The 68,851-nt window shown below is 56.6% G+C and overlaps 2 protein-coding genes across 2 annotated transcripts; both read left to right on the plus strand.

Moving 5' to 3' along the window:
• The first annotated feature begins 4,817 nt into the window (after positions 1-4,817).
• Positions 4,818-20,049, plus strand: LOC141475572 (nuclear receptor ROR-beta-like). Its single transcript, XM_074164011.1, has 11 exons — positions 4,818-5,017; positions 13,077-13,105; positions 14,015-14,100; positions 14,205-14,346; positions 15,015-15,428; positions 16,751-16,872; positions 17,164-17,296; positions 18,363-18,470; positions 18,797-18,907; positions 19,239-19,351; positions 19,888-20,049. The coding sequence occupies exons 1-11, from the start codon at positions 4,818-4,820 to the stop codon at positions 20,047-20,049; spliced, it is 1,620 nt and encodes a 539-aa protein (XP_074020112.1).
• Positions 20,050-27,927: 7,878 nt separating this feature from the next.
• SCAMP4 (secretory carrier membrane protein 4) lies at positions 27,928-50,498 on the plus strand. Its single transcript, XM_074164012.1, has 6 exons — positions 27,928-28,077; positions 38,510-38,645; positions 42,841-42,997; positions 47,531-47,632; positions 49,269-49,386; positions 50,322-50,498. The coding sequence occupies exons 1-6, from the start codon at positions 27,928-27,930 to the stop codon at positions 50,496-50,498; spliced, it is 840 nt and encodes a 279-aa protein (XP_074020113.1).
• Positions 50,499-68,851: the final 18,353 nt, after the last annotated feature.

The following is a 68,851-nucleotide window of genomic DNA, read 5'->3' on the forward strand; positions in this document are numbered from 1 at the left end:
TTATTTGGGCATCATTTGTGCAGCGAGGTGTGTCAGGGCTCTGCCATCCGGCCCTGGGAGATGCTGCGTTGCCCTCCCCCCTGGGGATGCTGGAGCCCGGTGGTGCGAGCATGGCGATGGGCTGGGCGGGGGCGGAGGGTGAGCTCCCCCCGGAGCGAGTGAACCCCCCGGGGAGGATGCTGCGGCGCCGGCGGTTGCCCGGCACCTCGGCCCACTGACCTACTTTGAGCATCGCTGCGCTGCGGGTGTGTGGGGACAGGGATGGGGAACGGGCACAGGGATGGGGATGGGGAACGGGCACAGGGATGGGGATGGGGACAGGGAACGGGTACGGGGATGGGGAACGGGTACGGGGACAGGGATGGGGATGGGGATGGGGATCGGGACGGGGATGGGGATGGGGACAGGGACGGGGAGGGGGATGGGGAACGGGTACGGGGGCAGGAACAGGGACAGGGATGGGGACCGGGATGGGGAAGGGACAGTGACAGGGATGGGGAACGGCTACGGGGACAGGGATGGAGACGGGGACGGGGACAGTGACAAGGACAGGGATTGGGATGCCACCCTCCAGCCCAGCAGCGAGGGGATGCTCCGTCCCACCCCACGGGCACCCACCGCCCGGGGCACAGCGGGGTCCAGCCCGGCCACCCCCAGCCCCTGACAAAGGCTCAGCAGCCACTAATTGCTTGGCGCCCCCCTCGGGGTGCGGGGTCAGGCTGAACGCCCCTTCCCCAGCCCGCCGGCAGCTCTGCCAGCCACGGCTCCAATTAGCCTCGTTATCCTGCGTCGCTGCTGATTAAGGGCCGGGTAATTGCTGCGGCGCTGGATGTCCCTCGCAGCCGCGGCAGCCGTTATTGCATAAGCGCCGGGCGGGCGTTACGTGAGCGGGTCAGGGCAGCTCGGGCCCCGCCGGGGACGGTGAGGGCGGTGAGGGCCCGGGGCGCACCCCACTGCTGCCCCCGATCCCCCCTTCTCCCTGCTCTCATCGCACCCACTGCCCGTCCTGGGGCGCCCGAGCAGCACCCGCAGCCCCACGCCACTGCCCCACACCTCAGCCCCATGCTGCTGCCCCACACCACGGCCCCACGCCACTGCCCCACACCTCAGCCCCATGCTGCTGCCCCACACCACGGCCCCACGCCACTGCCCCACACCTCAGCCCCTTGCTACTGCCCCACGCCACTGCCCCACACCTCAGCCCCGTGCTACTGCCCCACGCCACAGCCCCACGCCACTGCCCCACACCTCAGCCCCATGATACTGCCCCACACCACAGCCTCACGCCATTGCCCCACACCTCAGCCCCTTGCTACTGCCCCACGCCAGAGCCCCACACCTCAGCCCCACACCACAGCCCCATGCTACTGCCCCACACCACAGCCCCATGATACTGCCCCACACCACAGCCTCACACCACTGCCCCACATCTCAGCCCCATGTTACTGCCCCACACCACGGCCCCACGCCACTGCCCCACACCTCAGCCCCTTGCTACTGCCCCACGCCACAGCCCCACACCTCAGCCCCACACCACTGCCCCACTACATGGCCCCACACCACAGCCCCATGCTACTGCCCCACGCCACAGCCCCACACCACTGCCCCACATCTCAGCCCCATGTTACTGCCCCACACCACAGCCCCACACCACTGCCCCACACCACTGCCCCACTCCACAGCCCCACACCACAGCCCCATGCTACTGCCCCACGCCACAGCCCCACACCACAGCCCCACGCTGCAACCCCATGCCACTGCCCCACACCATGGCCCCAAGCCATTGCCTCATGCCACTGCCCCACACCACGGCCCCACGCCACAGCCCCGTGCCAGCCTTTGCATAACGAGCGCCGTGGGGCACTGACTCACGCCGCTTCGGCAGGGCCACGTGCCCAGCATCGTGCCAGATCTGGCAGCCGGGGGTTGGCACGGGAGGCAATGCCATATCTGGTCCCCATGGTCTGGGGGCACCAGCCTCGTCTGGCACAGTGGGGGGACCCTCGTCCTCCCCTGCCGGAGCACTTCGGCAGCGGGGTTGGCAGGAAGGGTGACACCGGTGCCATGGAGGGGACAAAGCAGTGGGTGCCTGTCCCCAAGTGTGGGTTCTCCTTGGTGTTAACCCCACAGCTGGGGGGGGGCACATTAAGGGTCAGCGGTTGCAAGTGCCACAACCCACCTGTGCCCACCCTGTCCCTGCTGCCCACACCCACCCCCAGCCTGTCACCGGGGGGCAGGACCCCCCCCTAGACTGGGGCTGGTGGCTGCTACCAGGCACTTCCCTGCACCAGCACCCAAGGACGAGGTTTGGGGACACCGACACCATGGCCCCTGGCAGCGGGTTCACCCCGTGACCCACTCTCTGCCGGGCAGGTCAGCCATTCCCGACGGGAAACTGAGTCACGGGGAGGCAGTGTCCTTGGTGGGGAGCCCGTGGCAGAGCCACCGCGGGGGCCAGCTCTGCCAGCCAGCGCCAGCCAGCCATGCCGGGGCTCGGCGAGCGCGGGGCAGCCCAGCAGAGCCCTGATGGGGGGCTCGGTGGTCTCCGAAGCGGGTGAGGGGCTGGGGGTGCCCGGGGTGATGCTGAACGGAGGGGGGAGAGGTTCCCCTCTCACTGGGTGGGGCACGGGTGAGAGCAAACAGTGATTAAGGTGCAGTGGTGTCATCCCAAATTCCTGCTCGCCTCCAGGCCAGCCGAGGGCCGATTGGGCCGATCCTGGCGGGCTAGCAGTTGCCACTTCGACGCAGCCACAGGCTGGGAGCATCCCGGAATCCATCCTGGCCCTGACCACAAAGAGCCGGTGGCGAGACCAAGCTGGGGAGGAGGGGACTGAGAAGGGCTGGACCATGGCAGGGTGGAAGAGGTTTTGCTTCTAATCCGTTCCCAGTGGCCACCTCCTCCCGGCGCTGCCGATGCCCGGGGCTGCTGGTGCCGCCGGTGACGGGCTGGATCGGGCCCCAATGGACACATCCCATGGCATCTCCCGGGGCCGGTGCAGCTCCCGGCACTGAGCCCGGCTCCGGCAGTGCCCGGGCACCGGCCGACAGCTCTGGCCCCCCTGGGCCCCGCTCCTTCCCCGTCTCTGGGGGCGGCACCACTCGATGCCAGGGTCAGCGTCTCTGCACCGACCAGCTGGGAGTGGAGCGACACCGGGCTCTGCATCACAGCGTGGAGGGGGAGATGGCTTTTAGGGGAGGTTCAGTGACCTCCAGTGCTGCCACATCCAAAAGAGTCCTGGGCAAGGGGAGGGGAGGTGATTCCTCTCTGGGGGGCAAATATTACACCAGGGGCTCAACTGTCACCTCTGATGAACTGGATCCACATCGGTTCTTCGCTGTGACCAAGACCCCAGTTTAAGACCAGCCAAGTCCACAGGCAAGACCCTGGTCAAGGTGAAAGGGGGGAGGGGGGGTCCTGCACTGATGCAGCTCCTGCACCCCCCAGGAGGGACACGGCGTAACCTCCCCACATCCTCCCCTTCAGCCCCAAAGCCACGGGGCTGAGTCCCAGCCCTTCAATGGCCCAGCCCCACAGGGGTGGCCCCACAGCATCTCCTCGTCCCCCTGGACTGTCCCCTGCCAACGCCATCGGCGCTGGAGGTCGGTCGCCGTGCAGGAAGGGTTAAGGAGAGGGTGTTGGTGGCAGTGGCGGGTGCGTGGATCCGGCGTTGCTCACGGCAGGTGTGGTGCCGCTTGTGTAACCTCATACTTTTGGGTTGCGCCGGTGCTCTTGGGGAGTATCGTCGCTCTCGTTCCGGCGCGATTTGGCCACGACTGTCCCAACAGCGGCAATCGGGGCCACGCCAGGCAAGCTGGCGACCGCCTTTCGGGAGGGGCGAGTTCGCTGGGGCCGGACCCTGCATGCCCCAAAGAGTCACCACGTTGCTCCCAGTCTCAGTTTCCCCATCTGTGAAATGGGCCTAATGAGGCTGACCTCCTTCGGGCAGCACCTGTGACCTCCAGGGATGGGCAATGGCCTCACAGCGCATGCTGCCAACCGGGGCCGGTGGAGATGTGTGCCGGGGTGGGATTTCGGGGGCTGGGCTTGCAGAAGCCCAGCTGGAAGTGGAGCTTGTAAAGACCGAGGCGAGACGTCGCCCCGCGTCCCGTCTGCATACCCATCCATGCGGAGCGTGGTGGGGAGGAGGGAGGAAGGAGCGAACGCGACTGGCGAGAGCAGCCAACCCATTCCCCATCGCCATCAGCAAAATCATGTCAGACAGCGGCACTGGAGCGCAGCAGGCAGCTCGGCCCCCCCGCATCCCCCAGTGTCCCCCTCCCCGTCCGCAGTCGCTCCCGCGCCGGAGCGGAGCGAGGCGGTAACTCAGCACACGGGTGGGAGCACACAAAGTGCCACCACGGCTCAGCCCTGCCATCCATCTGCCACTGCCACCCGCCCACGCCGCTGCCTGGAGAGGGGCGGGGGGACCCCCTCTGCCACCGGCCCAGCAGCATCCCTGCGCCCCTGGCTCAGCCCCGGGCTTTGGGACGGATGGGGGTTGAAATCGCCCTCTTCATCTGTGCTTAAATGGTTTAATTTAAGGGTTTGGGAGCTGTGGTGCCCCCTGCAGAGCCCAACCATGAGGGCAGAGGGGTTCAGGGAGGAGGCAGCAATGCCACGAGTGACAATGGTGGTGGTTGCATCTGTGCCTGTGGTGGATGCCACCTCCATGCCAATGGCTGATGTGGTGTCCATGCCCATACCCTGCCCCTGGCCATGACTGGTGGCTTGCTTATGTCCATGGCAGGTGCCACATCCATGCCTGTGGTGGATGCCAGGTCCATGTCCACGGTGGACACTGTCCATGGTGGATGCCATGTCCATGGTGGATGCCATGTCCGTGTCAATGGTGGACAGTGTCCATGGAGGATGCCATGCCTATGTCTGTGGTGGATGCCATGTCCATGGTGGCACCATGTCCATGGAGGATGTCATGTCTGTGGTGGATGCCATGCCCATGTCCACGGTGAATGCCACGTTCATGCTCATGGTAGATGCCATCTCTGAACACAGCAGGTCTCCAGGCCAGTGCCATGCTCCCCAGGGCCCAGGCATCCCTGGGCGCTGTTGAGCACTGCGTCCCTCACACCCTGACCCCTGGCCTGGCCATGACACACAACCACCCCTCTGATGTGGCACCACGGGGACTCTGGTGACCTGTTGCAAGAATCGCACTGCAAACTCCAGCCATGGGGCTTTGCCCTGTGCCAAAACCTGTGGTGCTGCACCACGAGGTCTCGTTGCGTGGTCCAGAGCCAGGATTTCTCTGCATATATTACAGCAACGTGTTGGAGCACCCCGCTCTCCAGGAGACCACCCGGGGCCCCAGAGCCCTCTGTGTGCATCGCAGCATGAAGGGCAGGGTGGGAATGGCTCCCTGCCACCGCCAAAGCTCCCTGCAGCTCCCACCGTGCACTTTCCGAACGGCAGGTCGTCCAGCCAGGATGTCCCCTCGGACTGTGGCATCTGCCCTGTGGCGTGGGGACACAGGGGGGCTGCTCGGGACTCCCCACGCTTCCTCCACCTCCCCCCAAAGCCGGGTGTCTGCACCTTCTCCGGAGTTCCCCCCAACCCTGTCCTGCCGGGAGGGTACCGGGGGTCCCTGTGCCAAAGCGGGGTACCCCGGGCGGGGGCACAGCGCGGGGAGCGGGGTGAAGCAAGGAGCCGCGGTGATTCAGCGGGACACGCAGCCGGCCCCGTGCCCGGGCGAGCCGGGACAGGCCGGGCACCGGCAGGGCCCTCCCAGGGGCGGGCAGACCCGGGGGGTGCAGCGCCGAGCACCCCCGGGCAGAGCCGTGCGCCCCCCGCCCCGCGGCAGGGCAGCCCCCGGCACCGAGGAGGCACCGGGCACCGGCCCGGCGGGGTTGGAGGAGGAGGAGGAGGAGGAGGAGGAGGAGGAAGGGCAGGAGGTGGGGCTGGAAGTGAAACCGATTTGGGGGGGGCGGAGCGGGGCGGGCTCGTCATGTGAACGGCCGCATGCTCGGGCAGAAGTGGGTCAGCGGCGGAGGGGCAGGTGCCAGAGCCTCCCGGTGCCTCCCGGTGCCTCCCGGTGCCGCCCGGTGCCTCCCGGTGCCGCCGCTCCCCGCCCCGCCGCAGGGACCCCCGCGCCGCCCCATGCGCCCCCCGGCGCGCTCCTGACCGCCGCCGGCCACCATGCGAGGTGAGTGCGGGAAGGGGGGGCTGGGGGCAGCGGGGGGACCCCCCGGTTGCTGGGGGGGGGGCAGCGGGAAAAGTTGTCGCTGGGGAGGGAGGGACGGAGGGGGACCCGGCATCAGCCTCGCCGGGGGACCCGGGGGGGGACCCGCATCAGCCCCGCCGGAGGGTGACCGGCGTCGTCCCCGCCGGGGGACACGGGGGGGACCCCGGCATCGTTCCCGCCGGAGGACACCCACATCAGCCCGGCCGGGGGACACGGGGGGGGACCCGCATCAGCCCCGCCGGCTGGGTCTGGCGGCTCCAGCTCCCCCCTTCATTGGGAATAAAATTGTTGTTTATTTTGCTTCGCTTTCCGACGCCGGCTTAGACTCGCTCTTAAGCTTTTCCTCGCACTAAACCCCTTAATCTCCTCTTCAATATGTTGCTCCCACCAGGGCTGGATTTGTTGTGTTTTTTTCCCCCTTTTCCCCCTCCCCGTGATTTCGGGGGCGCTTTGGGGCCAGAGGGACACTCCTGCGGGGACGGGTGAGGGGACCAGCCGCAATTTCGGGTGCCCCTTATCCAGGGAAGGGGCTGAGTCGCGCCAGCGCCTGCCTGATTTTATCCGTTATTAAAGGCAATTCCTACTTTTCACCCCTCTGCTTTGCAAAGCAGGCGGTTGGGAGGAGGAGGAGGAGGAGGGAGGGAGGGAGGGAGGAAGGCTCCGGCGGGACGATCCGGTGGGGCCCGGTGATGGTGACGCAGTGGTGGCCAGACCAACCAACCTGTCACTGTCCCCGACGGAGCTGCTGGGAGCACGGCTGGGACCTGACACCCCAGGGTGGGATTTTTATCCCCCTTTAAAGCAGTTTTCCATCATCACCTACTGTGCCGGAGCCCCTCACCCCCTTGTGCACGTCTTGAGGTGTGGTTTTTGGGGTGCACGTATTTAGGTGTATTTGTGGGTGCAACGTTTAGGTGTGTTTTTGGGGTGTACCTATGGGGACGGACATCTTCGAGCTACCTCAAATCGGTTTTCCCCCCTCCCCACCGCGGCTGCGGGTGCTGCGGCTCTGCCACCCGCCGCACTCTTGTGTAATGGTGGGGCTGGACGAGGCGAGCCCCCTGCGTCCCCTTCCTGCTCCGTGACATCCCGGGATTTCACCTTTATTAGTACGGAGGGAAACATTAACGCCTGCCTAATTAATAACACCGCCTGGCTCTTGCGTAGCTCCCGCACAGCCAGCACCGGGCTTAATTAGCAGCTGAATGAACTTTTTTAATTTTTTTTTCCATTTTTCCCTCCAATTACTGTGTATTGGCCCTAATTTAAGGGCCAACCCCGCCTGATACCACATCATTTTTCCCCCACGGGGCGCTTTTCCCGCAGCCCTGCCCGGCGCAGGGTCCCCATCTCTCGCCGAAGCCCAAGTGCCGCATGGTGACGCTTGAATTGATTCGATCTCCGTTTTCTTCCCCAAAACCACCACCGCTCTGCCCCATTCCTGGGCCGGGGGGTGAGGGGCGGGGGGGGGGGAGCTCCTCACTCCTGTCCTTCCCCACGCTGCGGCTGTGCCGGGGCCGGGCAAGAGGCTTTGCCTTGTATAATCCTATAGGGTTTCCAGCCCTCCTGCTCGCTTGTTTTGCAAGCAGCGTGGCGAGGAGCGTGCGGTGGCTCGGCAGCCTTTCCGACTTGTCCTAGTGACCTAGATCTGTCATTGGAAAAAATCAGAGAGGGCGGAGGAGGAGCTTCCCTGCCCGTTTCGGCAGCGTGCACGCGCTGGCGAGGGCGGCTGGCGCCCATCGGCTCTCCCGCACGAGGGCTGTGCCCCAGCCTGGGTACCGCGGGATGCGGATGGTGATGGTGATGGATGGTCGTGCCCTTCACCGCCCAAAATTAAGGTCGGAGGAGAAAGGTGGCCACCGGCAGCATGGGGTTCCAAAGGATCCAGCCGGGATTTGGGATCCTTGACCCTGATAACCCCGAGGAGCAGCAGCACCCAGAGGGGGAAAGCACGGTGATGGGGAGACGTTGGTCCCTGTCCCTATGGGTGGCAGCGGGTTAAACCCACAGCCCGGCTGTGGCCATGCTGGCAGCGTCCCCTGCCCATCCTGCCTGTCCCTCCTCCCTGTCACGTTCAACTTTGAACCCCGCAGCGGCTATTTAAGGAGCTGCTAATGTCTAAATCGCGCCCGGTTTATTGGATATGGTGAGCGGAGTCGCTCTCGCTGCCTTTATTTAGCCCCACGGAGATAATTCCCCTCCCGAATTATCCACGGGGCTGGAGGGGTTCTCCCACCCCAGCCCCATTTGTCCCCACCCTGAGCTGGTGGCAGGTCCCCCTCCCCACTGCCCCACCTTTGCCACCCTCCTGTGCCAGCCAAAGTGCAAAGGGCTGCGTCCCGTGCTGGCGGGGCTGGCCTTGGCGCGGTGCCGCGTGGCACGGGAGCCGGTGAACCGGCACAGCCGGGGCAGGGACCGGGTGGCCGTGGGGGAACCTCATTGCCCACCTGCCCACCACTGCTTGCTACGATTTCCAAGTTGGGGACACAAACTACACCACGGGACAGGGGAAAAATTGCACCTCGCCGGGGATCAGGGTGGCTGCAAAGCCACCGGCCATGTGGCCACAAGCAAAAGCGGCCAGGGGCCACCACGGGGCAGGGGGAGAGTGGCTGAGCCCCGTTCTGGCTCAAAGTTTCCAGGAAATCTCTGCTCGTCAATTAAAAAAAACGGTTCCCACCTCCAACGTCGCAGCCCAGTGCGGAGCCGGAGTTGTGTAATTTAAATTTTCCTTATTGAGCTGATTGGTTGCCCCCATGGCCCCGGTGTTGCCGGTGCCCCTGTGGCCCGGAGCCGGTGCTTTGCACATCACGCCGGGGCCGTGCCGGCCACATGCTGCAAACCATCCCCAGCCCCTTTGGGATTACCCACGGGGTGCACGGACCGGGGTGGGATTTGCCGGCGGTGACAGCCAAAATACCGGGGTGACCCCGGGGCGCTGCAGCATGGGAGCCCGTTTAAAAGCAAAACCAACAGCAGATGTAAAGGGGGTGATCATTCCCTTTATTTACGTATTTATTCCTCCTCTGCCAACCCTACCCCCCGGCCACCTTCCCAAAATATAACAGCCACTAATTGCTGTGGTGGCTCCCGGAGGCTGGTGCAGCCGGGAGCGGCGCCGGGACCTGGGATCGGAGATTGCTGCAGGGAATGAGGGAGCAGAGATGGATTTTGGGGCAGGGATGGGGAGGTGGGATGGCATCATGGGTCCCTGCGTGTCCCTGTGGAGCCTGGACTCATCCTCCTCCCCCTGCTCTGGGTGCAGCAGGGGGTGCTGAGCCAGAGGGGAGAGGGTGGTGGTGGCAGAGCATCAGAGGTGGTGGCAGAGCATCAGAGGTGGTGGCAGAGCATCAGAGCATCCCCGAGCCCTGGCTGGGGCAGGGGAGGTGAGGGAGGGCTGCGGGGCTGCTGTTAATTACCGGAGGTGCCCGTCCTGCGGCATCGATCGCGGCAGCGGGATGGGGCACAGACCTACTTTCCCAGCAGGTTCGCTGGGTAATGAGGCAGGGCACCGGGGAAGCCGCCTGCCCCGGCTCTCTCCCCGGCAGCCGAGGGCGTATTTGGGGCAGTGACGGCCACGGGGGCACGGAGCCACCTCTGAAAGACCCACAGCTGGGCTGCTCCCCCCACCCAGGCAAAAGGCACCCAGGACCTGGGGGTGGGTTGGCTCCCGTGGCCTCATGTAGCCCACCCAAGGGAGGGGGTGGCCAAATCCTGACCCAGCCCCATGGGTGAAGGGTGTGCAGACTCACCCCGGGGGGGGGCCCACCAAGGGCTTTGCAGGGACCTGCCAGTGCCCCCCAAAACACCTCCTATCCCCCCAGGGACCTGCCAGTGCCCCCTAAACCACCCCTCGTGCTCCCCGGAGTCCTCCCCCCTCAGCCAGGGACACCCAGCCACATCGAGCCAGCTCGGGGTGGGGGGAGCAGCTCTAAAAAGCCTCCGGCATCTGAGGGGTTGCAGCGTGTCCTGGGGCTCAGTGGGGTTCTGGGGGTTTGGGGGTGATTCACCACCACCACCACCAGTGAGAAAATATGGCTGAGGGGAGGGATGGGGGGGAGGAGGAGGATGGAGCCACCCATGGCCCCTGTGCCAGGGAGGGAGGATGCAGACCCCCCCCGTGGCCGGATCCTATGGGGTCTGCCTTGTTTTGGGGTGCAGGAGGGATGCCCGGTCTCGGGGCAGAGGTGATGGAGAGGAGGGTGTGCTGGCGCGGGAGGAAGGCCGAGTCTTGCTCTGGGGAGGGTGGCTCTGGCTCTGCCGAAACCACCGGAGCCGCCTGCCTGGATCGGGACAAGTGGTGCTGGGCTGGAGGGGACACACGCGGGTCCAGGAGGTGACACGGGACCTGTGTCTTGGGGACCATGCAGGGACTGACCTACATCCCCCGTGGAGGATGGCAGGGCGGCAAATGGGTGTCCCCAGGGCTGGCTCAAGGTATCACCCCAAAATGCCCCCAAATACCCCAAAATGCCCCCAAATGCCCCCGCGGGAGGTTGGGGTGCAGCCGTGGCTCCCTCCTGGTGCGGCGGCGGCCATGGGAAGGGTTGACGGCAGCGACGTTATACAAGCGCGTGGGGCCACGGGCAGAAAGTGTGTCAGTGGGACAGGATGGCTCCAGCCACGGGGCCACACGCAGCCACCGGACCGGGGGCAACCACCGCCGGCATGGCCGAGCCCCGTGGCCGGACGGTGCCACGGTGCCACTTACATAAAGGCCGACCGGTGGCAGCGGGCCGGGAGTTGGGCAAGAAGTATTTACAGTGGGAGGAGAGCAAATACCGCGGCCGGGACATTTTAATTGCCGGCTGGAGATTATTATTTAATTTTTAACCCCTTTGTTGTGGTTTTTTTTTTTCTGCCCCCTATTTTAGCCCTTCTGGACCCAGGGGGGAAGTTTCGTTGTCTTCCCACCCCCCCAGCATCTAAATAACCCCCCCTTTCGCACAGCGTGGCCGATGCTTGCAGGGTTGTGGTGGGAGGAGGAGCCCAGCGTCCCGGTGGGGAAACTGAGGCACGGCAGGGGGTGTGGGGTCTGCTGTGATGTTCCCCCTGATCACGGTGGGGTTTGGGGGATGCAGGGTGCTGCTGCGGCTACCCCACCAGCATCCACACCCCTCCCCATCCCGCTGGGTTTGCCCCAGGGGGGTGTCCGGCCCCGGGGAGACGTGGCCGCAACACGAGGGGACACACAAGGGGACGCCAAAGGAGCCGGCACCGTGATTCAGCCGGGGCTTACGAACAGAGTGGCAATTAAACTCTGTCCTGGGCTGTAATTGCCATCGCGCCGGGGTTATGGCTGTATCTCCACGTCAGTTATTTGGGGCGAACGTTCTTACGAGCGGGTCAGGTGCCGGTGGCGGGCACGGCCGCGTAATTAGCAGGATAGTAATTAGAGCTCCAAGAGGCTGTGGGTGAGCGGTCAGGTCTTCTCCTTTGTGGCACCCAGGGGTGATGGTTGGCTCTGGAGGAGCCAGGAGAGCATCGTCCCCAGTGTCCCCTTAGCTCTGCCCACACCGGTTGTGGGGTCTCTGGGGGGCTCCCCCCTGCCTGGGCCTGGGGGTGCAGGGGCAGGATTTGGCCGTTGGCATCACACAAAGCCGTGGCCATGGTTGGGAGCCGGGGAATGGCCCCCGTGGGGGCACCCTCAGGCTCTGCCCGGTGGGCACTCTCGGCCGGGCTGTTTGCCGGGCGCGCGGTGCCGGTAATTGCGGGGCACCGGGAGTATCGGCCGCGGGCGTGAGGGTGCGGCGCGACGGCGATGCATCACCTGGCGGCTGCAATTAACGTTGCGTAACGAACCAACGCGGCTTCCTGCTGGGGGTGGCACCACCTCCCTGTGCCCCCCGTGGTGCCACCACCTCCATCCCATCCCCAGGACAGGGCATTGGGGCAGGGAGGGGACCCCACGGTTTGCAGGTTCACCCCTCTCTGGCAGCACGGGCGAAGGTGCCGGGGAACTGGGGGGGTGTCTCTGTCATTGGAACCGGCTGGTGCGATGGGGGTGGCCACATGTCACCCTGCCCGTGCCTCCATGATGGGCTGTGATGCCAGTGCACTTGAGGGGGCTGGGACTGGTGTGGCCGTGAGGATGCCCTGACCATCTCTGCCCGCTCCCTGCCCACGCTGGGGGGGTCAGTGCTGCTGCCCCAGGCCCAAAACAGAGGCTTTGGGGAGAGGCAGGAGTGGGATGTGACCCCTTTGGGTTGGGGGGGGGGACAACACACAGTCCTGGGAGAAGCCTGGCTTGGCAGCCTTAGGAAGGAAGGGTGAACCTCAAAATCCCTCGGTGCATTTGGGGCAGGAGCTGAGCGGGGAGTCAAGGGGTGGGGGAGGGATCCGTCCCTCCGCTGCACCCGGATGTGGGGTGAGTCCTGCCCCCGTATGGCTGGGAGCAAATCTGCCCCAGGGGACTGACAGCATCCTTGGGGGACTGATGGCAGACCCGGGGACTGACAGCATCCCTGGGGGACCGATGGCAGACCCAGAGGACCCACAGGATCCTTGGGGGACCAAAGGGAGACCCAGGGTCCAATGGCAGCCCCAAGAAGGGGACCGGTAGCATCCCTGGGGGACCGATGGCAGACCCAGGGGACCAACAGGATCCTTGGGAGACTGATGGCAGACCCAGGGTCCGATGGCAGCCCCAGGAAGGGGACCGATAGCATCCCTGGGGGACTGATGGCAGACCTGGGGGACTGATGGCTGCCCCGCTGCACAGCGAGGCTCGCACTGACCCAGCCTCCCCCAAAGCAGCAAGGGACCCCAGGGCATCGCTGGGTGTTGGGGTGCAGACAGCGCTGGCTGAGCACGGGACTGTCATCTGCGGAGGTGGCCCTGGCCAGCAGCAACGCACAGAACATGTCCCTCGACCAGAACCTGGTTGCTCCCGGGGGAGAAGAGAGGCAGAAGGGAATTACTCGAGCCGGGGATTTACACAGGCCCAGGAGATTTGAAATAACCATAATCTGGCCGCGGGGGTTATTTTGGCGCGGCGGCGGCTGCCCAGCACCCTCGCGAGCGACTCCAGGCTGAGCCCGGCCGGGGGGCTGGAGCGGGGATTAGAGGGTGCAGAGATGCCGGGAGGCACGTACGAGTCCCGGGGGTGCCCCGCTCCCCCCTCCCGGCGCACGCGGGGTGGGCAGAGCCAGCCCAGATCTGGGGCAGCTGGAAAATGAGGAGGACGAAGCCTATTAGCAGCTCAGTGCCAGCGAAGCAGAAGCGGGGAGGGAAGCGGATTTACGGGGGGAAGGGGGCTGGGACCTTGAGCCAGCGGTGGCTATATTGGTCCTGGGTTTCCTAAGGAGCTGCTGGGGAGAGTCAGGGGGCCCCCAGACCCTCTGCTTGGGCCAGACCCCCAGCAGGAGAGTGTCTGTGGCTGCAGAATGGGGATGGTCCCCGTGCCGAGGATGTTCCTGTCTGTGGTGCCCCCCCAACATGCACACACTGGCTGAAAAATAAGGGGGACGCTTCCACAACGGGGTCCAGGGTGGGCTGGTGCACAAACGCGCTGCGCTCACCCGGCTCAAGGGGCTTTTCTACCCATCTCTGGGTGCTGGAGAGGGTGGGGGGGTGGATGGGGGTACCCCACACCCTGTGTGGGCCTTTTCAGGGGCACCACTCTGAGGCATGAGCATCCCTGTGGGGTCTGTGGGAAGGGCTGGGCTGCCAGTGGGTGCAGATCTCGTGCCTCAGTTTCCCCAGCTGCCAAGCAGGGCTGCGGCTGTCCTGGAGGGGGGGCATTTCCCTTGTTCGGTTCAGCGGCGCCCATCATTAACCACTGTGGTTTTCCCCCTTTTTCCCTTCCGCCGCAGCCCAAATCGAAGTGATCCCGTGCAAGATCTGCGGAGACAAGTCCTCGGGGATCCACTACGGCGTTATCACCTGCGAAGGCTGCAAGGTGAGCCCAGGGACACCCGGGGAGGGGTGCCGGCGGGCGGGTGGGTGGCTGCGGGGGCTGGTATCCCGCCGGGCGCTTTCCCAACACCTCCCCATCCCGCGCAGGGCTTTTTTCGGCGGAGCCAGCAGAACAACGCCAGCTACTCCTGCTCCCGGCAGAGGAACTGCCTGATCGACCGCACCAACCGCAACCGCTGCCAGCACTGCCGCCTGCAGAAATGCCTGGCGCTGGGCATGTCCCGCGACGGTGAGTCTCGCCCGGGCTCCTCTCCGAGTTGGGCTGTCGGGGCCAAAGCTGCTCCCCTGATGGAGACGGCTCGGGGATAGGAGGGTTTTGGGAAGCTTTTGCATTTTCTGTGGGAAAAAAAGGGGGACTACAGGAGAGGTGGGGAGGGACTCTGGATGAGGGAGGGGAGCCACAGGAGGAGGGGGAAGGGTTTGACACTGAAAGAGGGGAGATTGAGCTGAGATGTGGGGAAGAACTTCTTTGGTGTGAGGGTGGTGGGAGCCTGGCCCAGGTTGCCCAGAGAAGCTGTGGCTGCCCCATCCCTGGAGGGGTTCAAGGCCAGGTTGGAGGGGGCTTGGAGCAAGCTGGTCTGGTGGGAGGTGTCCCTGCCCAGGGCAGGGGGTGGCACTGGGGGGGCTTTAAGGTCCCTTCCCACTCAAACCAGTCTGTGATTCTATGATTCTGTGAAAATTTAAATGACATGGAACAGTCATTCAACCCAGGGTCAGTCTGGGGCGGGGGGGGAGGTCCATCCGATGGGTCCCCTGCTCCGCTCAGGGCTCATACACCCCCAAACCGTGCACTCCCCCTGGAGAGCCGGGACCCTTCCCAGGGCAGTGGGTCGGTCACGGCTCCTCTCTGCGGGGGCAAAGCTCTCCTGACACGGCCGCCCTCTCCTCCCCGGGCAGCGGTGAAGTTTGGTCGCATGTCGAAGAAGCAGCGGGACAGTCTCTATGCCGAGGTGCAGAAGCACCAGCAGAGCCAGGAGCAGAGCGGCGGCACCAAGGATGAGCCCGAGCCCCTGAGCCGCGTCTACACCACCAGTGTCAGCAGCGGGCTCTCGGACCTGGACGACATCTCCACGCTGTCGGACGGGCTCCTCTTTGACTTCCCCCTCACCCCCGATGGCAGCAGCACCTACTACAACCTCGACCTGCTGGCCTCGGCGCAGCCCTCGCCTGACCAGTCCAGCCTGGACGTGGCCGACGCCACGCTCATCAAGCAGGAGTCCATCTACGAGCTGATGCTGGAGCCGGCCCTCTTTGCGCACGGTGGGCTGGAGGGTGGCCAGCTGGCTGCCGACATCTCTGTCCTCGAGATCGGTGAGCACTGGCGCGGTCCTGATGCGATGCCGGGCACGCACAGGGCATGCAGCCCCAGGGATGGAGCTCGGTGCAGTACCTGGTCTAGTGGGAGGTGTCCCTGCCCATGGAAAGGGGTCGGAACTAGATGATCTTTAAGGTCCCTTCCAACCCAAACCATTCTGTGACTCTATGACCCAGCCCTGGGTGCCCACAGAGCACCAGGCACACTCACAGCGAGGGACCAACCCAGCCTCGGCTCTTAGAGCAGCCCCAAACCTATCCCCTTGCAGAATCACAGAGGTTGAGGTTGGAAGGGACCTCTGGAAGCCACCTGGTCCAACCTCCCTGCTCAAGTGGGGCCACCTAAAGCTGATGGCCCAGGACCATGTCCAGACAGCTTTTGAGTATCTCCAAGGATGGAGACTCCACAGTCTTTCTGGGCATCCTGTGCTCGGTCACCCTCACAGTAAAAAAGTGTTTCCTGATCACAGAACCACAGAATGGTTGGAGTTGGAAGAGACCCTGAAGATCATCTCGTTCCCACCCCCCTGCCATCAGAGAGAACCTCCCATATATTGGCGGTACAGCATTAGGGCATGTACAGGGCAGTGTCATAGTATAGTCCTAAGTGACTTTTGTCCAAGCTATGGCTTCAGTAGACCCTGGAACAAACTATTTATCAACAAGAGTCTCCTCTCACAAGGTGGTAGTGGCTTCCTTTAGAAAAAGCAAGCAATAACCTCATCAATGCTGAGCAATAGCTAAAGGGTGGGTGTCCAGAGGATGGGGCCAGACTCTTCTCAGTGGAGCCCAGAGACAGGACAAGGGGCAACGGGCACAAACTGGAACATGGGAAATTCCATCTGAACATGAGGAGGAACTTCTTTCCTGTGAGGGTGGCAGAGCCCTGGAAGAGGCTGCCCAGAGAGGTGGTGGAGTCTCCTTCTCTGGAGATATTCCAAACCCGCCTGGACACGATCCTGTGGGACCTGCTCTGGGTGACTCTGCTCTGGCAGGGGGTTGGAGGAGATGATCTCCAGAGGTTCCTTCCAACCCTGACCATTCTGTGATTCTGTAAACTAAAAACACTCCAGGCTGAGCACTGATGGAGCTCAATGCATCTGAGATCATGCAGAGCATCCCCCTCTGTCCCGGGGACAGCCTCCGACACCCCATCTGTCCTCAGATCACTGTGACAGCACGCGTGAGCCCCTCTGCCCCTCCAGCCCCCTGTCCCAGCAGCCCCCCAGGAGACCTGGGAGGGTACAGCGTTGGGGTGTGGGGACAGGGGGACCGGTGGGGTCCCCGGGGGCTCACCCCCTGCTGCCCTGGCCTTGCAGACCGGGTGGCCCAGAACGTGGTGAAGTCGCACCTGGAGACGTGCCAGTACACGACGGAGGAGCTCAAGCGCCTGGCATGGAGCCTCTACTCCCCCGAGGAGGTCCGCGCCTTGCAGAGCAAGGTGAGTCCTGCTGCCACCACCCCCCCGGCTCCCCACCACCGTCAGAGCCACCGCACCCCTCGGCAAGGGGGCGAGGAGGATGAGGAGGGTCTTCCGGTGCTTTGGGAGCTGCAAAAGCCCAGTATTGGGGAGGTTGTGGTGCCAGGTCACATCCCAGGTGTCCTAGTGCCACCGGCCCCGGTGGATGGCACTTGGGTCCCCTCCCTGCCCCCTGCAATGGCGTGGGGGGGGGGACGCACAGGGTGGCGGGGTGTCAGCGATCCCTGAGGGATGTCCCCGCTGTGCCGGCAGAGCTGCGAGGCCATGTGGCAGCAGTGCTCGCTGCAGATCTCCAACGCCATCCAGTACGTGGTGGAATTCGCCAAGCGCATCGAGGGCTTCATGGAGCTCTGCCAGAACGACCAAATCATCCTCCTGAAAGCCGGTAAGAGTAGGGGACCCCAACACCCCCGTTGCGTCCCCGCTGTCCCCCTCATGTCCCCGCTGTCCCCCTCGTGTCCCCAACTCCTCTCCCAAGCAGCAGCCGCGGTGCCAAAGGCAAATCCCGTCTTTTCTCTTGGCTGGTGCTTTCTTTATGGGATCTCCCCTCCCTCGCCCACCCCGGGTGCCCCCGGGCTCAGCATCGGTGCTCGGGGAGCAGGTTCTGGGCTGGAAGGAGTTGAAGGTCGTGTCTAAAGGTGATGGTATAGAGAGGGACAAGGGAAGTGGCCACTACAGGCAGAGGCGTTTCTCCATGGTCACCCTCAACCAAGTGGCACCAGAAACCAGGACGTAAAGAAGCACAGTGGGTTTTCCCCCAGGAAAAGGGGTGCCAAACCCAAAGGGGAGCAGGGAGGGAGAAGAGGAAAGGATTGGCCTCTTCTCCCAGCAAGAGACTGGGAAGAGAGGACAACGGCAGCACACCTGCATCCCCCACACGTCCATCTGCCCAAGCTGGTGACGCTGTGCCCAGGCGAGGGAGCTGAGTGTGCAAAAGCCCCAAAATGCCAAAAAAAAAGGTGGAAAAACTGCCCAATTTCTAAACTTTCAGGGCTGGGGAGCTGAGAGCCTCACCCAGCACAGGGAACGTGTGCCGGCGTCCCAGCAGGGTGCTGTACCCCAGAGCCAGAGCCGGACATGCCCGACACGCTGGAGTTTAACTCATTCTTTCATTTCTTCCTTCCATTTTCTTTTTATTTATTTTGTTTTCACCCTCTCCTCTCTCGGTGCTCCACCATGACCTCGATCTCTGTGTCCGGTTGCGAATGCCTGGATAATATTTCCCTTTGGTGAAATACCGTGGTCGCAATTGGAAATCTTAAAAAAACAAACCAACACCAAACCCCGAACCCAAATCGGATTTATCGGCATAACCACTCTGCTCTTGGGAATGAACAATCTGGACTTTAAACTTGCACTGGGGGCTTTCCTCTGTCTTACATTTGGTCCTGGGATGATGGAACCCCCCCTGTCCTGCCCTCCCTGGTCTGCGCTCTCTCTGCCTACGTCAGGTTGCCTCGAGGTGCTCCTGATCCGCATGATCCGGGCGTTCAACCCCTTGAACAACACCGTCCTCTTCGAGGGCAAGTTTGGCAGCGTCCAGATGTTCAAGTCACTCGGTAAGAGCCGCTCCGCTGCTCTCGGGGCCCTCCTCTCCTTTCGACAGGGCTGGGGTTTGCAGCCAGGTGAAAAGCCGCTGGGCTAAATCCCTGGGGGACAAGAGGAGGTGACACCCCACTGTGTTTGCTCCTGCTCCCGTTGGGACTGGGTTGATGTGCGCCATGGTTGGGACCTGCTTTCCACCCAGCGATGCCGGGCATCCTCTGCCAAGGACCCCCCTTCACCCATCTCATCTCCGAAAGCTTTCCGAGCCCTGGGTGCCACTGGGAAGCACAGAGCTGTGACATCCCCCCCCCCCCCCCCTTCCCCGCTGTCCCCCCATCAGGTTGTGACGATCTCATCGGCGCTGTCTTCGAGCTGGCGAGGACCCTCTGCCGCCTGCAGCTGTCAGACGAGGAGCTCGCCCTCTTCACCGCCGCCGTCCTGCTCTCCCCAGGTACGGGGGGCTTGGGGGAGAACACCGCAGCCGGGACCGGCCAGGGAGGGGGGGTCTCCTGCCAAAGCTGGGGAGAGCTGACCCCTGAATCTCAGCGCTGCTTCCTTGGTGGATGATTTAAGTTATTGCCGGGAAAGGAGGTTGGGGGAAAAAAGGCATCGGCTGAAACTCCTTGGTGGGAGGAGGAGCTGCATCCCCTGCAGCGGGATGGGGAGGGGATGGAGAGGGGCCACCTGGCCCTGCCACTGTCCCCAGAAACATCCCGAGAGCAGGAAGGGTTAAAAGAGCAGGGGGAGACAGCACTGACTCGGCCACCGGCTGTCCCTCGTAGATCGCCCGTGGCTGACGGAGTCCAAGAAGGTGCAGAAGCTCCAGGACAAAATCTACGTGGCCCTGCAGCACGAGATCCAGAAGAAACACTCCGCCGAGGACAAGCTCTCGAAGGTAGCGGTGACGGCTGTGGCGTGGCGGGCCCGGCCGGGGCACAGCACGACTGAACCGGTGGCTGTGGCTGTGCCGGAGCTCGATAGCCACCCACGGGTGTTTTTTGGGGTGCAAACCCCGGGACCCGTTGAAGGAGAATTTCTCTTTCCATGGACCCTGGATCTCCATCACGGTGCAGGCAGAGGCAGCTGTGCCGTCAGCGGCTGCTGAGCCTGGCAGCGCATCGGGCGGTGGGGGTTTGGGGCAAAAGGAGCTATTTCAGGAACGCTTTGGGCAGGACGGAGCTGGGATGGGGACAGGGGGCACTGGGGGGCTCTTCACACCCTCCCAGGTGCTGGTTGTCCTGGGGAAAGCCATGGATTTGGAGGCAAGACCACGATGCTGCCAGGCTGCCCAAAGGCGGGAGGTGTCCGCCGGTGTCCCCGGCACCAGGCACATCCAATGGTCATCAAATTGCCCCACTTGTCCCCAGGGGAGGGGGAACAGCAGCCTTGAGGGATCCCAGTGGTCACCAGCTCCGGCGTCTTTCCCCACAGATGGTTTCCAAGCTGCCCTTGATGAAGACCATTTGCAACCTGCACTTGGACAAGCTGGAATTTTTCCGCCTCCTGCACCCCGAGACCGCCATGAACTTCCCACCCCTCTATAAGGAGGTCTTCAACTCGGAGCTTCAGTACAGCGACCCACGGGAGAGCTAAGGCCGGGAGCCGCCGGCCCCCTTCAAGTTCCCCAAAATTTGGAGACGAACTAAACTTCAGAAGTTTGGGGCAGTTTATTTAAATCAAATAATCAAACTCAAGAGAACCCGGGGGGGCTGGGGTATCTCCCCGGCCCCGTTTCCTCGCTCTGGATTGCAATAGCTCTTGAATGTAAAGCACCTTGAAGGAAAAAGCAAACGGACTTTGCCATACCAGTGAAATGAATGTGAAATCTCCGCTGGGGAGAGGAGATGCTCCCGGCAGCGGAAAGGGACCGACTCCTCCCCGCAGTGCAGGGATCCAGGGGAGCGCACGCCACGCACACACCGCACGGCCCTTCCCACCGTCCTGGCTGCACTCTCCATCCTTGATTTTTATTTTTTTAAATAATTATTTTTCTTTTCTTTTCTTTTCTTTTTTTTTTTTTCTTAACCCAAACACAAGGCATGGGATAAAGAAGGGGCAATGCTCGGCCGGATAGGGGCGAGCCAGGCCGGTGGGGGCAGCTTTGGGCTCCCGGCTGAAGCCAAGGAGCGGGCGAAGTCTGTGCTTTATTCCTTCTCCCATGGGACATGGGGTGACATCAGGAGCTTGGCCAAGAAAGACCTGGCTGTGGCCGAGGGAGGATTCGGCACAGGATTTCCCCATGGAGGAGGTTGGTTAGAGGGGAAAGGATGCCCAGCGCAGTGGGGCAGAAGCTCTGCAGGGTGTCTATACCCTCTGTCATGGCATTTTCCCAAATTCCTGGCCAATTCCCCATCCGGCTGGCCAACCGCCTGGCTTTTTGGAGCCGATTCGGCAGGTCTGCCCGTCCTGTGCCACCTTTCTGCCTCCTGAGCGCTTTTCGAAGAGGGGCTTTGCCCTTGCGACTGTGGCCAAATCCCTGGTTGAGTTGGACCCAGGTTTTTCCCCCCCGAGGAGCTGTTTGGAACTGTTAGTTTGGGGTCTGTTCTCTATTTAGCAGGACCCGGGAGGTTTTTAGGGAGAGAAACTGCCCGTTGGAGTGAAGGGGAAGCGAAAGGTCCTTACTCCTTCCCCGGGAAGCCACGGTGTGGTCGGGACCTGCTGCTCCGAGCTTGGGAAGCTCAAAAGGCAAAGAAGGGATGGATTTGTGGGGCGATGCGGCGATAGCCTGCAGTGGCGGGGCTGCTCGAGGGACTCTCCGGCCAGGATCTGCAGAAGGTTTTTCCGTCCCTGTTCCTGCAGCAAATGCCAAAAGCTATAAGGGAAAACCCTGCTCCGAGGCAGCCCCACTTTCTGCTGACAAAGGGCTAAAATCCCCAGCCCCTTCCTACTTCGTGTTGATTTCTCGTGCGTCCAACCCCATCCTCTGGCAGCTCGGATCATCCCTGAGCGTAAGCTAAAGACCTTCAATTCCATAATTGCACCCCTTAAACTTAACGAGCAGCTTTCTTAGCGATGGTAAGGGATATCCATGCCGTTGGTTTAGAAGCCTCCTAGGGAAGACCATGGACCAGCCTCGACCGGGGAGGACTCACCAGGAAGCCGATGGGATTTCTGCTTCGGTGTAAGGCAGAGAAAAACTCGGGTCCATGCCCTTCCCCGGCCGCTGCCGCCCGCCATGTCCAGCCCTGCGCTTTCTGGCTTTGCAAAGTCTGAACTGTTTCTCGGAGCACGTCGGAGTTTGTCGGCCCTGTTTCTCCCCCCCCCGGCGGCGTTGGAGCCCGGGTCCGTGTTACGGCCGCCGACCCTCCCTGCGCGATGTCGAGTGCCAATGCGCCGCCCTCCGGCGCAGCGTTCGCCGGGGCAGGGATGCGCCAGGCTTCTTCCCTGCCCTCCTGGATCCTAAAGCTTGTGCGAGGCAAGAAGTCAGTACTGCCTTTTTTCATCTAGAGGGTTGTGCCTTTTTTTTTTTTTTCTTTTTTTTTTTCCTTTTGAAGCATCATTTCCGACAGCACCGGTCGCTTCCCGGCTCCTCTCTGCGGTGGGAAAAGCACTCGAGGAAATGAATGTTCTCTCGCCCTCCGTTCCTGCGGGACAGCAGCACTCCCTTCCTCGGAGGAAACAGCCGCGGGTGTTTTGAAATGTTTTTGGAGGAGGAAAAAAAGAGAAAAGAAAAAAAAAAAAAAAAGCACACACCCTTCTTTACATCCTTGGTATTCGTCAGCCAACGTGCACCAATGGTCAGCGTCACCCTTCTCATTTCATCCGGCAAAGAAACCAAGAAAGCACCTTAAATCGGGAAAAGACTGAGCCCTCGCCACCGGTTGCATTTTTCCGGCTTACGACACAGCGTCCACCTCATGGGAGAGAATTTTGGATTCTGAGCAATAAGAGCCCCCGTGGGAATCTAGGGAAGACTGGAAGTATTAGAGACGTGTAACTCAACCTGCCAAACTGCGGGAACCTGCACTTTTCAGTTCTTTTAAAGGAACCGACTTGTCGGTTACGTGATTTCTTGGGAGGGGATAAATGATTAGATGTCAATTAAATTATCTCTTGCCTGGGACGGGGCGGGGGGGGCGCGCATCCAAAGGGATGGCAACGGCGTGCCGATTCCCCCCCTGCGGCACCTCTGCTGGCTCTCCCGAGCGTGGGGGGCAGCGGTGGCCGTGCCAGGTCCCTCACGCTCCCTCGGTGCCACCAAGGGACAGTGGCTCGGCAGAGCCGGGCACCGAGCTTGTAGGCAAAGGGTGAGCAAAAAAACCTGGCTAGAAATGCCCAAAAAAGGGAGATTTCCGCTCTCCCCCGCGCCGGAGCTGCGTGCGGCCGGTGGAGCTGATGCACGGGAGCCCCGGGACGCCCCCCGACTCGCTTTGATGCTCGGTCCTCGGCCCCTGGGAGATGTTTCCGTCCCTCCGGCCACGAGACATTTGGCCGCTTTATTTTCATTCCCCTTGAGCGGGGCGACCTCGGCCGCGAGGGGTTGCTCTTTTCCAGATGAAGATTAACTTTGTGTTTGTTTGTCTGCTCCGGCAGTTTAGCTGAGTGTGCATTTCCACCTCCAGAACCCTCACACTGTGTATAAAAATGGATAAAAAATATATATATAATATATATTCTTGTGAATGTTGGTGCAAAAAGAGAAAAATATATAACGTTTCAGTCGGTTTTATGTTATTTTTTATCTATATGAATGAAAGGAAGAAATGGAAAAGATTTTTTTTCCATTTACCACCCTCTACACACACACACACCTACCTGTAGATACCGACAGGTTTTATGGAAATGTTTTACTTTTTAGAGTTAGGAACATGCTTCTGTTCTCATTGAATGTTCTGTCTTGTAAGATTGTAATTTCTATTTTTTTAAAGAAAAGAAAATAACTAAATAAAATTTCCTCTTTCGGACCAGTCAGCTAGGAAGGGAGGGCAGGGGAGGGAGAAATGTTTATTTAAGGACAAAAGCGTTGTCTGAATTTTTCATGACATTAAATAAAAAGTAATATAATGTACGGACGAAAAGCTTTTTATTGAGGTGTATTCCATAGGTACGTAGACGTGTATTGCACAAAATTTACAGGAAGAAAAATAAAGTCTGTTTTGCAAGGTAAAAAAAAAAAAAAAAAAAAAGAATAATGTTGGCAACAGTGACTGTGATTCCAAATTTTAGCGAGGGGGGAGGCTGGAAGGGAACCCCTCAGAGTCACGGAAATGACCTCACTGTCATTTCTTGAGGGGCTCAGGACCTGCCGCAGCAGAAGCCCCGATGCAGGGCAGGATTTGGACACAAGGCTGGATTTTGGACGTTGTAAGGGTATTATTGGGTCACTTAAAGGCAGGCACACGCTGGGAAGGATCCCAGGTTCTGGGAAGGGGCTTCATCTGGGAAACCTCTGTCCAAACACCCCCAAGCTGAGGACGGTGACCTCACCCAGCAGAACCGGGGACACATTTCGGGACGGGGGGTACGTGGATTTGTTTTCAAACAGTACCCAGGAGGGAAGGAAGGAAGACGGGTGCTCTGTGTACAAGAAGGATGCAAGGGCTGGGATGCAAGGACTCCTCTCCATCCGGATGCAGTCGGTTCAAAGGTATCACTGTGTGTGAACTCATCCTGGTCTCCCTCTGCTTCCCCCGAAAAAAATCTCACCTGGGTGCACACTCCCTGCTCCCCCTGCAAATCCAGAGCCGTTGTGTCCACAGCAGCAGCCGCCGAACTGCCCGGGAGCTGTGGAGCAGAGGGAAATGAAGAAAAGGGACCCTTGTACCAGGAGGTGGCCAGAAAATCCCAGGGTGTCACCTCACCAGCTCCCCAACCACTGTCACTGCCATTCCCAGGAGGCAGCACGCGTCCTCCACAGATCCCACCCGCAGCGTTGATATATATTGAAGGGTAAAACCTGGCTGTTAGGAAGAGCCAGGAAGAGGGCACGGCTCGTGAAGACACGGGGAAGGGGTATCATCCAGGTGGGACAAGGCGGGAGCGGGACCAGGAGTGCGGGGGGGGACGACACGGGGACCAGCAGGAGCCGGGGCAGCGATGCGGGTGTCACAGCCCACGGCCCCACCGAGCTGCCACACACCAGCACTTTTATTTGGGTTTCATTTTTTTTTAAAAAGATGTCTTTTTCCAAAAGACGTCTTTTTCCCCAAAAATCTTGTGTCTTCATAATTTTTTATTTTTTTTTTTTAAATATTAAAATTAAAGCATGGGAAATCTGTTAAAAAATTCCTTGCGAAGAACTACTCTTTAAACAAAACATGCTTGTGAAAAAGGGCATTTCAGTCGCAGGGGAGATGCTGGGAATGGCCGAGAGGAGCGTTAACATCCGCAGCCCGTGGGGGACGGGTTCAAGCGGCCCCCAAAAGCCCAAACACCCCCAGCAAGAGGCGGCAGGACGGGACCCCCCCACGGGGGACACAGCCAGGAGCTGCCGGTAACGGGGTCCCCAACGTCCTCGTCCCCGCTGCCCATCCCGCTTTCCCCCAGTAAACTCTCTCTTTCTCTTACTGGTGGCCCAACGTCTCCAGTAGCACTGGATTTACTGGAGCGGAGTGACCTCTACTGGTTCATAGCTAAAATATTCCCTGCGTTTCTGTGATGTTTCTGGACCAATGGAGGGCAGGTGGCCCTGGTCCTTCCCTCCCCAAAAATATTTGCCCAGCTGGAAAATACTGCCTGTGCCTGCTTTGGGGAGCAGTCCCCAGCAGAGCAGGGCGGGCTGCCTAGAAATCAACCCCAAAACAGGTATTTTAGGGAAATTTGCAGACTAGGGGTGTGAAGGCCTCAGTGTTTGCTCACAGAATCACAGAATGATCTGGGGTTGGAAGGGACCTCTGGAAACCATCTCCTCCAACCCCCTGCCAGAGCAGGGTCACCCAGAGTAGGTCCCACAGGAACGTGTCAAGGTGGGTTTGGAATGTCTCCAGAGAAGGAGACTCCACCACCTCTCTGGGCAGCCTCTTCCAGGGCTCTGCCACCCTCACAGGAAAGAACTTCCTCCTCATGTTTAGATGGAACTTCCCATGTTCAAGTTTGTGCCCGTCACCTCTTGTCCTGTCACTGGGCACCACTGAAAAAAGACTGGCCCCATCCTCCCGACACCCACCCTTGAAGTATTTATAGGCTTTGATCAGATCCCCCCTCGGTCTTCTCCAGGCTAAAAAGACCCAAGTCCCTCAGCCTTTCCTCATAAGAGAGATGCTCCAGGCCCCTCATCATCTTTGTAGCCCTCTGCTGTGCCCTCTCCAGCAGTTGCCTGTCCTTCCTGAACTGGGGAGCCCAAAACTGGACCCAGTGCCCCAGATGGGGCTTCACCAGGGCAGAGGGGCAGGATGACCTCCCTCCACCTGCTGGTCATGGTCTTCTTGATGCACCCCAGGATGCCATTGGCCTTCTTGGCCACAAGGGCACATTGCCCACTCATGGTCATCCTATTGTCCACCAGGACTCCCAAGTCTTTCTCCTCAGTGCTGCTCTCCAGCAGGTCACCCCCAGCCTGTCCTGGTGCAGGGGGTTATTTCTCTCCAGGTGCAGCACCCTGCACTTGCCCTTGTTGAAGTTCATCAGGTTCCTCTCCGCCCAACTCTCCAGCCTGTCCAGGTCTCACTGGATGGTGGCACAACCTTCTGGTGTGTCAGCCACCCCTCCCAGCTTTGTGCAAAGTGTTAGAGGGATGAGCCTGAATCACACAGCCCAGAGACGGGCTGGTACCTACGGTAAGGAGTAAAAATGCAGTGTAAACAAGGAGTTAAGGAGCTACAGAAGCAAACACAAGTGTATAAATTCAGCAAGTGTGTCAGTCGGGCTGTCGGTGTGGCCGGGCAGGGGCTTCCCAGCGCCCCCCTGTCCGGCTGCACCAGCACAAGGATTTCAGAGTGATTTGTCTGTTCAACCCTCCCCACCCCGCTTGGCTGGAGTGCAGAAGGAGCAAAGTCACGCAAGCACCAGGCACCAGCTCCGTTGCTGATAATGATTCACCTGATTTATCCAGAAGTGAAATCAGCATTTAATGGCAGAAGTTATAAACAGCAATCTGCTCTATGACCATGCAGCCCTGGCTCCATATCCAGCCATGACCTACTGACCGTTGGAACTAACCCTGGAACCAAACCTTGGCGAGAGCTGGCAGCTGGATGCTGTAACGCTATTTGGAGATGGAGCCTGTGGGTGACTCCAAAGTGTGTCCTCTGAAGGGTTTTTAACAGTCATGAAGGGGTCACGGCGATGGGAGGTCCAGGACCAAGCAGGACCAAGCATTGTCGGCCCCAGCTCCCTGCCCATAGTGGCCTCTCCTCGGCCCTCAGCCACCATGGAGGTTCCCCCACCCCTTGGGGGCCATCCATGCACCCATCTGGTGAATGGGCTGTGAAAAACCCACCCCCCGGGGATGGGGACCAGGCTCCGGCACAACTCGCACCCCTCCTGCCTGTGACAACTCATAGAATCACAGACTGATTTGGGTTGGAAGGGACCTTAAAATCAACTGAGTCCCACCCCCTGCCCTGGGCAGGGACACCTCCCACCAGACCAGCTTGCTCCAAGCCCCCTCCAACCTGGCCTTGAACCCCTCCAGGGATGGGGCAGCCACAGCTTCTCGGGGCAACCTGGGCCAGGCTCTCACCACCCTCACAGCAAAGAAGTTCTTCCCCACATCTCAGCTCAATCTCCCCTCTTTCAGTGTCAAACCCTTCCCCCTCCTCCTAGGGCTCCCCTCCCTGATCCAGAGTCCCTCCCCAGCTTTCCTGGAGCCCCTTGAGGGACTGGAAGGGGCTCCAAGGTCTCCCCGGAGCCTTCTCTTCTCCAGGCTGAACCCCCCCAACTCTCTCAGCCTGTCCTCCCAGCAGAGGGGCTCCAGCCCTCCCAGCATCTCCGGGGCCTCCTCTGGCCCCGCTCCAACAGCTCCATGTCCTTCTGCTGTTGGTGGCCCCAGAGCTGGAGGCAGCACTGGGGGGTGTCTCCCCAGAGCGGAGCAGAGGGGCAGAATCCCCCCCTCGCCCTGCTGGCCACGCTGCTGGGGATGCAGCCCAGGGTGCGGGGGGTTTCTGGGCTCCAGCGCACATTGAGGGGCGTGTGGAGCTTCTCACCCACCGACACCCCCAAGTCCTTCTCCTCAGGGCTGCTCTCCAGCCATTCTCCGCCCGGCCTGGGCTTGTGCTGGACATTGCCCTGACCCAGGTGCAGGACCCTGCCCTTGGCCTGGTTGAACTCCATGAGGTTCACACGGTCCCACCTCTCAGCCTGTCCCGCTCTCTCCCTCCAGCGTGTCCACCGCTCCACACAGCTTGGTGTCGTCGAGAAACTCGCTGAAGGCGCCCTCGATCGCACCGTCCATGTCGCCGACAGCGATGTCAGACCCCCAGTCCCGACCCCCGACGAACACCGCCTCTCGCTGCCCCCCACAGTTCTGTCCCTCCCGGCCGCCGTAGCGGACTCAGCCCACGCCCCGTGGACGGCGGGGCCCTCCCTCACGTGATGGGTGCGCCGCCGGGTACGCTGGGAAGTGTAGTCCGCAGCAGCGGGAGCGCGGCGGCGGCCGCCATTGTCGGGACTCTCTTTCCCAGCGCGCCCCGCGGCGGGCCCGGGGGAGCGGGACTGCGACCGCTGCGCCTTGAGGTGGGCACGGTAAGCGCCGCGGGACGGGGACAGGCGGGGGGACAGGGACGGGGACAGGCCGGGGGACAGCGGGGCGGGGGGAGAGTGGCGCGGGGGGGAGCTGGGGGCCGGGAGGGAGCGCGGGCGGGCTCGGGGACTGGCGGTGCAGCGGGCCCTGTCCGGGGGGTGACAGGGCCACCTCGGCCCTGGAGGAGTAACGGGGCCTGACCGGAGAGGGGACACGGCGGGGGTGTCGAGGACAGCCCTGGGGACAGCGCGGGGGTGTCGAGGAGGTTTTGGGGACAGGTCTGGGGGGTGGCGGGGGTGTGGGGAGGAATCGGGGACAGCCCCGGCGGGGCCGGGATTGGGGTCGGTCCCGCGGGGAGCCGCTATCGGGGGCAGCCTGTGCCGGCGGGGAGGGAGGGGGGTCCGTGCCCCCACTAGGAGCGCGATGGCGGGTGTATCGAGGCTGATCAGAGCGCCCCGGCTGTGCCCACCGTCCCCCTCCATCCCCCTCCATCCCCATCCCGGGGACAGGGCACAGGGCAGGCCGGGGGGGCTGAGGCCGGGGCAGGGGGACACAGCCCGGCTCCATGGCTCCTGCGGGGGGAGTCCATGGAACTGATTCTCCAGGAGCTCTGAGGAGCCGAGGGTGAAGCTTTTTGACAGGCGTGATTTGGGTACTAGCATTTTCACATACTGCCCTCGATAGAACGTGGACATTGTAATTGTAAAGAGGGTAGATTTAGATTACTAGGGAGCAGATTTACTCATTGTAAAGAGTAGATGAGATCTGGGGAGGAACTTCTTTGCTGTGAGGGTGGTGAGAGCCTGGTCCAGGTTGCCCAGAGAAGCTGTGGCTGCCCCATCCCTGGAGGGGTTCAAGGCCAGGTTGGATGATAATTTTATTTCCCCCTCTCTGATCTTAGTTTTTTTTGTGAGCATTAATTAGCTCAAGAAACTCTCATCTGAACCTGTGATGAAGAGAGCAGTGAGTTAGAAATTAAACAGGTGATGGATTAATTTATTTGCTTTTTAGTGTTATTCTGGGCCAACTAACGTTGTTGCTACTGTCTGCAGCTCGGATCTTCTTCATGAGGCCAATCCAAGTAGGTGGCAGGCGGTGGAACAGGCTTGTGCCCTGAACACGTGTGTTTCTGTGCCTTCTCTCTTCCTCTTGAGCCTTCTGTGGTTCTGCCCCTGAGCGGCCGAGCTTTACGTCTCGAAGTGGTCATACCAAAGTCAATATTTGTCTGTAGTACCTAAATTAAGGCTTCTGCCCATCTGCTGCGGCAGGAGATGTGGTTGTGTAAACGGGCTGGGAGACACCTGAGGGTGATTGCTTCCGATTGTGCTTTCTCACCAGCTCCAGGATGGGAGACTGCGGGGAGTGGGGGCAGAAAAATGCCCTGTACAGCTGGGTGCCCCCAGTGTCTGTCGGGCTGACGTGGGAGGAGGGTAACTCTTGCTTCCGTTAATTGTTCCCTGTGCGATTCTCAGTGATAGGGCTGCCATAAACAGTTTTCCCCTTCTCCCTGGGCAGCTTTTGGAATGAATTTTTTGGCTGGTTTTGTCACCCCATCTAGTTTGAAGCAGGGCACTGCGTTGTGCTGGCGTCACTGCAGGGGCAGTGTCCTGCCCCACTGGGTTGGCAGCACAGGGCGGGGAGGGGAAACGCTATCAAACACAAACTGTGTCAGCTTTACAAAGTCTAGGCTCGTAATGCTGATCCAGGCGTTTTGGTGCCTTGCGGAGTGACCTCTGCTGCTTTGGGCCCTCAGGGAAGTTCCTGATAAGAGCCGGGCATCGGAATGAGACTCAAACCCAGCCTTTTCTCTTAAAACCAGTGCAGAGTCACCAGTTCCTTTTTAAACGCAACTGGAGAGGCACACGAGCAAGGCGTTCACTTGTCTCGAGAGCACTGGAGGCTGCGTTGGTTCCCTGCCCAGCCTGGTGGTTTCAAATCCACGTCTCCCAGGTCCCTGCGGGGTGTCCTTGCTTTTAGGCCGTTTGCTTTTCTGAAACGTCAGGGTCTGCAGCGTGAAGTGACCTCTGAAAGCCTGGTCCCTGGTGACGGCCCTCACCGGAGGGGTGAGCTTGAACCGCTTCCAGGAGGTGTGTGTGGTGCCCAGGTCTTCTCCTTCCACTTGTGCTCTAGTCATTAAGGCATTGCCTTACGAGGGAGTGCTGGCAAATCCTTCTGTCGTTGCTGTTCCGTACGGATCCTGCCCCTCGTTTTGCTTTCAGCAAAGTACTCCAGATTAAACCCTTGAGTACAGATCTGCGTGGAAGCTCTTAGCTTCTTAGCAGTCATCGTATCGGAATGAAAATATAAAAGCAGTACAGAAAATATCCTACAGCAAGACTTCAGAAGCTGGTGAATTTTGCTGGATGGAGCTTGGGATGTCGGGCTCTTCTGGGTTTGGCTGGGACACCTGAGGATGGCACGAGAGGAGCCGGTGTCCTGGTCTCAGGGGACTTGAGAGGTGGGTTTATGGCAAAGCAGGAACGAGCTCAGCTCTCCCACCTCCCTGTCAGTGCACCTCTTTTGGCCCATCCTTTATTTATTTCCCTTACCACCCTTTTCTCCTTTTGGAGAAAGTAGTAGTGGGAAATAACTGAAACTTTTAAAACTATTTACTGTAACACAGGTAGAATAAATTTTATATCAAACAAGGGGCCATATAATGCGTGTCTAGCAGATTGCTGCAGGTATTTGTTCACAAATTTCTCCCTAATCTGAGATGTGTTTCACGCTAAAGTCACGTTCAAATTAATCATCTGGTTGTCCACCTAAAAAAAAAAACCGGTGCTGCCTGAGTACGTGTCTTGGTTTAAAAGGAAAATGCCATCTCTTAAAATGACACAGGGTGGTGTTGTCTTTGAAAGGTGAAGAAAAGCCCCGACTGTCTCCAGTGGGCTCTCCTGAGTCATGAGCGTTGGGCTGTAAACTTTGGAGTTATTCATTGCCCGCAGATGAGCAGAGTGGAAAAAGGAAGTTCACTTCACACCGTGGTTTCCTTAGCTGGGGTGTTTTTTTTCCTCCCACCACAAATAGCGGGTTATATATGAAGCAATCTCTGCAGCGGAGTCCAGGATGTTGGGTTTTATCTATTCCCAATTGCAAATGTTTGACTATTCCCAAACTGCAAACGTTCCGGTGAATCGAGAGCTTAATTTCTGTGTTGTTATCCTGGACAAACTCACGCCTGGTGGGGTGATATCAGTTTATGTACCCATTTATCTGCATTTGCTGCCAATCTATTTCCTCATGCCAGGATCTGGAGCCTGACTTGAGGATGTTTGGGCTGCACGGTGACGTTATCCCCACTGCCCATCCGAGCTGAGCAACGTCATCGCTTATTACAGCCAAGATTTTTCCCTGACTGTACATCTGAGATCTGCTCTCCCGAGACCCTGCAATTAAGAGTTTGCCAAAATCTTGCCCAAATCAAGCGGTGAGCTGGGGAGGTGTGGAAACAGCGACTCCTCTGCAAGGCAAGAGTGTGGCCAGTAGGTCGAGGGAGGTCATTCTCCCCCCTCTACTCTGCACTGGTGAGGCCACAACTGGAATAGTGCGTCCAGTTCTGGGCTCCCCAGTTCAAGAGAGACAGGGAACTACTGGAGAGAGTCCAGCGTAGGGCAACAAAGTTGATGGAGGGATTGGAGCATCTCCCTGATGAGGAAAGGCTGAGAGAGCTGGGGCTCTTCAGCCTGGAGAAGAGAAGGCTGAGGAGAGACCTTATTAATGCTCACAAGTACCTAAAGGGTGGGTTGACGGAGGATGGAGCTGGACTCTTTTTCAGTGGTTCCCAGTGACAGGACGAGGGGCAACGGGCACAAGCTGGGACAGGGGAAGTTCCATTTAAATACGAGGTGAAACTTCTTTCCGGTGAGGGTGGCAGAGCCCTGGAACAGGCTGCCCAGGGAGGGTGTGGAGTCCCCTTCTCTGGAGATCTTCAAGACCTGCCTGGATGCAGCCCTGAGTGATGTGCTCTGGGCAACCCTGCTTTGGCAGGGGGGTTGGACTGGATGATCTCTAGAGGTCCCTTCCAACTCTGACAATTCCATGACTTCCGTATGTTGGAGCACTGAACAAAAATAGCATTGAGTTGGGTCCTGGAGTCTTAATTTCCTGCCCGTGAAAGGTTCAAACTCCCTTTCCTTTCCCCGGGTCTCGGTGCAGCTGAATCAGTGGAAGGTCAATATATTTCAAGAACTGATTATTCAGTGTAAAACTCAGTCGTTTGTGCTTGTCTTTGCAGAAAGAAGTATCTTCACGCTGCTTTGCGGTTCCAAAACGCAGTTTTCTGTAGGGAAATGACAATTTTTGTCCCAGGAACTTCTGTGAGGTTACTCATAAAAGCAAAGGTTGCAGAAGAGAGGAATATTCGGTCGTTTCTGTCGTAGATAATGCACTCTGTCTCCAAAGCGTGAAACCGTGGCTGAGATTTATTAGGGAATGAGCAGGTAAATGAGAACAGCTGGGTAAGAGGAGAAGGGAGCAGATCATGGGGATGCTGCTTTCTCTGGTTGGTCATTTATTTATTTGAATTAAAGCCACCCAACTTCCCCGCAGTTGTTTTCCTGAGAAGGGAGGGCTCAGGAGAGCTACTGTTTGGCCACGATGGCTCCATCAAGCCAAGGAAGGTGTCCCCTCAGTCCTTCCTTCTGGTCCCTTTTCCAGTGGATAGACTGACGCCTCCCACCGCTCTGCAGCTGCGAGGCGCGGGCACTGAAGGGCACAAACTAAATAATCCTTTTCTGAAGGTGGATCTTACTCATTTGCTCATCTTCCAGTGAAAAGAGGCTTTTCTCTTCGTGCACAACTAGTGTTTGTGCGTCATTTGCTCTTCCCCCAAAATTTACAGGTCTCAGCCGGGAGCAGCTGCGAATGGGTGGGGTGAAGTTTTAATTGTGCTCTGAACTGTCTTCATACTTTAGTTTCTATTCACACATTTAAAAGAAAAAAAAAAAAAAAAAAAAGCAAAGCAAAATGCTTCCATTTCTAAATCATAGGTTATAAAACGCCTGTCAGAGGCTGGGTGATGTCTGCGTTGTGGGAAAGCCCAGAGGCTTCAGCTGCGATGGGGCCCCTGGTGTGAGCCTGTAACCGGGGAGTCCCAGCCCTGAGCAGCTCACAACCTTCCTCTCCGCGCTCTGTTGCTTTCTTTAGACTGGTACAAGCGAAATAATATGTTCTTCTCAGTGTAGACGTAGTTAAGCTTGTGTGTAACTGCATCTCTACGGACAGGAGGAATAAGCTGCCTGTGCAGGTCCTGCTGCTTATCAGAACGCCGTTGTCTCCACCGAGGACTGTACCAGAGTAGCTCAATTAAAAAGGAAAAATAAATACCACCCCAACAAAACTGCACCAGCGTAAACTCTGCGTCCTCCAGACGGTGCGCGGGGCTCGTGGGGACGGCACAGAGGTGCAGGAAAGGGAAACGAGCTGCTGTAAATCCCGAGGGCTTTGGGTACAGCGTGGCTATTCTGGCCTGTGGGTGCTGGCGGCAGCACGTGGGGTTTGCTGGGCTTTTGTAGGGACGGTTTTCAGTCTAGACTTCCCTCCTTCCTGATAACTCTTGTCACACCCTCCAGCGCTGGTTGAGAGGGTTGTTTTGTGGTATTCTGTGCTGCCCTTCTGGCATTTGCACTGGGGGCACGGGGTTTTTTTATCCGTAACGAAAAAGGGGGTAGAATCAGAGCTGAGCACAGGGATCTCTTTCATCTGTGGGACCAGTTCTGCCAAAACCAGCAGCGCGACTGACGCCCAGTGAACTTTATGGGGTTTGATTCTTCCAGAATTACGGCTATTTTCAATGGCGGTAACAGAAAGAACGAATCTGCCTTTTAAGAAGGGTTGTGCACAATTGTTAAAATAATGAGGGAGGTTGGGGTTTGTGCACCAGCTGATTATTTTTATTTTACCAGCAGTTACTTCCCCACTAACAGTCCTGATCTTCCTTCCAGCAGTTGGGAAGGTCCACAGAGAGCCAGGAGCCGACGAATCATCTCAGCACCTAAATGAGGCATTAATTCTGGTGAGTTCCTACAAATTTCTCTTCCGATGCATGCCCTGTGCTGGGTCCCACCCAGACCTTTCAGCCCCGGCGTGTCTGGCTGCAGCTGGAAGGGACACATGTCCTGGCAGTGGCTGCTGCTGCGTCCCCAGCCTTTGCCAGGTGCCACCATGAGCACGTTTCTTTGCTGCTGAATAATCCAAGCCTTAAAAGTGGTTGACAGTGGGGTTGTGCTAAAGGAGATGCTGCTGGGGGAGATTTATATGAACAAGGAGAAATGGTGATCCCTCCTGTAAGGTTCCAGTGTGTCTGCTTTGGGTAACTGGAGACGAATGGTTTGTAGTGGGAGCCCCAGGCTCACAGCCTGTAGAACGCTGCACCACGGAGACTCCCGACCCCAGAAGGTTCTTTGGGTGCAGGTTAAGTAACACGTGCTGACCTGCTTTCCTTTTCTTTTTATTTTCTTTCTCCAGTAGATCTGCTGCTATCTGTCTGAAACTTCACCAGGGAACGCTCCCAATAAAAATGGCAGGTAAGAGCACTTCAAAATACGGCAATGTAGGGAGAAGGGTTTCAGAGAATGTTTTCCCGTCTGCTGTGATGGCTGTAACGCATCAGGCGTGCAACATAGAATCACAGAATGGTTAGAGTTGGAAGGGACCTTGTAGATCATCTTGTTCCAACCCCCCTGCCCGGGGCAGGGACACCTCCCACCAGACCAGCTTGCTCCAAGCCCCCTCCAACCTGGCCTTGAACCCCTCCAGGGATGGGGCAGCCACAGCTTCTCTGGGCAACCTGGGCCAGGCTCTCACCACCATCACAGCAAAGGATTGCTTCCCCGGATCTCATCTCAATCTCCCCTCTTTCAGTGTCAAATCCTTCCCCCTCCTCCTAGGGCTCCCCTCCCTCATCCAGAGTCCCTCCCCATCTCACATGCGTCCCTTCCTGAGATCTCAGTGATCCCTAAAGCTCTTCAGCTCCTTCTCTTGTCTTGCCTCGGTCCCATTCACTGTTACGCAGTGTCCACTCTAGATTTATCAGCTGAGGTTGCTGCTCTGGCCATAAAGGTCTGACTTGTTTTAAAGCTCTGTGAGGATTGAATTTATTCACGAAAAAGTACATGAGAATAATTCCCGCCTTATAGAGGCCAAAGAGCTCTCCGCAGCGTTCCCGGCTGTACTATTGATATTAAGACATCTCAATTTTACAGATTTCCTCCCAGCCTTTTTTAAGAGAAGAGAAAGTTGCTGCTGAAAGAACTGCTGCTGTTCGTTGGTAATACGGTTTGGTTTGTGAAAGCAGGGGTTGCGCTTGCAGATCTGCTGCGTTGATCCTTGCTGTAGCATCCAAGCTACGCGGTCAGACATGAAAGGGAATATTTTCCTTTGATTTCTTTTGTCTGTTCTTGGAAATAGCCCAGAACAGTTAAAAACTACAGGGTCTCTGGGTGGGAAAAAGCATTCATCTGGCTGCTTACAGCTGGGCAGTGACAGAGAGGAGGTGTAATCCTGATCTTTGTGTACCTAGAAAACAATTGTGGAAGTATTTGGAGCATATTGTGGGCTTGAAAAATGACAGACTGGTGCCCAGCAGCCCAGTTGGTTTTGGCTCCAGCATTTGGGGACTTCTGCGCTAGAGGCTGGCAGCAGCTCTGCTGCCTGTGACAGAGCTGGGCTGTAGCAAGAGAGAAGAGGGAAGAGAATAGACCCAAAGGAACTACCTGCAGCTTCAGCTGTTGAAAAGAGACAGAACAAAATTTTCCTCATCCCTCCAACAAAAAAAACCCCAACGTTGTTAGAAAATCTGCTTTTACCGTGGTCGGTTAATCTTGGTCTTACTGACTTCCCTAGAGAGCTGTTTCTTTGGCTTTAAAAGCTGTGCCCCCTTCCCTGCCTTTTTCCAGCGTTGTTATGTTCCTTTGTCGGCTGCTGAGACAGACTGTCCAGCAGGAAGCCTGTTAATGTTTATATCAAACAAAAAATTAGTCCTAAGAAGTCCAAACTCCTATGGACTTTGAGAGCAGCCGTGGGACAGCAGCAGGACATGTGATGGGCTGTAGGTGTTAACCAGTAACGAATACCAGCTTCAGAGGGCATTGGAACTCCATGTAAAATGCATTTGGAGGAGATGCTGAGGAGGGGCAGAAGACTTAATATTTGTTTTTATAAGGAAAACTCTACTGAAACGACAAGTTGAGCTGGTGACTTAAGGCATTATTCCCTATTTAATTCTGGTAGGCTCATAGTGGGCGTTATCCCCACTGTATTTTCTGCATGAAAATATGCCTTTCCTTTGCATGAAGTGAAGCCTTTTCTCTCCTAAAGCGTGGCTTACAGCTTCAGACCCTTCCCTGCCAGCCTTTAAGTGAAGCGAAGAAGCTGCTCCTGCGAAATGTCTTCTCCCGGGGAGATAATGGCAAGAGAAGGGGAACTCTTGGGCTGCCAGCTCTTGTTCAGACGTTTCCTCTCATCTTCTTTGCCATTTGGAGGTTTTCCCAGGACATTCTTCATCTCTTCCTCTGGTTGTTTTTAATTCTGTTTACTGGGGCTGAAGTAGACGAGAGACAATTAGTCACAATGCCCTGGAATCAGACTTTAATCAGCACCGGGAGGGAAGAGCAAACATCCCCAAACATGCAGAGACGCGCATCCAGGCACACGCAGATACACAGCCCGATCTGCGCATCCGCCTGGAACCTGACAGCAGCTTAAACACAGAGGATTTAGGCATTTAATGACTTGATTCATAAACATAATTTCTTCCCAAGGTAAGGTTTTCTTCACCGTATCGCTTCTGTCAGCGTTTGCTGATTTATTGTATCCGAATGCAAAGCGCTCTTTTTTTTTTTTTTTGCTAGGGCTTAACCTTACAGGAAAAACTTGTCTTTTAAAGAAAAAAAAGGGTATGTTCATGAGTCTTCTCACAACAAAATAATCCCTAACGTCCTCTTGCCTTCCCAGAACTGGATGATATCCGAATACTAAACTCAGTTTGGGGGTGCTTTCCGAAGACACCCCTCCTTACTGTCACAGGGTCGTACTGCCGCCATCCAGCGAGACCTGGACAGGCTGGAGAGTTGGGCAGAGAGGAACCTGATGAACTTCAACAAGGGCAAGTGCAGGGTCCTGCACCTGGGGAGAAATAACCCCCTGCACCAGGACAGGCTGGGGGTGACCTGCTGGAGAGCAGCTCTGAAGAAAAAGACCTGGGAGTCCTGGTAGACAACAGGATGACCATGAGCCATGACCATGAGGTGGACAACAGGATGACCAGCAATGGTCTTGTGGCCAAGAAGGCCAATGGCATCCTGGGGGGCATCAGGAAGAGTGTGACCAGCAGGTGGAGGGAGGTCATCTTGCCCCTCTGCTCTGCCCTGGTGAGGCCCCATCTGGAGCACGGGGTCCAGTTCTGGGCTCCCCAGTTCCAGAAGGACAGGGAACTGCTGGAGAGGAACAGGGGGCTACAAAGATGATGAGGGGCCTGGAGCATCTCTCTTATGAGGAAAGGCTGAGGGACTTGGGTCTTTTTAGCCTGGAGAAGAGAAGGCTGAGGGGGGATCTGATCAACGCCTATAAATACTTAAAGGGTGGATGTCAGGAGGATGGGGCCAGTCTGTTCTCAGTGGTGCTCAGCGACAGGACAAGAGGAAATGGGCACAAACGTGAATACGGGAAGTTCCATCTGAACATGAGGAGGAACTTCTTTCCTGTGAGGGTGGCAGAGCCCTGGAACAGGCTGCCCAGAGAGGTGGTGGAGTCTCCATCTCTGGAGACATTCAAATCCCGCCTGGACACGTTCCTGTGGGACCTGCTCTGGGTGACCCTGCTGTGGCGGGGGGTTGGAGGAGATGATCTCCAGAGGTCCCTTCCAACCCCATATCATTCTGTGATTCTGTACCCGCTGCCAGGTGCCAGCAGCCCTGGCTGCACAGAGCTCATGGCTGGAGGTAAATCAGCCCAGCCGGCCAATCGCCAGCCTTTCCTCTGCCTTTGCTTTTCTGAGAGCTTGTCACTGAAAACCTCTGCGTGGCCTGGGGTCCCCCAGATGCTGCTGGTCTCTTCTCGCTTCCTGGGGAACCTCATCCCGGAGCTTATTTTAAGGTGTTTTTTTGCCTGGCACTGTTTTTTTGCACAGCTTCACGCTGATGAGTGAAGGTATCAAATCCATGTGTTGCTTATTGCTCGCTTTAAGCCTCGCGTGTGTGAGTTTGAAGTGTCCTCTCCACTGCTGAGGAAGGAGAACAAGATATTTAGTGAGGATGAACACGCTGCCCTGAGCAACATGAATGGCCAGAGCCGTTGGCCATCGATCTCTTTTGCTTCTCACGAGTCCCCTCGACCTCGGGGCCCATGGGGGGGGGGCGTGGGGCAGGTCTGAAGGATATTGGACTTGCTCAGCCGTGTGAGAATGTTCCTCCCTTCAGCTAACGTCTGTGTTCTGTTGTAGAAAAGGTGAATAACTTCCCACCGCTCCCCAAGTTTATCCCTCTGAAACCATGTTTCTACCAGAATTTTGCTGATGAAATTCCCATCGATTATCAGTCTCTGGTGAAGAGGATCTACCACGTCTGGATCTGTAAGTCGAATATAAAACCTGTGCTGGGCAAATGTATATGCGTGGTAAAAAAACCAAATCTCAATAACTTATGTGCTTTCAAGTTTTGACTGCGATTAGTTGATGGGAAACAACGATTCCTCTTAGAATACTGTAATATAACCTTATGCCCAAATTTTAAGGCTCTGTGCCTTGAATCTTTGCCGCAGAGCAGCTGGTGGAGAAAGGAGAGTATCAGCGCTGGAAAAGTCTATTAGTAAATTTGAGGAGAAAAGCGGACTACATTCGATGCCTTCATTAATGCAAGTGATATTTTACTCCCCGGAACAGCCCTCTTAAAGTAATTCCCAATTCACCTAAAATAAGATGAACAGGAGAATTTTAGGCCAGAAAATGGATGTGGCCCGTGTGCTTGCTGCCCGTCTCCCCACCTCGCTGTAGGGAGGCTAAAACTCCCCCTTGTTTGTGCCACCCACAGATTTCCTTTCCCAATGGAAGCAACGTGTTCTAGCCTCGCGCTGGCCCTTCCTTAGCTCTCCGTAGCCCATGGAATGTTCTCCATCCCACTGGAGAAGGCGCTGACCCTCTGGGTCACAGCCAGTGATTTGCTGATGCTCTCTATGAACAGACCTTGGGGCTCGGGGCTGGTGCTGCCTGGCTCAGCCATTCCAAAAACCCGCAATGAATATTGACCATTCTTCTCCCAGGAATGAAATGGGATTGGCCGCCTTGTGGCCAAGAAGGCCAGTGGCATCCTGGGGGGCGTCAGGAAGAGTGTGACCAGCAGGTGGAGGGAGGTCATCCTGCCCCTCTGCTCTGCCCTGGGGAGGCCCCATCTGGGGCACTGGGTCCAGTTCTGGGCTCCCCAGTTCCAGAAGGACAGGGAACTGCTGGAGAGAGTCCAGTGGAGGTGACAAAGATGATGAGGGGCCTGGAGCATCTCCCTGCTGAGGAAAGGCTGAGGGACTTGGGTCTTTTTAGCCTGGAGAAGAGAAGACTGAGGGAGCATCTGATCAACGCCTATAAATACTTCAAGGGTGGATGTCAGGAGGATGGGGCCAGTCTTTTTTCAGTGGTGCCCAGTGACAGGACAAGAGGTAACAGGCACAAACATGAACATGGGAAGTTCCACCTAAACATGAGGAGGAAGTTCTTTCCTGTGAGGGTGGCAGAGCCCTGGAAGAGGCTGCCCAGAGAGGTGGTGGAGTCTCCTTCTCTGGAGACATTCCAAACCCGCCTGGACACGTTCCTGTGGGACCTGCTCTGGGTGACCCTGCTGTGGCAGGGGGTTAGAGGAGATGGTTTCCAGAGATCCCTTCCAACCCCGTATCATTCTGTGATTCTGTGAAAACACTGTGGCAGGCCTAGGGAACCCCAGGGAATGCTTCGGAAGTTTAAAAATCTTTTTGCCTTCCTTAGCTTTTTTTTTTCACCCCAAATGCTTATCATCCTGTTCACCCTTCTCGCTGCGGGAAAGCTCATTTTCTGCCTTCTACGCATTTGGTGGCAGGGCTTTTCTTCCAGATGCATAGAATGTGTGTATGGGAGAGATTTGTGTGCATAAATAATAGCATAATCTATGGCTCCATTGTTTCTTTCGTTATTTAGAGATGCTGAAATGAGCTCTGTAATTTTCTTGCCTGAAGAAACTGCTTGTCCCTTCAGACTAACCGGTTAAACGCTGCGCGCTGTGAAGCTGCCTTTGTCCCCGGCTCCCCCCAGGACAAAGCGCCCCTCAGTCAAGTTAATGGCAAGCTGGAGAGGTGCCAGCCACTCGGGCAACTAGTCAAGGCATGGACTTGAGGAGCCCTGGCATTTTCACCAGGGGTTTTTACATTTCCACCCCCAGCAGGCTTTTTTTATTTAATTTTTTTGGGGGGGCTCTCCTCAACTTTTTGGGCTGGGGTGGAGAGAGAGGCACATACGGAGGGAAGGTGGTAAAGGAGAAAAGGCTGGTGGTAAAAATAGTAACGCCAAAGTCGTCACTAGAAGGTTGAAGGCTCGTTACTTTAATTGGATGTGAAGGTTTTATTAAGGTGGGGGGTGGTTTGGGGAAACCTGTACCAGAGCTCCCACTGCTGGAGAACAGGCTCCTCCCTGATGCACAGGGAGAACCAGAAGTTCCTCACAAATCCAAGAGCTTGATTGCTCTTGGCTTGGGTGGTTTGTTTTGTTTTGTTTTTTTTTGTAGAGAGTAAATAACTTCTGAAAACAAAAATTTGAAGAACTACAGCAAATTACTGTATAAATGAAATTTAAATAATTAAAATTCTTTCTTCCCACCAATATTAAGATACATCCAGACATCGCTCGTAAAGCCTTGTTGTTTTAGCTACTCAGAAGACATTTTCTTTGTAGTAAACCAGTGGTTTATTTTAACTCGCATGTAATTTGGATGTCAGAAGCAGCGGCTGGGTGGGGATGCTCCCCACGCGAGATTCTCAGTGTTAATTTTATGGCCACACAACTTTGGGGGGGTTCAGCGGCCCCCGGGCTGCGGGAGGGCAGGTGGGGCTGTGCTGGGAGGAAGAGGGAGCAGGGATGGGAGAGGCCAGGCTGGCTTCAGGGGACCGAGGCGGTGACATGCAGAGCCACCACAGGGAGGGAAACAAGGAATGGGCAGGGCTTGGTCGCTTACCAGGGGTGAAGAGAAATTCTGGGATGTAATTTTGACTGAATAACCAAGACCAGGGTCCGAAGTGTTACTGTGAGCTCATCGCCAGACGGTACCAAAGGGTCTCTTGTGTTTGGACCCTCCATCTCTTCATTTCTCTTTATCTTTGCTCATTGATACAGGTGACCACAATGTTTTTTAAGAGTTACCACTTGTTTTCCAAAGTATGAGCTCGTAATTGGGCTGAGCCTCTTGGACACCGGCAGAGCCCTGGGGGTGCAGGAGCGGCTGCAGGGAGTCCCTGGGGTATTGAGGGGAGCTCAGGAACGGCGCACACACACACACCCCCCTTTGCTGTGATGTTGGGCTCCAGGGAAAGGGGGAAGCAGTGCCACTTCGTGCACATCTACTTTGCGCAGCGCTGGTGTGCTCTGGGGGGTGTTGTCAGCGGTTCCTTTTTATCCGAGTGGCAGGAACGAGGGTTTGAAAGGGCCTTTAAGCCATCCCTGTGGCCCTGCGTTCTCAGCTTGATTGGAGTTTGCTTATCACCTCGCTGGAGGCAGCACTTACCAGTCCTGGAGCTGCCTTCCAGCTTCCTCGGAGCCTGGGGAAGCAGAGAGCGAGCCCGCAAGGCGCTGAGCTGGCTCTGTGATAGCTCCCGAGGCCACCTCAGCAAGTGGAGACCAAAGTCGTGCTGAGGATGGGTGCAGGGCAGTGTTTGACACCACTCTCCTCCCGTAACGGGGGTTTTGCTACAAATGGGAATTGAACATTGCTTGTAATTCATGATAATCACAGACTACCAGGGGTTGGAAGGGACCTCTGGAGATCATCTCCTCCAACCCCCTGCCAGAGCAGGGTCACCCAGAGCAGGTCCCACAGGAACGTGTCCAGGCGGGTTTGAATGTCTCCAGAGAAGGAGACTCCACCACCTCTCTGGGCAGCCTCTTCCAGGGCTCTGCCACCCTCACAGGAAAGAAGTTTTTCCTTATGTTCATATGGAATTTCCCATGTTCCAGTTTGTGCCCGTTCCCTCTTGTCCTGTCCCTGGGCACCACTGAGAAGAGTCTGGCCCCATCCTCTTGCCACCTGCCCTTTATCTATTGCTCAGCATCGATGAGATCACCTCTCAGTCTGCTCTTCTCCAGCTGAACAGCCCCAGGTCTCTCAGCCTTTCCTCAGCAGAGAGATGCTCCAGGCCCCTCATCATCTTTGTAGCCCTCTGCTGTGCCCTCTCCAGTAGTTCCCTGTCCTTCTGGAACTGGGGAGCCCAGAACTGGACCCCGTGCTCCAGATGGGGCCTCACCAGGGCAGAGCAGAGGGGGGTAATAATACTGGCCTGAGTCTTGTATTGGTGGCAGCGGTCACTACCCAGCTCTCCATCCTTTGGCAGGTCCCAAAAGAGGTTCCTCATCTCTCTGGAGATGGATGTGTCTGTGCTACTGCCCTGGGGCCTCCCAGGAACCCCTGACTCACTCGGAGGGGCTGCATTATTGGGCTTGAGTTTCCCACTGCAGCACGGACCCTTCCTATTGTAGTGCCAGGGGTTTGTTTGCATTTTGCGTGAAGACATGAAACTGCACGACCTTATGTTCTTTACAGTTTACTGCATGACGCTGGTGGTGAATATCATCGCCTGCCTGGCGTGGTGGATCGGAGGAGGCTACGGGGTCAATTTTGGCTTGGCCATCCTCTGGCTTATCCTCTTCAGTCCCTGCGGCTACGTCTGCTGGTTCCGACCTGCGTACAAAGCCTTTCGGTGAGTAGAAGCCCATGGAGCGGTTTTGTTTGGGTTTCCTAAATCATAAAATCATTTGGGTTGGAAGGGGCCTTAAAGCCCACCCAGTGCCACCCCCTGCCCTGGGCAGGGACACCTCCCACCAGACCAGCTTGCTCCAAGCCCCCTCCAACCTGGCCTTGAACCCCTCCAGGGATGGGGCAGGCAGAGCTTCTCTGGGCAACCTGGACCAGGCTCTCACCACCCTCACACCAAAGAAGTTCTTCCTTATATCCAATCTAAATCTACTGTCTTTCAGTTTAAAGCCATTGCCCCTTGTCCTGTCAGGAGAAGGCTTGGTAAAAAGTCAGTGTTTCGTTCCCTGTGGGAGAGAGATGTGTTGTTGTCGGGGAGTGCCACTGCGAAGATCTGTCTGGGATAAAGAGTAAGGGCTTGATGGCTGAACATCTTGTTTACTTCTGAAATGAAGAATGTGGCCGCTTTTAAATATCAGATGTAGGACCGAGGGCCACCTGCCTGGGATGGGGGATGAGCAGCAGTGAGTAGTTTGCCACTACGAGGATGAAATTCATATTTTACTTAAATATTTCAGGCTTAGCAGCACCCTCATATCAGTATAACATTAAGATAGATACTAATTTGGTAAAGCTTCACTGAGTCTTGTTTTGATGGAAGGCTATTAAGTTATTAGTTTTTGAGAAGTCTTCTGCTTTTTTGTCTCCAGATACTTGAGAGCTTGGCAGCTTTGCTTTTTAGATAAAAGCAGTTCCCTGGAGCAAGTCCTTCTGAAACTCCACAAATATTTAAAGCCCTCCTACATTTTCACTTTAATTACTAATCATTTGCATTTGCTCACGCTTCCTGTGGATCACGAGGCGTTATTCTGACATTAATGCATAATGCCCCTCAGAGCCGTGAGGGTCCCGAGCAGTTCCCGGCCTGACACGGGGGGAGGAGACGCAGAGGAGGGGAGGGACCTGCCCGGTGTCACACCGCGGGTCACCAGCAGAACCCACACACCAGTCAGGGATTTGGACTCTGAAGGTGAAGCTCTTTCTGGTTCCCTGTTACCAGAATGCGCTGGGTTTTTATTATTCCCCGGATTCTGTGCTGAGTTGGTTTAGATAAAGGCAAATGCAGCTGATAGAAACGGGAGTTGGCTGGTGGGTCCGATCTGTTTAGCAGATACTGAGTTAGTTGTTTCATAGAATCACAGACCGGTTTGGGTTGGAAGGGACCTTAAAGCCCACCCAGTGCCACCCCCTGCCCTGGGCAGGGACACCTCCCACCAGACCAGGTTGCTCTAAGCCCCTTCCAACCTGACCTTGAACCCCTCCAGGGATGGGGCAGCCACAGCTTCTCGGGGCAACCTGGGCCAGGCTCTCACCACCCTCACAGCAAAGAAGTTCTTCCCCAGATCTCAGCTCAATCTCCCCTCTTTCAGTGTCAAACCCTTCCCCCTCCTCCTGTGGCTCCCCTCCCTGATCCAGAGTCCCTCCCCAGCTTTCCTGGAGCCCCTTGAGGGACTGGAAGGGGCTCCGAGGTCTCCCCGGAGCCTTCTCTTCTCCAGGCTGAACCCCCCCAATTCTCTCAGCCTGTCCTCCCAGCAGAGGGGCTCCAGCCCTCCCAGCATCTCCGGGGCATCCTCTGGCCCCGCTCCAACAGCTCCATGTCCTTCTGCTGTTGGTGGCCCCAGAGCTGGAGGCAGCACTGGGGGGTGTCTCCCCCGAGCGGAGCAGAGGGGCAGAATCCCCCCCCTCGCCCTGCTGGCCACGCTGCTGGGGATGCAGCCCAGGGTGCGGGGCGTTTCTGGGCTCCAGCGCACGTTGAGGGGCGTGTGGAGCTTGTTTAAATGCTTATGTTTAAATGCTCTTCTGAATTTACACTTTGTGTAATAACCACACTGGGCAGTTAATGCACTGGTGGTGCTTAAAACATCAGTGACTACATCGCAGAGTGTGGAGGAGGATCGTTTCTGATGGAAATGGAAGGCCGCTGGGTTGGATTCATCTGAAAGTTTTAAAAGACATGAAAATCCCAGCTCTGAACTCTTGCCCTTTGGGGCTGGGATTTTGTCCCCGTCCCTAGTGCAGAAGCCCGAGAGCCTCCGAGTGCCGAGAGCTCCCTTCAAAGAGGAGTTTCCATTCTGAAGTCTGGGAAAAATTACTCCTCCCCGTTGACCTCCTCTGGGCTTCACAAGGAACGTTTCTAATTATTTCTTTAATGTTGTTTGTGTGTGTTTATGCAACTGAATGCTGAAAGGTCCCTGAGGTTACTCTGTGTAAAGACTTGCACGGTTAAAAAAAGACTAAGCCCTGGGGAGGGACTGGGGAGCCCGGAGATCGTTGGCTTTGACATGGGTTGGGGAAGAGGCTTGGAAAACAATGCGGTGGAGCCACCCTGGCCCGTGTGTGGGGTCGCAGGTGGTGATTCAGGAGAGCCGGGTCGGACCCACTTGTTCTGCTTCTTCTGGGAAGAGGCAGCCCTTCAACATCCTGAGCTGCGAGGATGCTTTCGTAAAACCTTCGTCAGACGTCTGCATCCAAAATTAAATTAGCTGCAGAGCTTTGGCGCTGGGGCAGAGCTGTTGCAAATCCGCACCAGAAAGCGGGATCAGAAATCACCTTTTCTGTGTATCCTCACTAATTCCCGCAGATCCTTTCAAACGAAGACTCCTCCAGCCCTTTCAGGTCGTAGTTGCAAGAGCCTGTTTGAAGGCTCAGCTTGGAGCCTAATCCTTGTTAATTGGATTATGATAGGCACCACCGTGAACGGTCCGTGTTTAAGGTATTTCTTTCACATCGCTGTGCTCTGAGGTGATATTTGAAGGGCGGGATCATGAGGATACTCAGGGATGGCAAATTTCTTTCACAGCATCTCTGTGGCCAGGAAAGATGGAAGGTAATGGAAGGTACCGGCACCAACGCACGTGGCTGAGAGCGGTGGGGGTTTGGCTGGAGGCTTTTCCGCTTGTCCCAGACTTTTCTACTTGTCCCACACCAGCCAGGATCCACAGCGCTGACCTCTCCAGAGCCTGGGGTCCTGCCTCCCTAATTCAAATAATAACCATTGAACTACTTTCCGGGTTTGAGCAGGAGCTGGGAATGACGGGAGCTCTTCTGTAGCCTCCCCCTTGCACCGAGCAGCTTTCTAAGCAACTGAAGCGGTTTTTGTAAATCTGTTCTGTAAATCACAGGCCCTTTGAGTTCCTGAGAGAATGGGAATCGTTTGTAGCATGAAAAATGATAGTTTGGGGAGTTTTAGATGTGCCTGGGCTTACAGCGAAAGGCTGGCTCCTCGGTGTGGCTGGTTTAAGGGGGTGAAGATGTTCTGCTGCAGTTCTGTGGCAGAGCCAAAACTCGGGCGATACAGCGCCGTGCACCCACGGCAGAGACCGGGAACGTCCCTGTCAGCTGCCTTCTTTGGGATCATACTCGTGCTGCCTGTTATACCTCCATAAATTAACGGACCTCACGTATTCAGGACCCTCTGATCCTGAAGGTGTGGGGCCCGCAAAGACGTGAAAGCTCCCTTCTGCCTTTCCCCAGAGAGGGCACCACCCGCTTCTCTTGCGGCTGTTTTCCCTCCTATGACATCCCAGTGCCGGATTATTAACCGTGGGCGTGTAAGTGCGATGACGAGCAGCCACTGAAACATTCCCAGCTGGAATTCTCATGCTCAGTGATCACTTTTAGCGTAGGGGCAAGCTCTGCCTGCCGCTGTTCGGGCCCCGTCGTGCCTCCTTGCTTTTGGCCGAGCTGCGCAGGCGTCAGGCCGTGCTGTCTCCAGGTGTTGGTGAGAGAAGTGATTCAGGCTCTGTGTTCTGCAGCAGAATGGCCTCTCCTCGTGTGTCATCATCTATGCAATTACTCGGGTAGAGCAACTGCTTATTGGAAGAGATTAGGTGCTGATGATTCATGGATCTGTGTGCTTTCATTGCCAGGGAAAGAGGAGTCGCCTTCAAAGTACATAGAGGGATCTCACAGAATCACAGACTGGTTTGGGTGGGAAGGGACCTTAAAATCCATCCAGTGCCACCCCCTGCCCTGGGCAGGGACACCTCCCATCAGACCAGCTTGCTCCAAGCCCCCTCCAACCTGGTCTTGAACCCCTCCAGGGATGGGGCAGCCACAGCTTCTCTGGGCAACCTGGGCCAGGCTCTCACCACCCTCACAGCAAAGAAGTTCTTCCCCACATCTCATCTCAATCTCCCCTCTTTCAGTGTCAAACCCTTCCCCCTCCTCCTATGGCTCCCCTCCCTGATCCAGAGTCCCTCCCCAGCTTTCCTGGAGCCCCTTGAGGGACTGGAAGGGGCTCTGAGGTCTCCCCGGAGCCTTCTCTTCTCCAGGCTGAACCCCCCCCAACTCTCTCAGCCTGTCCTCCCAGCAGAGGGGCTCCAGCCCTCCCAGCATCTCCGGGGCCTCCTCGAGCTGGATGCAATGCTCCAGTACTCTTCTGAGATACCACATTTGAGGGCTTGTGACAGGGTCAAACATCAGTGTGAAGCGAAGCGAGGTGCTGGTCTCCCCCCTAACTTCCTCTCTTCCTTCACAGGTCAGACAGCTCGTTTAACTTCATGGCCTTTTTCTTCATCTTCGGCGCCCAGTTTATTCTCACGATCCTGCAGGCCATCGGTTTCTCCGGATGGGGAGCTTGGTAAGTGGGATGCTCCCACAGCCTCGGAGCTGAGCCCTCCGCTCCCAGTGCCCGAGAGGCTGTGGGCTGTTTCCATCAGCTTCTGAGAAACTGGTGGGAGTCTGTATGGGGTGGAGTGGAAGATGCTTTTTCCTCTGTGGCATAATTATGGAGTACCCACTTCTGTTCCCGTTACTGGTTATTGCAGGAGCTCCTGTATGGGCAGGAGTTGGGTGTCTTCACCTGCCAGTTCTTTTTAGCACCTTCCTACAATGTCCATTTCTTTTTAGCATTTAACCACCCAGTTTCAAGACTCCTCTGATCCTCTCTTAGAGTTGCCCTCAAACTATTCGCAGCGCATGGTGAGCAGAGCACGATGACTCACTGTTGGCCTATAGAGCAAGTATTGTGAGAGTTGTCCCAAAATAAATGGGAGCATTTTAGTGTCTGTCCCTGGTTACATTATAATTGTTTGGCATTTTAACTTTCTGTCTCTAGAGACTTGAGAGCGATTCCTGCTGAAACTACAAGTATTAGAAAGTCCTAACGCTTCATAGAGCGTTTTGTTTTCCTAACTGCTCTGCTCTCCAGTTGCTCTACCTGGTTATTGCCAGAGGAATAGAGGGGCGGTGGAAATCATAGGACTCTCGTGTTCCCCAGTCCCAGTTCTGGTGTCTAAACACACAGAATCACAGAATGATACGGGGTCGGAAGGGACCTCTGGAGATCTCCAACCCTCTGCCACAGCAGGGTCACCCAGAGCAGGTCCCACAGGAACGTGTCCAGGCGGGTTTGGAATGTCTCCAGAGATGGAGACTCCACCACCTCTCTGGGCAGCCTCTTCCAGGGCTCTGCCACCCTCACAGGAAAGAACTTCCTCCTCATGTTTAGGTGGAACTTCCCATGTTCACGTTTGTGCCCGTTCCCTCTTGTCCTATCAGTGGGCACCGCTGAAAAAAAGACTGTCCCCATCCTCCTGACACCCGCCCTTTAAGTATTTATAGGCGTTGATCAGATCTCCCCTCAGTCTTCTCTTCTCCAGGCTAAAGACCCAAGTCCCTCAACCTTTCCTCATGAGAGAGATGCTCCAGGCCCCTCATCATCTTTGTAGCCCTCTGCTGTGCCCTCTCCAGCAGTTGCCTGTCCTTCTGGAACTGGGGAGCCCAGAACTGGACCCAGTGCCCCAGATGGGGCCTCCCCAGGGCAGAGCAGAGGGGCAGGATGACCTCCCTCCACCTGCTGGTCACACTCTTCCTGATGCCCCCCAGGATGCCATTGGCCTTCTTGGCCACAAGGGCACATTGTTGGCTCATGGTCATCCTGTTGTCCACCAGGACTCCCAGGTCGTCTTCCTCAGAGCTGCTCTCCAGCACATGACCTCTGCACAACCAAAAGCACCTTGGGAATAAATCTCTTCCCAAAGCTTGTGGAGCTGGGTGTCCCCTGAAGGACCCAGACTGGATTAGCGAGGGATGCTGGCAGGCGAGATCTGAGATCTTGGGGAAATACCTGCATGTAATTCTGTCCATTTTCTTCATTGTTCTTTTCGTTTTCAAGAGTTTTAAAGCTGCCTTGTAATTTCTGGGTATGAGTAGACAGGTTTTCTGGTAATAAGGGGGCTGTAATGATGTTGTTTCTTCCTTTCTCTTTCTTCCAGCGGGTGGTTGGCAGCTGTTACTTTCTTTAGCACCAACGTGGCGGCTGCCGTGTTCATGCTGTTTCCCGCCATCATGTTCACAATGTCGGCTGTGGCGATGCTCATCTGCATTTTAAGGGTAGGTGTTTCCGACGTCTCTCTGACTTGGAGTGTCCGCACTTCTGAACAGGCAGCTGAGCAGCCGCTGTAACCCATCGCTGCCTTTTAAGGTTTTACAGTGTAGTTAGTCGGTGTCTCTCAGAGTAGAGGACAAATCCAGAGAACACGAGACAGCCGGGCCTGGATGTTGTCACCATTTCATGTGGCAACGTTCCTTTATGTCACTGAAAGCACTTTGTTGCTCGTGGGGATGGCTGTTGATGGTAAAGGTGCAGCATCTCGAGATGGTGTGCGGCGGGGACTGGGTAGCAGGATGGGAAGTGGCCCTCGGTTCTCCGCAGAAATAAAGGTTTGGAGGCAGGACTGTCTGGAAAGCTTTGGCAGAGGAGGTGGCAGAGGAGGAGAGAAGGCAGAATCGCTGCTGAAGCAGCGTCAGTGTTAGAGGCCCTGGCCGGGGTTGGCTGCCTTCTTCTGGGATCCCCAACCGGAATCCCAGATGTGTGGCTAAAATGGGTTGAAGTTTTGGGTTGATAAGAAGACATAAGAAGTTCCATCTAAACATGAGGAGGAACTTCTTCACTTTGAGGGTGGCAGAGCCCTGGAAGAGGCTGCCCAGAGAGGTGGTGGAGTCTCCGTCTCTGGAGACATTCAAAACCTGCCTGGACACGTTCCTGTGCAACCTGCTGTGGGTGGACCTGCTTTGGCAGGGGGGTTGGAGGAGACGATCTCCAGAGGTCCCTTCCAACCCCATATCATTCTGTGTGATATTATCTATTTGCACCTCTGTTCACTGTATTATTACATTTTCAGTGCTTTTTTCCCTTGGAAATAACAGCTCTTCACAGAGAGAGAGAAACAAACGCACGATACGGTACCGGAGTGACTGTAGCTCTTCTGAGGAAGAGGTGGGTGCCTGTTGCTGATGTTCCTCTCATTCTCTCTTTCATCCATTAGGTACATAAAATCTACCGAGGGGCTGGTGGAAGCTTTCAGAAAGCTCAGGATGAGTGGAACAGCGGCACGTGGAGAAACCCCCCCAGCAGGGAGGCCCAGTACAGCAATTTTTCCGGGAACAGCCTGCCAGAGTACCCCACAGTGCCCAACTACCCCCCGGGAAACCAATGGCCTTAAGCAGCGACAGCTGCAAACTGCCTGGATTCTCTTCTTTTTGGTCTTTATATTATTGTTATTTGAAAAGATCATTTGCATTCCCCCCCGCCCCACCCCGAGCACCCCGGTCACCTTGGGGACTTTGTTTTTTGCCTCCTCATCACCGCAGAAGATACGTGCTGTCAGCCCTCCCCACCTCCGGAGCTCTGCACGGCATTTTCGGGAAGCTTTTTGTTAGCGTTGAGTTACCAGTATTTGCCTCGTCGCAGACTGAGGAACCAACCGTTCGCTGCCCTGGCTTGAGGGAACCCTCTCGTGAGGAGACGTGACAAAGGCTGACTTCCCCACGACGGCCAACGCTACCGCGATCGCTCCTCCTCCCGCCTCCCTGCTCCGTTTTCATCGCACGCGCAGCACCTGCCGAGTCCTCCCCAACGGTAACAAACGCAATCAGAGCAGCAGTAGCAGCTGGTGTTTACTCTCCTGGATGAATAATCTGGAATTTTTCACTCTAAGGGAAATGCGACACCTAAATTATTTGGTATTAGTGATATCAAAGGTATTTGTAGAATCTACAGCCTCGTTTGCTTGCTCTCTCTGGTGAAGAATCCTTTAGATAACGGTGCTTGCTGTGGGTGAGTGTTGCTCAGATGTGAAGTCCACAACAGCCCTCATCTGTCTGGCTACAATTATTGTTTCGCTAGAAATCTTGCTTTCCCCGCTGCCAAAAGTTTTTGCTGGATCTACGTGCTTCAAAGGTGCAGATTCATCTCATTGGGTTAACGATCGCTCGTTAACAGCCTGATTCAAAGCCCGCCGGAAACTGTTGGAAAGCTGGGCTTTGGAGCTGGCTGCCTGGGTGACGTTCGCCCTGGTACGGGTGGGCAGCACGACATCTCTGTGCCGTTTCACTTCCATTTCTGTGGCACCCAGGCTTTGTGCTGACCCAAGAAATGCTCCACGGGATACACTTGGTCCCGCTGGGACACCTTTTTTTCTGGGCTCCCAGCCAGTAGCCGGATGCAGGATAACTATTGATCTCAGTGCTGGGGCCCGGCGGGGTTTGGGAGTAATTCTGTTACAGGAATAGTTTTAATTCTGCCTCCTACTGATGTAGTTGAAATCCAGACATTATTCAGTGGGGCCTGGTAGACCGAGGAAAGCTTGTTAGTCCTCGTAACTGATTCTGGCTGGGCAGACCCCGTCTGCCCCTGCGTAGGCAGCAGGACTTTCCTTCCAGGTACAAGCCGGAGAGAGAAGTTTTTGCCTTTCTCCAAGAACCGGCTAAAGAGAGGATAAAGCTGTTGGGAGGGAGATTGTTTTCCCTGAGAGCGAGCATCCCTCTCCTCCTTCATCTCCATTTTGTGCATGTACCTCAGGACTCCTGTAGCCTGAGCCGTCCCTTTCCCCCGTGTCCTACAGCGACCCAGGCAGCAGAGGCTGCGGTTTCTTCTTCTCCCTCAACAACCTGCTGTGAATTTTTTCAAACCTGTCAAAACTGGGAGGTCGGTTCCCAATATTTTTTATAAGGAGTGAGTGTTCAAAGTCTTTGGCTCTGAAAGTTTTAGCCAACGATCCTGTCAAGGACAGAGTGCTCCATTGCGGAGACTTGAGAGGTGTTGGGCACTCCGTGGGTCAGACCTAGAGCCTGAGGGTGTTGGGCACCCCGTGGGTCAGACCCAGAGCACCCTGTGGGTCAGATCCAGAGCCTGGGGGTGTTGGGCACCCCGTGGATCAGACCCAGAGCACCCCATGGGTCAGAGCCTGAAGATGTGGGGCACCCCATGGGTCAGACCCAGAGCCAACCCAGTTCCCAGGCTGGCGGAGGGGATACGGAAGATGCCACGGTGGAAGTGGAGTCACTCCAAATTCACACCAAGTAACTGGAAAACAAAACTGGCTCCTGGGCAGGGACAGGGAGGCTGCCCTGGCTGGTGGGAATTGATTTGCAAGTGATCTTTTGAAAACAGTCTCTACATGTGCCTTATCTAATAAAATAATAGTTCACGAAGGAGAGCTCCTCCTTCTGCATCGCCCCTGCAGATCTTCCCCTTTGCTCTATTCACTTTTCCTGGCTCGTGCAGTAAGCGAAGTGAAGCTCGGGGTCCGCACGACACCTTTGTTACGAGGGCCAAAGCGAAAGCAAACCCCGAATCTGAGGGCAGAGCCTCCCTCAGTTTCTGTTTACAAGCAGCACTGACGCCCCGCTGCAGAACCAGTCCTTTGCTGGCTCTGGGATATTTAACGTGCTCCCAACGTGAGGGGTTTTTTGGTTTTTCTTCTTCCTTGCGAATGTACAATGTGCTTGTGAGTACGAGCGCTTGAAGCCTTCTTAACAGAACACGACCTGATCGCGTTGTCAAGCTTTTAGGTGCCTTTGTCTTGTGTCAAGCGTGATTTTTAAGTGTTCTTTGTCGCTTGCCATCAGAGAGTGATAAAAGAACTGCCTGTCGATTAACTCCCTGGAAATACGATTGCACTACGGGGGAGCGAGGGGAGGGTAACGGGGCCGAGCGCAGGGTCAGCCGTGCTCGGAAGCCAGAACACCCCCGTACCACGCTCCCGCTGGCCCTGCCCCTCGCCATCCTCACCCTCTTGCCAAAATTTCTCAAAAGCGATGGGTGTCTGTGTTATTTTTGGCATGTCAGGTTGGAGATTTCAGAGGAACCAAGAGGAGAAGCTTTGCCGGGGATGCCGTGCTCTGCTTCTCTATTTCTTTATTCCCTCCCTTAGATATTCCGGGGGGCTGTTTTGAAGCACCCACCTTGAGTCACGTTGAAAATACTTGATGCAAGAAGGGTGCTCGGCAGCCTGCCCACCGGAATGGTTTTGAGCCGGACGCCAGAATCGCCCCGCCATGAGCAGTCACTGCCAGAGATCTCTGCAGGGCTGAAACCAGCCGCTCTGCACGGGACCCCCCCATCTCATCCCCCCTCCATCCTCTTCCACGCCAGAAACCGTAATTCCAGAAAGTTGACTCAATGCGCTGCCTGAACTACTGTGGCTTTTTTTTTTTTTTTTTTTTGGACTCCTCTGTATGTTTTTAAATGTTTACATTAGATTTCTAAGACTTGTTAACACCATTAACCCGGACCTGGCTCCCGGTTTTGTTGGGCCTCACGTGGTGTGTAAGTGTGCGATGTTTCCTGTCACTTGTGGAGCTCTGGTTTTTTTGTTTATGTTTTTCTCCTGATCACAAGACAATAAATGCTCATCCTGTGCTTGATGAGAAGAACTGGCCGCATTAGAGAAGTGTGTCTGTTCCTAGGTAACCGGAATTATCTGGCAGAGGGAAATGGCGAAATCTCTTTATTTTCCTCCAAAGTCTCCCACCACATGTTGTTTTTCCCTTAAAAGAACAGCAGGTTTAGGGATGGAGCCCATCCTCTGTGCTGGGGACCGGTGTGAGAGGCACGCTGTGGTTTGTTCTCTTAGAGAGAAGCGTTTCCCAAAGGTTTTGCCGTTATTCCCAGTTTCTAACGAAGGGAAGGGAGGGCAGAGGTGTGGGTGGTGCTGAGAGTGTCGCATCTCCTGAGCGCTGGGCTCGAGGTCTGTGTCCTGGGCTCCAGATCTGTGTCCTGGCCTCTCCGTAGCGGTGCAGAGACTCACGTTGGCTCCTTGCAGCGCTGGCTGCTCCCTCCTCCAGTTTATTGCCCAGAAGGAGGTCGTTACCACTGGGGTAAATGGCGAAGGTGAGTTGAATCACTCTGTTTAGCGTGTAGCTGAATATATTGCCCCAAATTACCATATTGCGGCTTCATACCCCCATTCCACTCCATAGCAGATATTTAATCCTAAAAGAGCCGTTTTCATCGCAGCTGCTCGATATGACATCTGCTGATCTCAGTGTCCTCCTCATCTCCAAAGCCCTGGGCCGGGTACCCCCTGCCCAGCCACCAGCATCTCGCTTCCCCTGGCAGCGGTTTCCTGCAGCTGCTGGGCCAGCGATGTGCTGACACGAGGACGAGACGGCTTTTGCTCAAGTTCTTTACTCCAGGCCCTCAAAAGTCTGAGCACCAGGCACAGCTTTAAGCTCCTGCTCCAGTTGCTACTCGGGCAGGTCCTCGGCACTCGGAAACAACGAGTTGTATGCTCCCCAAAATCCTCGGGATCCCCAGTGTCAGCAATCCCAAGCACAAGCCCAGGCCGGGCAGAGAATGGCTGGAGAGCAGCCCTTGAGGAGAAGGACTTGGGGGTATTGGTGGGTGAGAAGCTCCACAAGCCCCAGCAATGTGTGGTAGCAGCCCAGAAACCCCCCGCACCCTGGGCTGCATCCCCAGCAGCGTGGCCAGCAGGGCGAGGGGGGGGATTCTGCCCCTCTGCTCCGCTCGGGGGAGACACCCCCCAATGCTGCCTCCAGCTCTGGGGCCACCAACAGCAGAAGGACATGGAGCTGTTGGAGCGGGGCCAGAGGAGGCCCCGGAGATGCTGGGAGGGCTGGAGCCCCTCTGCTGGGAGGACAGGCTGAGAGAGTTGGGGGGGTTCAGCCTGGAGAAGAGAAGGCTCCGGAGTAGACCTTGGAGCCCCTTCGAGTCCCTCAAGGGGCTCCAGGAAAGCTGGGGAGGGACTCTGGATGAGGGAGGGGAGCCCTAGGAGGAGGGGGAAGGGTTTGACACTGACAGAGGGGAGATTGAGACGAGATGTGGGGAAGAACTTCTTTGCTGTGAGGGTGGTGAGAGCCTGGCCCAGGTTGCCCAGAGAAGCTGTGGCTGCCCCATCCCTGGAGGGGTTCAAGGCCAGGTTGGAGGGGGCTTGGAGCAACCTGGTCTGGTGGGAGGTGTCCCTGCCCAGGGCAGGGGGTGGCACTGGGTGGGCTTTAAGGTCCCTTCCAACCCAAACCAGTCTGTGATTCTATGCTGGGACACTGTGAGGGGCCTGGCTTTTTCTTTTGTCTGGTTCTTGATGTTTCTGTCGCTCTTCAGTTTCCCAGGCCCTGAACGCGAATGTTTCACGGCACGAAGGTTTTGTCCGCCTGCTCCTGAGCAGCTCGTTCTCCCCGTGCATGATCGAGAGTGGTTCGTTTTGTGTTGTCTGCTTGCGAATTAGCCCTAATTAACTCGTGCCCGTGGGAGGAGGGCAGGGTTCGTAGCTGGATGCTTTCCCGGCAGAAATTCCCTTGCTTTCCTCGCTAACTGGCCGGTGCTGAGCCGGTTCTGTAGCATGAGCTGTACAGGTCTCTGCAGACCACGCCTGGCACATCGCGTGTTCACCGCTGGAGATTTGCCTTGAAATAAAATCCAAACTCTTTGCTTTCCCCTCTCCGGCTCCAGAAGGTGGGTTAAATTCTCAAGCCAAGTGTCTGAACAACTCACACGTTCTCAAAGTGCTTAAAATCGCCTCTTTCTGCAGTGTGGGGTGGTGGGATGGGGCAAAAAGGAAAGGGGAGGATGGACCTCCCATCGGGTACTTCGGGGGCAATTTTATTCTCTCTGGTGGCAGGACATGGCCCCTCGCTGCCATCCTGAGCCAGGGGCAGGAGGAGAAGGGTCGTGTCACAGCACAGGGACGGGATGGCAACATCCGGGCTTTGCATGCGGAGCTCGTTTTATTTTGCTAATTCTCCAAAATCACAGTGTTTTCTTCTAGAAGCAAACACCTACAGGGGAAAAAGTACTTCAGACAAATGCTGGGGGCGAGAGTGTTTCCCTGGAACTGGGAGAGAATCAATTTAAGCAGCTGGAAATGTTGAAAATTTGGGGTGATGCTGGTGGCTGAAGACCTGAGTCTCCCCCAAAACCACACAAACTCATTTGACCATTGCCTGAAAATATTTTTGGGGTGACTCTGTCCCGTGAAGAAGAGGAGGGCAGGGGGATCGTACAGGGCTGTCTCCTCCCTCCAGTGTTACCCTGAAAGCCTCAGATGGGGACGGCTCCCGTGCCACTGAGAGAAATGACTGTCCCAGCTGTGCCCTCCTTCGCCGAGCAAGAGCAGGGAGAGAAGTTTTACGGCCAAATGACCGATCAGAGTAATTCCAAAACTGAGGAAGGCAAAAGGCTTTTGGAGGTGGCACTGGGGGCTGTGTGCCCACCCAGCTCCTGTCCCAGGGGGTCCCCCAGCCTGGAGCTCCGTTCCCTGCGAGGCAGCAGGGACGGTGGTGGCATTGCTCAGGGCTGGTGTCCCCAAAAGGGCTTAAATGTCTGTAAAATCCCTGCCCCAGCTTTGCTCTGCTCCCCTGGGATGGGATGGGGCGGGATGGAGGAGTCTGGGGGGTTTCGCCCATCGGTCCCATGGCCGTTCCCCCTCTGTGGGACCCCCAGACCCAGTTCCACTCCCCAGAGATTGTCCTGCCAGGCCCTAACGCCAGCTGGGCCCTATAGCGGGGCTGTATATTGTATTGGAGACTGTTCCCTACAGACGGGTGTCCCCCATCGCGGGGGCTGTACTCTAACGGGGGGCTCAGCCACATATTAGGGCCTGTCCCCTCTAAACGGGTCGATATAGCCCACAACCGGGGCCTGTTCCCTGCAGCGGGGCTGTACCTCACCCTGAGAACGGTGCCCTACGTGGGATCCCGGTCGCTCTGGCGGTGCTCTGCCCCAAACCGGGGGCCTCATGCTGCAGCTGTACTCCTATAGGGTACCCTATAGCGAGGCCTGGCCCCCTGTGGGGGAGCTGTGCCCTATACCGGGGCCTGGGCCGCGCAGGGGGCTGTAGGCAACGCAGAGGCCTGTCCCCCCAGCGGAGCTGGGCCGCGCTTCCGCCCGCCGGGCAGCAGGGAGTTAAAGGGAAGCCGCGCCGGTAGCCGCCAAGCGCGGCGCTGCCGTAAAGTGCCCCGCGCTGCCGCAAAGCCGCTCTCCTGCCGCTCGCCTCAAGCCTCCTATTCTCGAACGCGCTTTACGCCAACGCCGTTGCGCCACCACCCTCCCGTCGGCTGCGCTTGCGCCGAGCTCCGCCGGGCCTCTCCGCTTCGGAGTTGGTATTCAGGAAAGGCGCTTGCGCTGTCGGCGTGGCGGGGGGCGCATGGGTGCGCGGGGAGCCTACGCCGGTGGCGTAGCGTTGTGGCTGGCTGGCCGCTGCCCGCGGAGTGGTGAGGGGAGGCGTGAGGAGAGCCGGGCCGGGGGCGCTGCCATGGGGAGGCGGCCGCGGGGCAGCGGCAGCGCGGCCCGCCGCTGAGGGCCCGCCGAGGTAACCGAGGCCGCGCTGGGCTGCCCTGTTGCTGCGGTTCGCCCCGGCCGGGACCAGGCAGTGGCGGGGAAGAAGGGGAGGGGGGGGCCGGGCCGGGCGGCGCCTCAGGCGGGGGCGGCGGAGGCCGGGCCCGGGGAGGGGGGTTGTGGCGGCCGGGCAGGGCCCGGAGGGCAGAAGGGGCCGTGGGGACCACGGGGCGAGGTAGGTGCCGAGGGAAGGCCGAGGCTTGGCCTGGGGAGGCTGGGGGGGCCGGGGGATGGTGGGGCTGAGGGGGGGTTCAGGCTGGCCCCGAGGGGTCAGGCTGGCTCCGGGGGGCTGAGGGGCCTGTAGGGGTCGGGCCGAGCTGAGGGCCTGGGGCCGCCTCGCTCCGTTTCCTCCCGGCGATGCCCGTTTCGTAGCCCTGGGGAGGGGGTCCAGGTCCGCCCGGGATCGCGATCCCCCCCTCAAGGCCCGTTTGAGGCCGGGGCGGTGGCGGGGATGGGGTCAGGCCTCCCCCGGTTGTTTCCCTCGGGCCTGCACCCTCCCTGGCCTGCCCCTGGAGCCGGAGCCTCGCAGGATGTTGGCTCCTTTGTATGTGGCTTTCCTCTCTCCGGAGGGGTTGGGAAGTGTTTATTTGGGGAAAAGGACTGTGCTGAATCTGGTATTTAAAATAGCTTTGTCTTTTTCTTTAGCAAAGCTGGGGAGGATGAATGTGAGAAACAGAAAAAAAAAATACCCTCCTCCTTCTGCCCCCACCAGACAGGAGCTGACTTTGGCTGTTCCTAAGGCAGCCGAGAGGAGAGCTTTGCAGTGGAGAAGCGGCTCTCCCGGGGAGCTGGGCCACCAGAGGCCTGTGGCTCCTGTTCGGTGGCTGGCAGAGGAGAACTGAGTGAGGCCCTTGGAGCTAAGGGGGCAAATAATGTGAAGTTATGGGGGTGTTCGGGAAGGTGTCTTTTCTTTTGAGGAGCGGCTTCTGGTCTGGGCATCGTGGGGGCCTCCCATGTTAGGTGTATTTCTGAAGTTAAAAAATGAATTTTGTTAAACCTCTTCCAAGTTATCATGAAATTAGTCTGTTTTAAACAAGCTAGAGGCAACCGGGACCTGGGTCAAGCCGTGTGGAAAATGACTGCAGGCAGGCAAGTGGTTTGCACCGGTGTGTTTGGAAGTTGCCTCGTTAACTAATCCATTTGTTTCCCTTCTGTACAACAAGTGGTTGGATATCTGGAAATGAATTCTGAGGAGCGTGTAAGTTCATCTGCTGGCCGGACTGTCCCGTGACCCTGCCACGCGCGGCGTGCCCCTGCCACGCGCGGCGTGCCCCCCATCTCCCCACTGCCCGCACAGAGGTTTAAAAATTGGGACTTTATATAACAGATTGGAGAAAACGTTTGGTGTTTGCCAGTGCGTCTGAAAAAGAATTGCTGTAAATTAGGGCAGGAGGCCTCCATGGGGATCCTGTGGAGAGGCCTTCCCTGTGGCGGGGTAGGCTTGACTGCTGTGAGGAACTTGCCAAAGATTTGTTGGGTTTGTTGGTTTTGTTTTAATTCAGCGCGTTCCAGATAGGAACGTTGTTGGGCGATGACTTTATCGCTGCTTAGCACCTTTTGGGGCTCTGGATGGGTTGTCGTGTTGTGGTGCAGACAAGAATGGTCTGACCCCAGCCGCCTGGCGGGCGGCAGCTTTTCTCAGGTCTGTGGTGGCACGCACGCTTGGGGAGCCCCCAGTTCCTCCCCTGAGGGGAGATTGTCTCGTTTGCTTGTAGAAACGGCTGCCCTCCTGGGTCAGTCTGCCTCGGGATTTGATCTCCTCTTCGTTAGCTGACAAATCTGTAAGGCCTTATAAATCAGTTCCGTAGTTTCTTTGCGAAAACAGCTGCCGCTCTGGTCTGCGCCTGCATCAAAACGACTGGGGTGCAGTTGGTGGTGGTTTGCTGGGGAGACTGTGCTTTCTGGGCAGTTTCTCTGGGCGCGCTGAATGGAGCTCTGTGTTCCTGCCCTTGCAGCGTGGTTTGTGTTTGGTTTTCTTGTTGCAGCGCTCTTCAGAAGAGCGAGTGGAGAGGAGGAAGTTGGCACTTGCAGTTCAGCAGGTTTCTGGATTCTGCCCTGCGAGTGCTTCTCTCCGCTGGTGTTGGTGCACGGAGAGGCTTCGCATTGCCTCTTGTTTTGTATTCCGTTTCCGAGCTCCTGTGCAGCCTGAGCGTTGTCAAAACTGTTAATACGGGAGTGACTCAGCGGATCAATGGGAATGACATGAGGGTTGTGCTCACGGACAATCAGTATTTTTCCCCCCACCCCCTCCAGCCCACTGGGCTGGAAGAGACGGTGTCCGAGAGCAACTGCCAATAAACATGTTTACTGGACTCAGGCCTGATTGTGCTCTGTAGCCTTCTCTCCCCCCCCACCGTGGTTTTCCGAGCTAAGAGGAGCTCCGATGAGCTGTGCTGGAACAGCAATCCTTTGCTTTGGCTGGTCCACCCAGGTGTGTGCCCAGCCTCCGGTCTGGGAGCATTATGGGCTGCTAAAAGGACCAGTCCTCGCATGAGCCAGTCTGGGTAGGAAGCTGTTTATCTCTGCCTTTCGGAGAGGGGAACTGCAGCACGACAGACACTACAGGCTTATCGGAGATGGTGAGGAAGCCTCGGGTGAGCAGCAGTCCCTGCTGTGCTTTGGCTCCTTCCTGGGGGTGCACAGGAGAGGTGCAGACCTCGGGGCTGTGGAAGGGATGCTCTCTTTTCACTCGGCAGAGCTGGTTAATGTGGGGTTTGGTCCCAGCACGCAATGGCCTGGTTTGCCTTGCGCTACTCCTGTGACTTCCAGCTGCATCAGGAGTCAAAGCCTCTTCCCTCGTCGTGCTGCTGAGAGGGGAGAGACTCGGGTGCCAACGCGGGAGCTTCCTTCGTGCGCTTACAATGGCTTTTTGCTCAGAGCTTGTGGGAACAGCTCTGCCCACAGCCCTGTAATTGGGCTTTGACGAGGCAGCCTTGGCTTGTCCTGGGCGCGGTGAGAAGCTGTGAAACGGGGCCTCCTTCCTCGGGCCCAGCCATGGCGTGGCTTGGAGACTGCTGTAGTCCTGCTGTATCCTGTGAGCCAGGAGGAGAAGGAAGGGGAGCAGGTCTCTTGGCAACTCTGGGATTCTGCCGGAGAACAAGTTACCTTCCCATTGGAAAAGCTGTGTGCTTCTAAATAGTCTTGGGTTTTTATTAGAGTGGATGTTTATACCCCCTACTGTCAGCCTGTGTGTCCAGTAGGTCCATCGCTGTAGAGAAGAAGCAGGACTCCAGTTGCGAGGAAAGCGTAAAGGTGACTTTCTGCCGGGGCAGCTGAACACAGAGTATTTGGGCTCTCCCTCTGGCTCCCAGATCCACGTTAGCTGCCTTCCATCTCCTGGGGAATTCTCCTAAATCCCTGCATAGGCTGCAGCCCTTCCTGTTGGACATCCCCCCCCCCCCTGCCCCTTTCCATGTTATGTTGACGCATTATTCCTAATAACTGGCTTAAATAAAAGCTTACTGCAGGGCATGCATTGAGCTGAGATGTTCCAGGATACCTCCTGCCATGTCTTTACTGCACTATCAGCTGCCGGGTGGCTTTCTGGCAGCCGGGCTGAGACATGGGGTTGCCCTTTCATGGCTTGTCTCTACGTGAGGTGCTCAGAGCTGTGATCTCCATGGCTTGTGGGTTCCGCCAGCCCTGCTGTTGAGGGGGGAAGAGGTGGTACATCATGCACTGGGTGCGAGTGCACCGCCTGTAAAACCACAAAAAGTCTGCCTGTCTTCCGCTTGCTGTGATGGCAACGTTGCAGCAGATCGACGCGCTCATTAAGTGCTGAGGTGATCCCATGCTGTGCGATTAGGAAGTGGTTCTTCAGGTAAGCTGGAACTTGTAGGTAAGACTTTGCAGGGCGTTTTAAAATGCTACATGGAGCAAGATGTTGATGGTTTCTTTCACAGCTCAGAGAAAGAAGAGTTTGCTGCTGGAGTAGAGGAATTCAGTTAGTTCTTGAAACATTTTAAATCGGCTTCGTTGGTTCCAAAAAGATGATGGTCAGGAGTTCGTCCTGTGTCCAGGAAGATTTCCCAGTGCCCATGAAGTCTGTATTCTGTTGGAAAGTTGGTGACAGTTGCGTTTTCCAAGCAATAACCCTGCTGACATCTGCCTTCTCCGCTGCAGCCAGCCCCATGTCGCTTAAAAAGTTGCAGGATAAACATCCTCACTTGCAGGAAATGAAGGTCTCGATGTCTTGAGCCTAGTTCACCTGTGACAGTAAAACCAAGCGATCCCAGGATCTCATCTGCTAAAAAGACTTGCACCAAGACGGGGACGTGAGGGAAGCTGGAATTCTCTTCTGCGAGGTCTGGAGGAGCTGAGCCTCAGGCCTGGGAAGGGTTTCCTGCACTGCAGGCCGAGATCTCGGCTTTCTCTCCAGCGTCAGATGTTGGGCAGTAGAATAGAGCCCCACCGCCATCTGGTAGGGACGGTGCTTTGGAACGGAGCTGAGAAGGGCTGTGTTTTGTTCAGTGTCTGTGGGGCAGCGGTGGCAGCGAGTTGAACACGAGAGCAGTGCTTGGGATGAGCCAAGGTCTTGAAATAAGGTGCTCTTTGGGTTCCCAGGGTGTTTGTGACACTGAGAGTCTGGAGGAAAGAAGTGTTAATTTTTTTAATCATTCGGTTTTCCCTGTCCACCAACCTGAGAGTGTCCTGTAGCCCTTTGTTGTTTAACGTTATGTAATGGTTTTTAATGAGGGGGGCCTGGCTTTTGCTTTCCAAAAGCTGAATTAGACAGTTGGCAGGTGATGTGCAGGCTTTGTCAGCCTGAGAGGGATCTTCTTAAGTTAATAAACAGGGGTTAAGGTTGGTCTTGAACTTGGATTTTGTGAAGCTTTCCTTTGGAAGGGCTTTGCAGCCCCGCGGCCTGCAGCTGGGCAGAGCTGCGCAGGAGGAGCGGCGCTGGGAGGCGGCTTGGCCACCTCTGGGGATTCATTCCCCTTCCCAATGGGGAAAGTCTCGCTGCTGGTGGTATTGCCTGGCTGTGGGGGGCTGAACGATGGGCTCTGGCAGGTCAGCAGTAATCCAACTTACAGCAGAACGGAGCTGTAACGGTTTTGTGCTACTCGGAAGCTCCATTTTTACAGAATCCTGTCGTTGCCCAATGTTTTCTGGTAGAAAATCTTGCTGCTTTTTGCTTTTGAGATAGCACCGAGGTATAAACAACAAAGCGAGAAACTCTTTTTCTTTTCCTTTTTTTAGCACGGGCTGTTGGCAGTGATGAAGTTTGTACTCTCTGCCTGGTTTCCCCAGTGTGATGCAGGGAGAGGATGGTGCTTTCCAGCACCTTCTGTGCCGTGCGTGTGGGCGAGGGGCAGGCGAAGGCTCTCCTGGAATCCCCCCACCCCCAGCTATCCCCATTCCTCTTATCCTGAAGGCGATGCAGGCTTGGTTTGAAGCCTGGTTTTTATGTTCCCAAGTACAGAGAATATTAAGGAAGTGACTTAGGAGAAATGCTGGGAGCAGAGGTACGGTCTGTGCGTTGGAAGGGACTGCTCGCAGCGGGGGCTGAGGAGCAGCAGTCGCCTCTGGAGGGTGTGGGGTCAGCGTGCTGTGGCCGAGGCACCAGAGGTGTCGGTGCTGACAGGTACAGACTGGTCTCCACCTTGAGCCTTGGGAATTCCTGCACAAACTTGCTTGCTGGAGCTCGTCGCTCAGCGTGCTTCAGCGGCTGGGGAGGGAATAGGAAGTGCTTGGAGGGATGGAGCTTTAACATTTTCCTCCAGGGTAACTTGCTGCTGATTTTAAACCCATGCTGTTTTCATAGGGGTGTCTGCCCTATCAGGGGATCCTTAGAAGAGATTGTCAGAGTCCCCAGCAGATTCTCCAGCCTGAAGCAGTAGGTGTTTTGGTGCAGGGAAGGGAGCAGAGAGAGGAATTCCAGCACAGCAGACCGTCACGGCTCTCCATCTCATGCACTAGCAGGGGATGTTGCCAGGGAGCGGCTCTGCAGCTCAGGCCCCTTTTCTCCCTCCCAGACCTGCTGCTTGGAGTGGGAAGAGCCAAGCAAGGTGCTCCTCAGGCTTACCAGGTCCGTGGGCACCGAGTTCAGGAGAGCAAAGGGGAAACTCGTTTAACACCCCGTGCTGAATTTAGCTGGATCTAGAATAAACACTGTGAACGTGCGCTGTTGTGCAGTGTGCTGTTTAGGCACACCTGTGCTGCGTTTCAGTAGCATTTCTCCACCTGAAGCTCTCTGGGTAAATCCATTGTGGCATTTTGCCACGGAGAAGCAGCGGGCAGACCCCTTGTGTTGGAGCAGACTCTGGTTTCAGGTGGTTTTTGGCAGGGGCTGCTTTCCCTCGGCTGCGAGGCGCAGACGCAGGCCTGCCTTGGGCAGGAGGTGTGTGAGCAGCATGGAGATGGAGCAGCCCCGTCTGCCCGTGGGCTTGGCTCGGCAGCAATGGAGCAGCACAGGGCTGCTTTGGGGTGAGGCGAGGCCAGCTCTGCAGGGGTTTTGGCTGCTCGGGGCCGGCTGCAGAGTCACGACGGGAGCTCTGCTCCCCTCCTCTGTGTGGAAAAAGCCCAGAGCATCCCAGAGCCTGGGTGCAACTGTGCTTCGGGTGTACTGAACTCACTGCGTTATTATTTTTTTCCTCCTCACCGTTCCCTCTCCCATTTATTATGCTGACATCTCTCTGACTTCCTGGGCTCCTACCTTGCTGAGATATTTTCTTGCAAGAGCTAGCACGTCCGTCAGGGAGCTGAGCTGACTGCGTAGCAGGAACAGCCTAGAGCATCTTCTGCACCGGAGAGATCAGTTTGCCGGGCATGGCTGGACGGAAAGGTGGGCACCTTTGAGAATGGAGGGGGTGCAGCCAGAGTGGGGAGGACAATGCGTGCAGATGCCCTCACTGCAGTCTGGATGGCACCCACAGTTCCCAGCGGGTCTCTTCTATCTCTCCGTGTATATATAAGCACAGACCTGGAAATGAGACTCGGAATAATCCTGTGCACAGCGCAGAGGATGCGCTGCAGCGGGTTTGGCTCGGTGACAGCAGACACCCGAGCTGTGATCATTCACAAGCAGGGGACAGTTCCCACTGCTGGTTGTGGCCCTGGCAGGGGACCTGCAGAGCCTGAAATCTGACTTCTCCAGGGAGAAGAGTGTAATACTCAGTGCTTTGCTCCTATTTTTGTTCAGAGCCAGAAATCAAAGTCCAGAGCGGTGCTTCTCCAGCCAGAATCATTTGAAGGCACTTGCTGTTGTTTTAGGGCCAATATTTAACTTGTGCCTGCGATGAGGAATGCCTGTTACACTCTAAATATTTGCCTTAAGGAAGAAGTTTGAGGGAAGAACGTCCACTGCTGGGGGGGGGGGTGGGATTTCAGGAAATGAGTTTAAGTCTCTGTATTTCCAGGTCTGTGTAAAAACGGCCTGTGTTGCTGCTCTGGCAGGTACCGAGGCTGCTCCGTCGGAGCCGCAGCGCAGGAGCGGCCGGGAGGAAATGTTTGTGCTCTGGAGCAGCGGCGCAGGGTGTGTCAGCTCCAGCAGCCCCAGTCCTGCGCTCCCGCTGCCAAGCGGGATTTAAAGGCACAGGTTTGGAGCTACTTTCCAGCTGGGGATGGCATGGGCAAGCCGGGCTGAAGCGTGCGTAAACTTCCTGATAAAAGCAGCTTATGGGAAAAGAAAGGCTCTGCTGCTTTTGTGCTCTCTGTGGTCTTTGGTGGCGAGAGTTCATTAGCTGTGAAATCCTCTGCAGTGGATCCTGCTAGTGGCAGGATTTCCCATTCTCTGGACCTGCTCAATGAGGTGCTTGTGGCTTATCTTGTCCTCTCTCACCTCTCTCTGAGATCCTTCTCTGAGATCTGTGGTTTGGTGCCACAAACACCATCGCGTGGCCTCTGATAGGCCTGTAAGGGTGTTTGTTGCTGCTGGGCAGCCTTGAGCTTGCCCCACACATCTGGACAGAGGGTGGCTGCATGGAGCTGTGTGCTGGGACACCGGTAGGGTAGGTCAAAAATTCAGGGCAGGTTGTGCTGGTGTCTCCTCAGGCTGTATGGGGGGGGGAAGGGAGGATGTGGTGGTGGAGAGGAGCCTGGTCCTCTGTTCCCAACTCTGTAGGTGGCCTTAGGCAGGTCCGGCAGCCCCTCTCTGCAGACAGGGCAGGTCTGGATGTGAAGTCTGGGCTTCCTTAGCTACGTGGTAACCCTCTGTCCCAACTTCTCCTGCTCTGAGCTCTTGATTGGATGCTTTTGGCCATTCTTGACTATGTTGGCTGAGTTTTGCTCAGCTACAGAAAGAACATGTTTTCTCTTGAAGGAAAATCAAAGGCACGCAGCTGTTTGTGAGCCAGCCCAAGGGGAAGGCTTTGCCCAGGCTCCTGTGTGCAGAGTTCAGCCCAGCTCTGAAAGGCTGAGAACTTCCTTCTTCCAGCATCGCAAAGGGCTTGCAGGCAGCCCCCAATCCCAGCCTGAAGCCCTGCTAAGGAGAGCCAAGTCCAGCTGGAGCATGGCTCTGGCTTTTAGTGATGGGTTTGGTGCTGGTGAAGCAAAAGCTTTTGTCAGAGCCTCATCCAGCTCAGAGGGTGGTGTGGTTGCTGGAGTTTGGGGGGGGATCAGAGCCTGTATAAGAAGATGGCTAACTGACTTTTTTCCCCACCTTTGCATCCTCTGCAGGCGCCTGGTGCCACCTGCGGTGGTGGCGATAACTCAGTGGTGATAATTGAGCTGTGTCCATTCAACCAAGGGCTCTGGCAGTGTCCACTCTGCAGCCCAGAGCCCCTCTGTGGTTGTGTTCCCAGTTTGAAAGGCTGTAGAGGGGCTCACATTCCAGAGCATGGCTGGTAGCCCCTCTGAGCGCTTGCCCATGGGACTGGCTGCAGGTGGGCACCCAACAGCGCTGTGCAGCTGTGGGAAGTCTCAGCCCGTTTCCCTAATGAGCGTTGATGGATTTAAGTCCACAAATTGGCTGCATGATGAATGAGGGAGCCAGGGGAGCTATGTCCTGTCTGCAGGGACTGGAAGAGGGGACAGGAACTAGAAACATGAGTAATTAACTCAAAAAAAAAAAAAAAAAAAAAAAAAAAAAAAAAGGAAAAGTTTGGGGTTTGGATGGAAGTGTGTACTGGAGAAGGGTGAACGTGTGTTGGCTGGGGTTTCTGGGACAAATCGGAGAAGTGAGAGCCCAGAAATGAGCGAGAAGGGACAGTTTGTTCGTGTAAATAATGTTCTAGGTATTAATAGCAGCAAGATGAAATACGTCCTCTTGGGGGGGTGTATCCTGTGTGTCCCTTCCTGTAGGTGATCCCTCTGACTTTATAAATTAAGCCCCTTGTGCAGGGCCAGAGAAACAGGTCTGGGGCGGGTAAAGTAAAGGGAGGAACCAGGAGGTCGCACTTGATCTACCTGTTTGAGAGAGAGGTCTTTTGGATAAACCCCTTGAAAAATTTCCGTTCCCAGCACACAGCACCTCTGTAGCCGCCTTTTCAGCTGCATCCACTCCTGTGGTGTCCCTGTTTCGGTCCTGGCCTTCTGATCCTGTGCAAAATACACGCAGGTGGGGAACGAGGGAAGGTGAGAAATAATCTTTGGAATGTGCCTTTCTGATGTGGAGGCTGGTGGCAAACCAGGCCGAGTCCTTAATCCACAAAGCTGTCACAGTGCTTAATAAAGGGTTGGGAGTCTGATCCCTCTACGTGAGTGAAAAGATGCTGAACAGATCCTGAATTTGTGTCGTGACCAGGAATGGGATGTAGGTCTCCGGCCCCTCTGTTCTGAAGTTTACCCCTCCCTGCAAGCCAGGAGATGGGGGTATTTGTCTAGGCCTTAGGAATTTGTCCTAGTTAGTTGAAAATCACCCTTCTCTATCCCCTTCTGCTTCTGTGAAATCACAGACGGGTTAGATTTTCATCTTGCTTCAATTCCCCATCTGTAAAATGAGCAAGTTGCTTTTCTACCTTCGAGAGAGGTTGCAAGGGAAAATGTGTAATGGATTGAGCTGCTTGGTCTTGTAATAGAAGGGGTGGGAAGATAAATGCCTCGTGGATCGCTCGTTGCTTCTCCGAAGATGCTGCTGATGCTTGCACGTAAGCTGATGGATATTGTCGTGCCACAGAGCATCCCTTCGCCCCAGTTACTCTGCAGGAAAGATTACTTGCACGGCGCTACTCTTTCCTCCCCATGGCCTGGGCTGTGGGTCCTGCTTGTGGTCCTGGAAGGCTGTCCCTGTGGGATGACTGTCCCCATTGGGGTGGAGAGCTGGGATCAGCCAGGGTGGCAGTGAGCCAGCTCCCGTGTGACTTTGCAGTAGGGAAGTGATTTGGGCATCTCGGCACAAGGAGTTTGACAGCCCTTCGGGAAGAGGTTTCCCTGTGAACCCCCCCCACCCCCCCCCCCGGAAGCCTTCCCTTCCCTCCCCCTCTTCTTTCCCCCCAAACTCTTAAGGTTTGGCAGTAATTTGAGAGGAAACATGTGGGGCTTCGAGCAGCCTGGGCAAGAAAGCAGAGGGAGAAATGGTGTTTGCTTGAATGTGGTACAGCTCGGCTTGGCAGAGCTGCAGCTCGGCAACCCAGAAATGGAAACAGCCCTTGTCACTGGTGGGAATGACACCCCTCTCCGCCCACCCTGCGAAGGGCCCGCTCTGGAGCGAAGTGACTGGGCTGGGACAGAGTAGAGCTGGTATTGGTCCTCCCTTCCATACAACCCTGGGGGAGTTGGGGAGTAGTTTGGTGATTGAAGAGATAAGTGGATCCACGCACCCCTTTTTCCCCTGCAAAAGGCTACCCCAGATCTGCCAGTGCCACTGCTTCCTAACCTGGTTCTGTCAAGAGGATATGGGTTAAGGGGAAAAAAAAAAATCCTACTATTAAAAGTGCTTATGCCAACCCAGATCCTGCTGACAGAAAAGGGTTTGGTAGCGATACACATGACAGGAGGCCAAGCAGATCTCTGCAGAGTGACAGTCCCCAGATGGGCTGAGGAGCGGGGGAACCCTGCTGTCACACGCATCTCGCTGTTGCGGTGCACGAGCCTTTGGCAGCCAGGCTGGATGTACACTTGGAATCTGCTAAGTTGGAGTCCTGGTGGGTCTGTTTCCCCCTTGTGAACTGTGGCTGGCGTGCGAGTGGCTCGTTAGTAACCCCTTCTGGAGACCCCTTCTAGCTGAAGGCGCCAGAGTGCTCAACTTGTCCCCATTCCCTTCGGGATAAGTAACTATCCCAAATTTTAGAGGTGGGAGATGAAACAGGCTGGGGTTTTTGTTCCTCCAGTGCTGTGTTTTCA

This window comes from Numenius arquata, chromosome 25 (assembly GCF_964106895.1).
Source record: "Numenius arquata chromosome 25, bNumArq3.hap1.1, whole genome shotgun sequence".
Lineage (NCBI taxonomy): Eukaryota > Metazoa > Chordata > Aves > Charadriiformes > Scolopacidae > Numenius > Numenius arquata.

What these genes read in the sequence shown, in the direction of transcription:
- LOC141475572 (XM_074164011.1), top strand. Translation starts at nt 4,818, where the DNA reads ATGTCCATGGTGGATGCCATGTCCGTGTCAATGGTGGACAGTGTCCAT. An exon ending in TCACCTGCGAAGGCTGCAAG is followed by an intron (nt 14,101 to 14,204) that starts GTGAGCCCAGGG and finishes CATCCCGCGCAG; the next exon opens with GGCTTTTTTCGGCGGAGCCA. An exon ending in CCGAGGACAAGCTCTCGAAG is followed by an intron (nt 19,352 to 19,887) that starts GTAGCGGTGACG and finishes CTTTCCCCACAG; the next exon opens with ATGGTTTCCAAGCTGCCCTT.
- SCAMP4 (XM_074164012.1), top strand. Translation starts at nt 27,928, where the DNA reads ATGGGTGCGCCGCCGGGTACGCTGGGAAGTGTAGTCCGCAGCAGCGGG. An exon ending in TGCGCCTTGAGGTGGGCACG is followed by an intron (nt 28,078 to 38,509) that starts GTAAGCGCCGCG and finishes CGTCTGTGTTCT; the next exon opens with GTTGTAGAAAAGGTGAATAA. An exon ending in GATCTACCACGTCTGGATCT is followed by an intron (nt 38,646 to 42,840) that starts GTAAGTCGAATA and finishes TGTTCTTTACAG; the next exon opens with TTTACTGCATGACGCTGGTG.